The 72089-nt window shown below is 34.9% G+C and overlaps 2 protein-coding genes and 1 pseudogene across 3 annotated transcripts; 2 read left to right on the top strand and 1 right to left on the bottom strand.

Moving 5' to 3' along the window:
• Positions 1-27612: 27612 nt before the first annotated feature.
• On the top strand, positions 27613-28353 carry LOC145066774 (uncharacterized). The gene is made up of 3 exons (XM_079014047.1): positions 27613-27724; positions 27794-28137; positions 28252-28353. The coding sequence occupies exons 1-3, from the start codon at positions 27613-27615 to the stop codon at positions 28351-28353; spliced, it is 558 nt and encodes a 185-aa protein (XP_078870173.1).
• Positions 28354-49372: 21019 nt separating this feature from the next.
• LOC145068877 (uncharacterized) lies at positions 49373-52567 on the bottom strand. 2 transcript variants are annotated; one of them, XM_079015843.1, is made up of 4 exons: positions 51972-52567; positions 50306-50382; positions 50121-50205; positions 49373-50035 (listed from the first exon to the last, which is right to left on the bottom strand). In XM_079015843.1, the coding sequence occupies exons 1-4, from the start codon at positions 52053-52055 to the stop codon at positions 49634-49636; spliced, it is 648 nt and encodes a 215-aa protein (XP_078871969.1). In that variant the 5' UTR covers positions 52056-52567; the 3' UTR covers positions 49373-49633. The 2 variants fall into 2 exon arrangements, with proteins under 2 accessions (XP_078871969.1, XP_078871970.1); XM_079015844.1 differs by lacking the exon at positions 51972-52567 and adding an exon at positions 51327-51492.
• Positions 52568-70176: 17609 nt separating this feature from the next.
• The window catches only part of LOC145066773 (ABSCISIC ACID-INSENSITIVE 5-like protein 2), a 2263-nt pseudogene continuing 350 nt past the window's right edge, over positions 70177-72089 (top strand).

The raw sequence follows: 72089 nt of genomic DNA, 5'->3' as shown, positions 1-72089 counted from the left end.
CGTTGGGGCCGCGTGTCAACACATCATCATGTCGGTTGGGAGAATATGTTGTTGCCTTGCCACGTGGCGCGCTCTCAGGCCGCCACGTCGTTGTATATAGGTAAATTCTCTGATTTTCGAAAAATCTCAATTGTCGCAGACGAGCTCTGTTTTTGGCGTTCTTTATATCCACGCGTTCCTATCAATGTGTACTACAACTTTCATTAGACTTTGTCGGCTAATTCTCATTCAATTTTAAATTTACAGTCTTTGAAGATTACACTATAAAAGACTGTGCAAAATTCATAAATTCTACATACAAACTCTGTTCTATATCGACGGTTTCGTATTTATGAGTACTTTAACTCTCATTTACATTGTTTTGGCTAACAATCAACCGATTTTCATTTCGATTTCTGTGTCACATAATGTTGTACTGTGTCGTATCGAAACTTTGAAAAACCATAACTTCCTTATATGAAGTTAGATTTGAGCGTTCTTTATATCCACATAATTGTCATCACGGCCACTGCAACGTTTATTAAGATAACATATCCTAAATAATCTTTTAATTTTAAAAGTTTATTTAACATAATTTGTTAAATTTATAATAATAATGTGTTATACAAATATTATAAGCCTATAATGTTTGCCATAAAACATGTACACAATATATAAATATCATATATATATGTAACATATATTACGTATGAAGGATTCCTATTTATTTACGATTATCCTATTCGATGATTTAATTATTAGATAAAACGAATATTTATAATCTATAACCCATAAAATTTCTAGCCCGAATTCGCGGGCGTTACAGTTATCATGGAATTATAGACTAAACTTTGGAGAACCCTTTACCTTTGATAAGTTATGAGAAAAGCTAGGACACTTAGAAAAGCTAGGACACTTGAGAAGAGATTGAAGAAAAAAAGACAAGAAAAGCATGTGGGGTAACGTAAAAAATAAAAAATGAAATTGATATGCAAGAGAAAAGAAGCCATGACAAAAAAAGGTGGAAGAGAAAAGAAAGATATGGGACATGCAAAAGCTAGATCAAAAGAAGGCGTTGCTTGTTTCGAATGTGGTAAAAGGTGAAATTCGTCGATGCTTGTACAAGGGGTACAAGAATGTGCTATCATTGCAACGAAGATGGACATATTTCCATAAATTGTCAAATCAAGAAGAAATATGAGAAAATTTGGGGGAACTAAGGAAAATGATCAACTACAAGCAAATATGAACCTTACAGATGATCGTTGTTGAATCCTGTAAGACTGCAAACGTTATCTCTTGTACATTTCTAGTAACTACATAGCTATATCTTTCTTGTTTAATTCGGGTACCACATATTCATATGTCTCTCATGAGTTTGGTAGAAAATCATATCATATCATACTATACTATAAATGAGACATTTTTCATATCACATTATGCATTTTAAACCTTCGTGACATTTCAATTTCCAACTTAATATGATTGATCTATTAATTTAAAATATATAATTAAATACAAAATATTATCTTATTATTAATAGACTTTTAAAATGATTATTATAATACATTTATTTGTTAATTTAAATATTATGTTAAATCCAAAATAAATCAAAATATATATAAAAAAAAACTTAAAAATATATATATTCAAATACTATTTTTCAAAATAATTAAAAGGATTTAAATATTATAAATGTAAACAAGTAAATTTAAATAAAAATATCAAAAACAATTTTTATTATAATTTATTTTTTTCCAAATAAGTTTATTTTTATTAACTATAAAAAAATTAGAGAAAGTTACAAATCTATCCTGATAACTTAATGACTTCCTTAAAAATATTCAAAAAATCTGGTTTATTCGAAAATGCCCATTGAAAATGCAGGTGGCTAGGTTCACCTGCGATTTCATATGTAACATCCCAAATAATATAGAGTGTGTAACGCCCGTAGATTCGGGTTAGTCAATTTAAAGATAATAAACGTTAAAAATGATTTTTGATAGAAGATTATTTAGGATAAATAGCCTTAACCAAAGTTATAGTATATGTTACAAGGATTCCGTACATGTAAAGAACGCTGAAATCTGACTTATAACGAAGATATTATGACCACGTCGAAATTTTGCGACTAAACCGGCACGACGCCGCGTATCGTAAAAAGTGAATTTTTGATAAACTAATTTTTAGCCTTAGCAATCTAAACAAAAATCGTAGTATACGTTAAACCGAGAGTGTGCATATAGAAAACGTCCAAATCTGATTTTGTTTGAAGAAGTTATGATTTTTCTAAGATCTTGCATAACATTATACATCCCGAAAATCGAATTTTAGATCGATCGATTATTAGCTGAAACAACCTAAATGAGAATTGAAAATGGACGTAAGATGACAAAGTTATGATTTTTAACGGATTTTAACTGTCTAAGCCTGTTAAAATATAACTTTAAAAATAAAGTCAAAATTAGCAGATGGATTCTAAACAAAACTTGTAGATCACGTCGTTACATACACGAGGAGATAAAGAACGTCAAAAATGGAGCTCGTATGCGAAAGTTAAGGATTTTAGAAGATAATTAGTTTTCGGAGTAACCATCGAGTGGCATGTGACACGATCTGGGCCGCACCTTCTTCCCCACGGCTTGCCACCAGATGGTGACACATGGCCACGAATGCCCAGCATAATGCTATGGAACACCTAGCATTCGACATCTTCACAGCCTATAAATAAAAGGCGCAAATCACTCCATTCCTCACACCTTTCTAACCCATTCTCTCTCAAACACCCCCAAACCCTCTACGCCTTTCCCTATCACCTCCTAGGTGTTAGTAGCGTGTCCCGGAGCGCTAGAAAGCCCCGAGAAGAAGAGATATCAGCTCAGAATTTTTTCCTGCATAGAGCTTGGTTCCTCGCTAAACCTACTTGTAAGTGAGTTATGCGAAACATACTTTAAGTATAACTTATGTTTAAGTTCATTATCATTATTATGAACCTATAAACAAGATTTATCAGTAATTCCAAGTCGTTATACTGATTGATCTACTTACGGGGATGATGTCTAGGCTGTGATTTAGTGAGGTGTTTAAAGTGGGATTTTTAAACAGTATATTCGTATAGAAAACGGACCTTACCTCCGATATGATCCAACCTGGTTGTTCCTTACTTAATAGATCTTGAAGTAGATTTTGAGTTAATGATGAATCTAGATTAATAATTAGTCGCAATAAATAATAAAGTAAACTTATTAATAATGATACTAGGTTTCGTCAAAAGAAAAGACAATTGTTAGAAGTGAAGCGCTGCCCAAATTTTAAGCCGTAACTATCACGAGTGAGTGCATAATTACTTTCATCTTGCACATAGATATGAAGTATCTGGATAATTACATGCTTATGTGCTTATTATCTATGCCATGAATATTATGTGTCAGATAAGATATTATGTGATGATGTTTAACTGATTTAATCATATAAGTATTATGTACTTACAAATATGTATTGGGCAGCGACGGGTGATGAGAGATATGTGATGATAGAAAGGTGATGATAACTAGGTGATGATAGATATGCGATGATGAATAGGTGATGCAAGATAAGAGATGATTAGGTGATGCCATAGCCTTGACTTGTGATGTTGCGATGTAGTCATCTACCAGAGTATAGATGGTGACTGCTAACTAATCTAAACAAGTCATGTGGAAACACCAGCAATCTCATAACCTATAGGGGATGAATTACGAGTTCAGGTGATGTAGTAACTACGTATTCATGTGATGATACTTTAACCCTTACTGGACACATATTAGGGGAGTAATCCCTGAATCAATACTGTCTATGCGATGTAGGTGATGATCCTTAGGAACAAACATATAAGGAAATGTGATGTAAGGAGATGATAGGTAAATACGATGTAGGAGATGACCCTTAGGATAAATCTTTAGGGAAGAATAAATAAAGATAATGGGGATGGGTAATCGGGTTAATTGTTTGACATGAAATATGTGAAGAAACAAAGTAACTAGATTATTGTGGGTTGAAAACCCTATGTACTCACCAGATTTCCCAACTTGACCCACTTATTTTATTGCATTACAGGTAGTTATATGAAAGATACATTCCGCTAAGAGATTCAGTAAGTATTAGGCCACTAGTTTAATTACTGTAAAGCTTGTAATATTTCGTTATGCTTATGTTTCTGTATTGACGATGATATCCCGATGTTTTAAATAAAAATACATTTCTTCGGAAATGCTTTGATACCATCTTTATCATGTTTTCTGGGAACAAATTCTGCAATACTATTTTTCACAAATAATGCTTTGATTTTTAAATAAGCATAAACAAATCGGTCTTTTCTGATCGTAAAAATGGGGATGTTACAGAGTAAAATTTTCATTTTTAAATATATTAAATCATTCAAATACCATTTCCCAAAAGATAATCAGAGTAATAAGTTATAAGGTTCAAAACATCAGAGTGAAAAACATCAACATATATAATGCGAAAATCTCTAGTGGATGTGATGCAATCAAGCCTCTCTCTTCCCTTTACTACAAGAATTACCTGAAACATTATACTTAAAACTGTAAATACAGAGCTTAGTGGGTTCCCCCAAACACCACGTACCATACAAGTAACGACATGTTTTGGCCAACACGTCCATTTCAACCCAACAATATATAAAAAACCAACGACTTATTTCAGCCAACGTGCCTATTTTAACCCAATAGTCTATTCCAACCAATGACCTATTTTAGCAAACGGGCCTGTTTCAACCCATGTGAATGTTATGGTCTGCCCATAGTCTTACAATCACTTTAGTTGCTACAGTTCACCTGTAGCCTTTCTTGCCATTGTCCACGCATGGTCTTTCATGCAAAAAGTCACAAAGACAATCTAGCATCCTACATAGCATAGTGAGAAGACTCACCTGAACTAAACAGGAGAAGCTCTAGAGTAACCTCAGTAATTGAATAGCTAACCCAAGCTACCTAATGCTAAACTGGGAGTAGACCTTAGTCAAATACTAAATTCTACCAAAGTTCGACCAAAAGTCAAACTATCCATAAAAGACAATGGTCAAAGTTCAACCAACCATTGAACACCATGTTGTGGCCAATCCATTTGGCTGTATTGAGGTCACTATAGGAAAAAACAAATGCGGAGTACATAGACCACTACACTGTGGCGAACACCCAGCCACACCATGGTCCTGCTGATAAACACTTTAATTTCATTAAGTGCTTAATCCGACAAGTCCAAGTCTCATACTTTCCAAAAGGCTTTATGTCACCCTAATGGTCCATAAAAATCCTAACTTTATGGACATGCATGTCATACACCAAATTAGGTCAAAATGGAAAGAAATGGGTTCAGACTTCATGTATGGCATCAAAACAACATGGAAGTCCAGATTTGAGACATATATTACTTTTAGGATCCCAAGTAGCAACAAAGTTGCAAATTTTATCAAGAACAATCACTCAAATCTTCCCAACAAGAAGAAATAGCCTCAAAACCTAGATCTACAAGGAAATAACAATAAAGGTGAAGGCTTGGAGACTTACAGAAGTCTAGGAGATGCGCAAAGAGGTTGTGGTGGTGCTTGCTTGTTGGTCTCTAGCTCCAAAAATCCCTTTTTCCTCCTTCAAAGGTCAAAAACCACCAAATGGAGCTCAAAATGGTGAGAAATGAGTTAGGGTTTTGAATGGAGGCTCTTCTGGGGTTATGGAGGCTAGGGTGGGAGAAACCCTAGCCATCACTTCCTTTAAATATGGCCTAAGGCCCAAGATCTAGGCTTTTTAGTCCCATCCACCACCGCGTCGTGTCAAGGAGCTAACTATGACATGGTCCGGACCCTATTACATCGTGGTGACAGACAAAATACCAAAATGACAACATTACAAAGCACATGACTTACACCCAAAAATTGGATGTTACAACTGTTGGATTAAGGTGTCTAAGCCAGTAACTAAATTGCAATATTCTTGTAATTACAAGCAAAGTCCTTTTTGGGTTTTCCTCATGACCATAACTAGCTTTAAATGATCTTAGGACAGAGAATTATAATTTATTAGATTACTATATGATTAATAAACTAATTGGAAATTATGGTAAAATGATTTTTTAATATATTATGTGATTAATATATTAATTGGAAATAGACAACTGATTTGGTGATTTATTATGTGATTAATAAATTGATATAAGATCAATTGTTAAATAATTGATTTGTTAATTTATATGACTAAAAAATTAATGTGAAATCAATTAGAATTGATTAATTATTACTCAAAATTAATTTGGAACTAATTCGGGATTAATTGTAATTTATTAAAGGTGCAAGGGGTGAATTATAATTGTTCAATAGTTGAAAAAAAGGAAGCAATTCTAGAACCCTCCATGGTATGGATGGTTTTGGAGGGTTTCCTAGGGTTTCTGGAAGCCTCTTGGTCTCATAAAAGGAAATGATTTGAATTAGGATTAAATATATTATTTAATTAATTCAAATATTGTTTTGCCTACAAGTTACCTAAACTATAAATAGGACCCATTGACTTGCAATTTCCGTTCACCACATTACCTAAAGGTATAGGAATGATATTTCCTTAATATCTCCTCTCTCATCCTCATTTTAGGGTTTTTGGTTTTGGGTGTAAGCCGTTAGAGGCATCATCATTTCGGTGATTGCTTTCCAAGGAACTTCAAGAGGATTTGATTTGATTATTTGCTATAATAATCAAAAGGTATGTAACCCTAATATTTAAGTTAATTTTGATTTCCATAGTCTCTCTCTCTAGGGTTTCTTGATGTTCATAGGTTATTGCTATAAATAGAGAAAATATATATCCTTTCTAGGTTGCATGTGAATTTAAGGGTTTAAGTGTTTTTCCGCCCCATGATTTTTTTTATAACCTAGAAAAACCCATCAGTGATATCTGAGCCTTAATTTTCTAATTGATTCTGCATAATAGTGAATTGATCAAAATTATGGTTTGTGCAAATTAAACCCTAATTGCCTTAAATTTTTGCAAAAGGCTAGGGTTCTTGAAACACTAACCTCCACCCCTATTTTCGAAAATGCTAGGGTTTTTAGTTTCCTTAATTATAATTTTAAATGTATTAAAATTTGGGTAACTAAAACCTAGTTACCCTAATCCCTTTGTTTTCGAAAATTAGAAGGGTTATTGGATTAGGAGTTAATTGTTTAATCGAAGATAATTATTTAATCTCTAATGATTTAAATTTGAATTATTATATTAATTGTTTAATTGAAGATCATTATTTAAATCCTTAATGATTTAAATTAATGGATAATTGGAAAATCATTTATTGTTTAAAATTAACTAATTATTAAAAGTTTAATTCGAAACTTAATTTTAAGCCCTAGTATTTTAAAAAGTTTTAAAATACACCTTATACTAGATATGATTAAAAGTTTAATATATTATATGTATAAGACAAGTTAGTAAAATCAATAGTAGGCCTCATTCATGAAGCCATACTCTAAGGGGGGTATAAGGAAACGACCTATAAAATGACCATCATTGGTTGTCCATTCTCACCCACAGCTCCCTTGTATGGTGGAAAGTCGTTGGCCGAACGGATTTGATAGGACATCACATCATTAAAAGTATGATACTGTAAAGTACTAGATCCTACTTTAAAATCCCACTCTAGATACTTTAGGAAAAAATGTGACGTGTATGCTAATACATGAAAACACACATCACTCTTTATATGTTGTTAGTGGAGTGTGTTTGGGTAACCGACACACTAATTTGGGACTCTAAAGTAGAGTGATGGACAAATCAATAAGTATCATTGTTGATGGAGCATGTGTGGTTTACCGACACATCAATTTCAGATGATAAATGACCTCGAGGTTGTCAATCCGGTTTGCATGGTTATTCACATCTCGTTTGTGATACTCGGCATCACAGTCACAAAGGTGAGAGCATAATCCGAGATTAAACATGTCATTGATAAGATTCAATGAGTCTTAAAAGATCTAGGAGTTTCATAAGATTGAAATTGGTAAATTCTTTACATACTTAAAATATATTCGAATTTGATTACGACATCCCTCTTCAAAGTTCGAATCGAAAATATGGATCCTAGCCTTAATTTAAATTTTAGGTTGATAATTAATGATTAAAATCAACTAACTTGAATTTTATCTTCTCCCAATATTAGATGTCAAATCAAGACATTGATGGTCTTCCTCGTTCTTTGGGAAATGTTTTTCCTCATTCATCTATAGATGGTCTTCCATATTCTGATCAAGGTGAAAATGTCTTCCCTTCTTTAAATAATGGTGGAATTGGACATCGTTCTTCTTCAACGCTTCCACCTCCTCCTCTTGTGGATGTCGCAACGTCAGGAGTTGAAAGATATGAAATAACTCAAGTCCTTATGGCATGTAAGCATGAAGATGGAATCTCTGTGTGTGCACATTCTGAAAATGAAGTCGTACATTGACAAGTTGGAAAGGATGTGTGTCGTATTTCCAAAGGACCAAGCCAATGTTTTGGTTCTTCTTTCTCTTTCTAAGTCATATAGTAAGTTCGTTAAGAACTTTCATATGAGGATTCTTAATGTGACCCTAATTGATCTGACCTATATGTTGGTGGTTGCCAAAGAAGAAATGCTTATAGATTTTAATTCCAAGAATTCCATGGACATTGAAAATGGTAACATTAGTGATCTAGAAACATTTTTTCTTCCCAATCGAAAGGGATCGACCATGGTCAAATCATTTGTTCGTATTGTAAATAGAAAGGATCGTTCTAAGATCATTCCACATGTTGATCCCCAATGAGTCTATTTGGTTCTACTGCCAATTGAAGGGACATTGGAAGCGAAGCTATCCGAAATACCTTAAAGATCTTAGAGATAGTAAAGTCAGGTCATGTGACTCTACTTTAGGTAAATCCATTATCTAACTCCATAATACATAATGTGATGATCACATATTGATGTTATTTCATAATCCAAAAGAAAGAATGAAGCTTAATCATAATGAGCTAAATCTGATCATGGAAAATGGACTTTGGTCACATGGTTCGATGGTTCGAATTTGGAGCTACTGCTAGGGAGTTAGGATAATTTATTAGACTCCTATTACTCTTTTCGAAGATGTTTAGAAATATAGTTTTCATTCACGCATTGTAGGACAAGTTCCAAAAAAATCATGTATTTCAATAGAGGCAAAGTTTTGGTTTACTTAGTTGCCTTATCTTATTTCCTTGCGATTGCATTAATGAAGTTGTTGGTTACATTTCTAATAATAGCAATATTAATTATGGATTTGATTCTTATGATATCACTTGTGGTATTTTCATAATTGACTAAGTGAGAAGAAATCCTATCACCAACTAACAGATTTTTGGTGTCGTACAATTCAAATTGTATAATATATGAGAATCTTGTTCATTGGAAAATTATGTCTTTAATCATTGTTCACATGTTTATTTGAGGCTGGTGAAAGACTAATTGATGTAGTACATATTGATATGGACTTTTCAGATCCACCAAAAGGAACGAAAACTCTATTTGTCATGATTTATTGACGTTTCAGTAAATATGATTGTGTTTATAAGATTAAACATAATTTTGATACTTGGAAAAGATTCAACTAGTAGTAGAACACATAGAAGAATCAATTAAACAAAAAGATAAAAGATTCTCCAATCTGAAAAGATAGGAGAGTGCTTTAGTATAATTTTTTACGATCATCTTAGTAATTGTGTGATTGTATCACAATTAATCCTCAAAGACATCTTAGTGCAATTGCATGACTAAGAAGAGGAATTGAACATTGTTCGAAATAGTTTGATCACAGATGAGTCATACTTTGTTCCAATCAAAGTTTTAGAGCCATGTTCTAGTAATTGTAAATAGTATCTTGAAACTCATTTCAAAACTAAGAATGATGATAACACCTCATAATATGTAGAGTGATAATGTTTTCTTACTCTCACATTTGTAATTGGGGTTGTGATGTTTTCGTTGATCGAGAAACAATACATAAACTGACACCTATTCTATGAAGTGTTTTCTTGTCGGAAATCCACACGAACTTTTGAATATTGGTTTTATCTCATCAAGGAATGTTTCTTGAGTGAAAAATTATATGTCAACAAGTCAGTGGGAGTCGTATTGATCTTGAGAGTTTCAAGAGTCAATCGAAAATGATCCTTTTAGTTATCACTAGGACGTGACCTAAGGTTGATAACCTGTTGTGTTTATTGACATGTTCTAATTTTTATGCACTTCCGGTTGAGTTGGAAATTCCTGTGAGTTCTAGGTTCTTCATTTAACTGCAAAAGGCTAAGCATGTTGGTCAGTAAAAGTACACATATCAACATGGGTGAGCTGCTAACAACATGGAAGAATGGGTGGGCCTTTTGAGCAGCCATAAGGAAAGAAATTTTGATTAAGCAAAGTTCAATCCATGAAGGAGAACTAAATGTAATTTTGTTTTGTCCTAAACCTTTTCTTATGACTATAGGTTGGAATTAATTGGAAGATTCACATGGATAGGAACATATGCACCTTGAAAATCTAAATGGCAAAAGGTTTCACTCTAACTCATGAATATGGTTATGAGGAAATAATTTTGCTAATAGATTTTGAAGATCTGATCTATATGGATATTAGTTGTGTAAATTTCATTCTCAAATTCATTATATGATTACGCCATACCTCTTCATATTTCAAACTGTGAGGAATAGCAAGGAATTGTTTAAACTTTCAGGAGATATGTTTATAACGCCTTGAAAGAGTTTGAACACATACACTATCCGGATAAAGTGAATAAGCTTAAGAAGCCTAAGTAGAGGCTTGATGAAGCATCACGAAATAGGAATCTGCACTTCTATGAGAAAGTCAAAAGGTATTCATTTCTAGAAGTCCATTTGATTTTTGAGTACTTGTCAATGCTAGTAGGAGCATAATTGTTATGTTGGTATTGCATGTTGACAATAATATTCACATGGAACAATGTCTCTAGTTAGCAAGTTGCAAAAGTTAGGAACTATTTCACTATAGTGGATTTAAGAGAGAGGGCACTCATACTTCATTATGAATCTAATGGTTAAGATTGTATAGTTTAATAAAACTTAGTCAAAAGCATATATGAATAGCATGTTGAAATGTTTCAACCTTGAATATTCTGTTTATGGAAATATTATAGCAAGGAATTCAACAAATATTGGACCCTTGTAATATTGAGTCGAGTCCCATATGCTTCGGATATAGGATCGATTACATATGCTATAATATTTGATTATTCTATTTTTCAAATTCTTTTAGCATTGTGTGAAAAGGATTAGAATCTCATGTGATTAGAGTTATTAAACATACCGTCAAGAACATTATGAGGTTTACCAAAGATTGATTGCTTGTAGATAGTTGGAAGTATGATATTGTTTGGAAAGGACCATAGTGACACATTTTGGATTGAGATGATTCTTGGTCACAATTGATGGTCTTATGGGAATATAAAAATGTTTCCATAATGGGAGATGTCTACAAAATATATATGTGAGTTGGAAACTTTAATGCAAAAGAAGTGTTCAAGGAGTGTATCTTGAATTTGAGACTTCATAACCATGGAATTGTTTCTAGTAACAAGTTCGAGTGGAACATTCTATAATGTCAAAGGCTCAGTGTCTGTTATTGAAGAACCTTGACATCATAGAAAGACAATGCATGTAAAGATGAAATTCCACTACATAGTGATAAGAATTTGGAATTGTGAAATGAGCATCATTAGAGTAATATTCAATCGATATGTTCACAAAGGAAGGACCATCGAGAGGCATAGTATGCATGCTCATAACATGGCATGACTGATGTTATCTAATTCAAGTGGTTAGTTGATTACTCGAAACAATATACAATGAATAAATTCGTAATTGTTATGGTGATTAAATAATATGGATTTATTTATGATCAATGGGTATTACACCATAGTTAATTAACTTATTATTGTGTTTCACTTTGCATGTTTTACTTCCCTGAGTAATTTTAATATTATTCAAAATTCCACAATTTTTCATACTTTTGGAAATAAGTAGCGAATTAAGAATGTCATGAATTGATTGTAGATTGTCAATTGAGGTTAAGACATTACAACTGGAATTGCTACAATATTCATGAGTACTTTGAAAATAGAGATTTTAAGTATCGGATAATCTCACGCTTAGAGATTACTTCATGGATTCAATCACAAGTAATTCTAAGACGATAATATCTTCTATTCTTAAAGCAGAGAGATATAGTTCATAGTTTACAAATCATTTGTGCATTGGTTTGGTCAAACGCATCTCATAACTGGATGTTATAAAGGGTTATTCCATATGTGATTTAATATGTAAATCATATGACTATATAGCCAATGTACTTCGTTCCTTTTGTCTGAATAAGGAAAAACGACATCTTTGGCCCTTTGGTGATTGATTTGATCTATAAAAACCAGGCGCCTGGTCCGGACTGAACTGATGTGTTCAGTTTTATAGTCTGAAATTTGATCACAAATCGGAATCGGGAAACATAACAAATGAACATGAGGTTGATCATTTAATCCATGACTCAATTCATACGATATCTTGAAGAACGAAGGAATAATTGATCACTTATCTTAGGGTTAATATTTGATTTGACTTGCAATTGTAGTTACAGACTTATTCAAGTGGGAGACTGTTGGATTAATGTGTCTAAGCTAGTAACTAAATTAATATATTATTGTAATTAGAAGCGAAGTCCTTTTTGTGTTGCCCTCATGACCATAAATAGATTGAAATAATATTAGGAGAGAGAACTATAATTTATTAGATTATTATATGATTAATAAACTAATTGAAAATTATGGGAAAATGATTTGTTAATATATTATGTGATCAGTATCTAATTGGAAATATACAAATTGATTTGTTGATTTATTATGTGATTAATAAATTGATATGAGATTAATTGTTATATAATTGATTTTTTAATTTATATGATTAATAAATTAATGTAAAATCAATTAGAATTGATTAATTATTAATCAAATTAATCTAAAATTAATCTAAAATAATTAAGGATTAACTAGATTTAATTACAGGTGCAAGCGATGAATTCTAATTGTTCAACAGTTATTTTTTTTTTCTAGAACCCTCCATGGTATGGCCAGTTTTGGAGGATTTCCTAGGGTTTCTGGAAGCCTCCTGGTTGTGTAAAAGGAAAGGATTTGAATTAGGATTAACTTTATTATTTAATTAATTCAAATATTGCTTTGCCTGCAAGTTATCTAAACTATAAATAGTACCCCTTGGCTTGCAATTTTCGTTCACCTCATTACCTAAAGGTATAGGAACGAAATTCCCTTCATATCTTATCTCCCTTCCTTATTTTAGGGTTTATGGTTTTGGGTGTGAGCCATTAGAGGCATCATCCTTTTGGTGCTTGCTTTCCAAGGAACTTCAAGAGCATTTGATTTGATTATTTTGTCTAATAATCAAAAGGTATGTAACCCTAATCTTTATGTTAATTTCGAATTTTATAGTCTCTCTCTTGTGTTTCTTGATGTTCATAGGTTATTGCTATCAATAGAGAAAACATAAATCCTTTCTAGGTTACATGTGAACGTAAGGGTTTAAGTGTTTTTCTGCAACATGAATTTTTTTATAAACTAGAAAAACCTATCAACAAGTCTCCCCTGCTTGAGTCAAATTTCCTCCTCGAAATCTATCTCGGTCAGAATTTATGGAAACAACATTAACATAATCCATATGTTTCCTTCAACCACTTCATAAAATCAAACTATCCATAAAGAAATTCGAGAGATGCCTTAAAACCTAACCGATGCCAGCAAACAACCCAAACACTTGAAAAATACTCTACTACAACAACTACCTCTCTCCCTTCCAACCGTAAGACCCAACTCCCATCGAAAACTATTTAACTGAAGACTCTCAAAACTAAAACTACCAACCGCTCCATCAATATACTTCACCAAACCAGGAATCCATCAGTATGAAATCCAAAAACAATATCTAAAGACTAATGATCATTCGTTCTTCATACCTACCCATAGTCCCTGACTAGGAGCACCACCATCCATGCAGGAAGAACACTAAAAACATCCTAGTTGTGAATTTCATCCAATCCCACACATGAAAAAATATCCCCAAATGACCTTAAGTACCCACTTGACTTCCTGAGAAGTCATCACTAACTCATTGTTCTCACCGACGTAACAATGGTCAATACAAAAATCTCGTCTGGCATCCAAACTCTCATAACAACTCAGGTGCACAACCTTCTAAAAAATCATCCAAGAGTTCTGTTACAAATCCCATCAATGATAACTTAACTCACATGAAATCATTCTCACAAAATGAATAAGGATCCACTAAGATGAAACCCAACATGGAACTACAAATATACAACCATGACCTTTCCAACAAGTTAACATGCTACAAATACCCGACTAAAACTTGATTGCTACTAAGACACCCGTAACATCTCCATATTGTTCAAACACCTAATTGTGCCAAAATACTAACAAACTAATATGTGAGTCTCACTACACAACTGCCAGGTCCAACTTACACAAGTCATAACCACGATGGCTCATGATATGTCGTGACACCATCCAACTATTGGAATGAGAAGCTCATGGTTCTACATCACTCTTACTATCATCCAATCATTGGCATGAAGACTAATAAATCACACCTTAGTGGGCCTATAGGAACACGACCATCATCCCACCTACCTATAGGGATCGGGTCGACACCCCTTCATCACCTGCCAAACACAATCCAATTCGTATAGTTCCATAACACGTAAACCCTAAAGAGAACACACAACCAACCCATGATATACTACATTCCTTTTTTCATTACATCCTTACGCAAAGGGTGAAGTACCAGTGGATCCAAAGATGTGATGAACCTCAACTTATAACATAAACATTCTCCTAAACAACCAAATCTAGATCCCAAAGCTTAAACAAAACTAAGTAGCCTCCAACGATGCACAACTAACCCGATAAACTTCCCAATTTTGGCGTAAAATCCAGAGTCATCCATAAATGTTGTTAGAACTATGATCGAATTGACCCTAAATACTAAATCTTTAGACATGATATTTCAGTCTGAAATTTGTGTAGACCCAAGGTTACACTTGGAAAATTGAACAAAGTTGTTCCAACATTCAAACTTCCAGTAACCAAGGAAGGCTGCCAAACTCAAGTATGCTAGAATCAAAAATTCCACAATCGAACATCCAAGGTTGCAGTTACCCAAAAACATAGATACACACTTGATAGAAGTTGAAGAAAGGTCGACACACTAACTACTCCTTCAACGGACATATATTGAAACCTTCGAATTACCTCGGTTGTTGACGATGGACGGAATGGCCAATGATAAAAAATGGATCGACATACTAAACCCAAAGATTCCACACACTACTGAACAAGATCCATGCAAAAATGCACATACCAAACTCTAAAGTTGATCGATAGATCAACGACTGCTCACCCTAGCTATAGATAGCGATCAATACTATAGGCTAACCAAATGCTTAATAATCGATACCTAACTTCAGCGGCTCAATCATTTCTTAAACTAATATGCAACATTCTTGAAGGGAACTACTAGCCACAACGAGCTCCATGCATAATAGTTTCCTACTGTAAGGACAACTCATGTATCCATGAACACCTAAATCTGATGGCATCTTAATCTATACCCATGGTTTGACCAATTCTTTAATTCCCTCTAACCATGAAGGACTCTAACGATTCCTTGAGAAACACGACGAGAAAACTTCCTAACCACAAGCACTTCGATGATAACCTACTTTTCTTCTATTATTCAGCAAAAATATATACCAAAAACCTCGCATACCTGAACCACGGATTCCCCTGACCCATTGTATTGAAATCACAAAGATCGAACACACCGATGATCCTCCAAGTGGAAGACCCAGTTCTCCCCTACTTAGAGTTCGAACTGTCACCGACTGACGTCTACAATCAACAATACCTCAAACCGGCTCAACCAAATACATACCAACCTTGACTCTTGGATTTCATAATACAACATAAGATGATCCTTGAGATAATAATAAGCCAATCTTGAGGAAACTCCAAATCTTAGATGGAGACATTGAAAACTTCCTACTATATACTTACACATAACCTTCTCTTCCCTTAAAGTTTCTACGTTATTCTGGTTATCTCCCTAAAATACCTAACATCTCAGCATAACATTAATACGCTATGCTATCAGTAAGCTGTCCAATCATATAACTCTTCTAAGAGTTCATACCAAATATCACCAAGAATATCAGCTTAATCATAAAAGACATCAAATCATATCAGAAACATATCAGTGATAATGATAACTGTTAGATCCAATAACACCCTTCTTTCTCCCCAAATGACATTATATTTTGATGTGTGTAACATATGAATCTTGAAGGTATGAATCTTTAAAATAATCTTTGAGTTTTTGGATGGCCACGACGTGGTAAACATATCACCATGTGGTATGGCCCGCATGAGATGTGCATCTCATTTAGATCTCACGACGTGACACAATATTGGTCATGATGTGGTATCTAGGCATGGGAAACCCTAATTTTCCAGGCTTATGTCCTATATGAAGGAAGTGATGGCTAGGGCTTCGTCCACCCTCAACCTCCATCACCTCCTAAATATACCCTTAAGTCAACCCTAGCGTCCTTGAAGCTTTTGGAGCTCATTTTGCAAGTTTTGGTGTTCTTGAAAGAAGAAGAAAAGAGTTTGGTACATTGATCCAACAAATAATCTGTCTCCATCCTTTTGTGCATCTTCTGAACTCATTGTAAGTCCTCAAGCTTTCACCTTTTAGAGGCCCTCTTCTTAGATCTAGTTTTAGTGTCATTATTTGCCTCATAAATGGAGTTTGAATGGTTAGAAGAGATAAATTTTGTAACTTTATGGCACTCCATATCCCCTTGAACGTTATGTTGTGGATCTAGGATTTTTTGTAGTTTTGGTAATCATGTATGAACTTTAGGTCACATTTCTCATATTTTTACCTAGTTTGGGGAAGGACATGCATGGGGTATGCATGTCCATAAATTTTGGATTTTTATGAGCCCTTAGAAATCTTATGGAAAGTATAGGTTAAGTACTTAAATGATTAAGAGCTTGAGAAAATAAGTTGTTTTTAGCTTATTCCCACGACGTGACAATTTAGGTATCACGACGTGGGATAATTGGAAATCATGACAGTTTTGTCAGGAAGTTCCCATGACGTGACCAAGAGATGGCTACGACATGGAGGACAGCTACCATTGACTTTTGACCAAGGTTGACTTTTAGTAAAATGCTAGTTTTGGAAGGTAGGTTAAAGGTTTACCTTTTGTGTTTCGATAAGTAGTGTGCAGTACCCACTTCTTGGCTATGTGAGTTGATTTTTGTTGACTGCATTGCAAGGTGAGTCTTCTCACTATACTATATAGGATGCTATTTATCTTTGTGAAACTTGCATGAAAGACCATGGGGGTAGCTCATGGAAATTGCATGAAAGACCATGGAGGTAGCCCATGTCAATTGTATGAAAGACCATGGGGTAGCCCATGGAACTTGTAAGTAAGATTGGGATTTGGCCCTTAACATTGCAAGAAAATACCATGGGGGTACCCCATGGAACTTGGATCTAAACCACGGGGGCAGCCCATGGCATTTCAGGGGGAAGACCATGGGGGTATCCCATGTACATGGTATTTGTTGGGTTTTGAGCATTCTAACACTCCTATGGTGTACATGCAACCCTAGAAACCTTGGATCTATGTTTTATCTATGATACATGCAAAATTAATTTTCCAAGGTTCTTAACCTATCTAGCATACATGGGAACTTTTAATCATAAAAGATAGTAAGAAAACATACCTTGTAGTACTTTGGATTCCTTGAGAACCTTGTGAGCCTAGCACCCCAAGTGTGATTCAAATGTCTCACACAACACCAAATACACTTGGAAAAACCTTGAGAGAAATGGAACACTTCAAAAATTGGCTATGCCCTCTTGTTCTCACACTAGTGGCGATTTTGGTTGCTCACATGTTGCTTATATAGTGTGTCATAATTAGGGTTACACCATGTAAACCCTAATTTGACATGGCTCTTAATTTCCATGATCCATGGGTTCAAAGACACCATGGAGCATCCATGGATCATCCTATGGATTTTAGCCCAACTTGATAATCCATGGAGCATTAGTCCACTATACAAGTATGAGTGATTTACACAATCAACCCATATATTTAATTAGTCTTCTTTTGATCACTTAATTAATCTCAAATTAATTCTTGATCAATACTAATTAAATAATATTGTTAATATATTAGAAATTATAATATATTAATAAACTCTAAGTGTTATTTCTATCATTTTGGTCTATCCAAATGCATGATTCCATGCAACCCAAATGGACCATGCTAATCGGGTCGAGTACATTCTAGAAATAGTTATGAACTTAGACACCTAATCAAACAGTCTCCCACTTTGATAAGTCTAATAACTATATCTCCAAGAATAACTTCAGGAACCGATTAACAATCGTAGCTCTTTCAAGGTCTCGCGGAACTGAGATGATGATGATACACCATTTAAGATAAGCGATCATGTAATCCTCTGTTCTAGATAGCAGTCGGAAAAATATATGGAACAATGTCTTACTTATTGTCCAACAGTTTGTTTCTCGATTTCCGATTTGTTTGACATAGAACACATCAACTTAGTTCTGACCGGGCCCGATACATGGGTCAACACAAAATCATTGAAGGGCCCAACTGTCACTTCTAATCCAAGAAGGAACAGATAAACTTCGACTCATATGCTTGTTCTTCTACTAGTTGAATCATACACAAATGCGCGTTTTATAACATCGAGTTACCAATACATTTTCATACGATCAATGTATAATCAAATCATAGGCAACAAGTCATATCTCTAGGTTTGAAGACTTATATGATATTACCGTCTCACGATCACTCGAGATAAATTCCATGAAGTGATACCAATGAGCGTGGGTTGAATCCAATACTCAAAACTTATGAGCACCCATGAGTGTTGTAGCACCACTTTGTCCAACATCTTAGACCTCTAAAAGCCAACGCATGACAGTCTTGATTCATATCGACTTCCAACATATGACCGACTGTGGATGGTTTGAATAACTTAGTCATTCAGGAAGAGCGACTTAGTTATTCTGGAAGTCAAAACATGCAAACTAAAACACAAGAATAATCGAATCCAATATGGTCTCAGAACTTATGAATATAAATAACACATCTTTTATTTATCACCATTTTGATTACCCATCATTCATTGCATACCGTTTCAAATTATCAACTTTATACTTGAATTAAAACAATAGTTGTCCCATGCTCCAAGCATGTACACTATGGTTTTTCCAAACATTAGTTATACCATACACCAAGTATGCACACTAAGTTTGTCTATGATCTTTATTCTACGAAATAGATCGATTGAGCATAATTCCAATGGTACTCATTTCACAATCCCAAATCCTTACCGCAAATTCAAGAATTTCAAATTCCTGCCATTTACCTAAATCTGTTTGATTGTAAACTTATATGCATTGGTCCTCTTGTAATGATCATGCACAAAGTCACAAAGACTTGTCAACAGACATTACAGAGTATTCCAATAGAGACCAACTCCATGGAACCGAAGTCTCATATTCAAAGTTCATTGCCTTTGAACATTCTTCTTGCACTAAGTTTCCTAATCTTACACAAATTTAATGTATAACTTCAACCTATGGGAACATTTCCATATCCCCTTTTGACTTTTACTCCTGAACAAGAGTTGCCTCTTTTCAGAATATGTAAATATGGTCCTTCCAAAATTAGCACTATACTTCCAACTATCCCTAAGCAACTAATCTTTGGTAAACCTTATATTGTCCTCGACAATTACTTAATCAAATTAATCATATCTAGTTATAATACTTTCTCCCTCTTAATACTCTGGGCATTTGAAAAAATTTAGAACAGATGAATATTATAGCACATGCAATCGATCCTCTATCCGAAGCATATGGGACACGATTCATAAAGACATGATATTGGACCAACATTTTGCTATAATATTTCTATTTCTATTCACCAAGTTCTCATAATTCAGATTATGGAAAGGGATGCCGTAATCATAATCAAATTTTAGAACGCAAATAATGGACCCATATATAGAATTTCCTTATGTTGAGCCATTCCGACATAAACTTCATATATATATATATATATATATATATATATATATATATATATATATATATATATATATATATCCTTGACTAAAGATGATTAAAACCTCAATATAAGCTTTTAGAATTGAAATGAAGTATAATTTCCTCTCCCTTAATTATAGCAAAACAACTTTTTTTCCAATTCAAACCTTTTGTTTTCTATAATTAACATTGCTAACTTGCAACACTTATTATAATTACCATGCTCTCACTTGCATGATGATTATTAGCATAACACTTATGCTCCCACTAGCTTTGACATGTACTCAGAAATCAACTGGACTTCTAGAAATCAATACTTTATTGACCTTCTCACCAAAGTTCATATTTCTGATACGAGATGCTTTGATAAAACTTTATCAAAATCACACACCTTTCCTTAGATAACACACATGTGTGTCTAAACAAGTTCAGAACTATGAAAAGGGATGTTGTAATCATAGTCTCAATTGTTTAGACCTTTTCTATTCCTCACAAGTCCATGTTAGTGTGTCGGTTAACCACACATGCTCCACTGACGACTTTGAAAATGCAAATATCACAAATTCTATCTACTTAAAATCTACTTAGTGAAAACCTTTAGATTTTATGGTGTATGTGTTCCTATCCAATAAAATTTGTCAAAACCATAATCATAAGACAAGGATAGTGACAAATCCAAACTCTTATGGATCAAACTCGTGCAGTCTTAACTTCTTGCCACCTGGCAGCACTAGGGTCTGCCATTGCTTCCAAATTGTTATGCAACCAATTGAGAACTCTCATAACTCATATGCAACACCAACTTTAACTGGAATGGGCCCAAAAATAGGAATATGTCAACACGATAGGTTATAAACCTCAAGTCATGTGCTAGTAATAAACTATAGGTTTTTTCTTCTTGATTAGATCTAGAAGCTTTTCCAAGATCTTTAAGACTCCCACTGTCCACATGACATATAAGACTCACTTTGCCAAATATTCAAGAGATAGTGTGGATTCTTTATCAAGACAAACACTTTACACAATTGGCCTTAGTTGGTCTTTGTTTTATCCAAAACATCACAACTTACCAATTTCAAAGGTACAAGAGTAGGACACTTTTACTCTTACATTTGACACGTATTATAAACCTTTCATTAAGATATGTTACTCAACTTAGAGTCTTGGAGTATGACTTTAAGACTTGTTTTTGGAACGAAGTATGACTCATCTTCTTGATTCAACCATTTCAACAATTCATGATTCCTCTTCTTAGCCATAAGAATGCACTAGGATGTCCTTAGAGGACTAATTGTGATATGGTTTCTTAATCATTAAGATGATCCCAAAACATGATACTATTGTACTCTCCCATCTTTTCAGATTTGAGAAACTTTTATCTTTCTGCCTAATTTGATTCTTCTCATTCATCCTACAATACATCGAAACTTTTCCAATGTTTCATAATTATACTTAAACTGGTAAGTATAACCATATTTACTCAGCTTTAGTAAATCATGATGAATAGTCTTATCGATCTTTTGTGGTGGACCTTGACTAGTGCCCAAGACTGTGTACTGTATCCCATAGTCCTTCACTTGACTCACATATACATCTGAACAAGGAATTAGTCTTAATTTTCCAAAGATGAAAATTCTCATTCATCATACTATACAACTTGCATGATTCCAAGTTTCGGTCCAATTGAAACTTGGTTGATGAGAATCTTCTTTATTTTGTAAATTTAGACACTACCATAAATGAAATAATCAAATTCACATTTCCATTATTGCTAGAAACATACAAACATCAATTTTCCATAAGTGCCATTGCAAGGACATATAAAATAAAACAAAATTTTTATTGTTTTATCAGATGCAGAAAAACTTTCCTTACAATGCAACTTTAAATGAAAAATATGCTATTACATATTTTCTAGCAATCTATCATAACTCTCTAAGTAGTAGCACAAGAATCCGATCTTCGATCCATGCGATTGAGATCCATCTTTGCGATCAGATTCAACATACACTTTCTTTAAGTTTCCATCCCTTTGCTTGATCCTGCCAAACACCAAAATGTAATCGAGTCACATTTTGTATTAGAAATCATCAATAAGGAATTTAACAGAGTTAGATAGTGGACTTACCTGAAGCATAGTCAAATCCTTTTGATTTTTCCTTCTCTCTTAGATCTTTCAGGTAGTTAGGGCAGTTTCACAACCAATGCCCCTTCTCTTGACAATGAAAACATATAGACTCTTGGGGAATGGTACACATGACTATCACAGACTTAGCTTTTCCTTTTAGCTTTTGGTCAACCGGGTTGACCAAGGTCGATCCCTTTCCAATGGGAAGAGAAAGCTTTTCTGGACTTCCAATGTTACCTTTGTCAATGTCCATGGAAGTTTGAGAAATAGACCTTCCACCCATATTTGCTTGCCCATTGTGCCACATTTCTGACTTAGCAACAACAAGTAAATAAGATAGATCTATTAGGGTGATGTCATGATCTGTCACATAGTAGTTCTTAGTGAACTCACTATAAGACATAGGAAGTGACTGAAGAACCCAGTCAATAACTAACTTCCTTGGGACAATGACACCCAACATTCTCAACTTGTCAAAGTGTGACTTCATTCCTAAGACATGAGTGCACAAAGGTCTTCCATCTTTATGTTTCATTGCTAGTGCGGCTTGAGTGATCTTGAATTTTTCAAGTTTTCGAGCTTGTGGGTCAGGGAGAATAAATGGAGGGGGTGGAGGTAGAGAAGTATGATTTCCATGAGATTTGGGAAGATCACAGTTGTCTTAGCCAGGCATCTACAATGGGAGATATTCAAGTTAGTTGATTTAAAGTCCTTAATATAACACTCAATATGAAATATTAAGGCTAGGACCCAACACAATATTTTATAACTTGGAAGAGGGATGACATAATCCAAGCTATAGAATATTTGAAGGTAGGTGAATGACGATTCACCAATTTCCACCATGAAAAATGAAATAAATTATTAAGTTTTAATTGGATTTGAAACTCCTAGATCTTTTGAGATTCATTGAATTTTCAATGGCATGTTTCAATCTCGAGTGTGCCCTTCATGTTTTGTGACTCGGATGCCGAGGATCAGAAAACAAGGTGTGAAGTAACCATGCAAGTTACTTGGTACCCTTAATATTTCCCACTCAATAGATGTGCCGGTTGTTACACACGCTCCACCGATACTATGATAAATATTAATTTTCCTACTTTGTTAAGTCCATCTAGTGTGCCGATTAACCACACGTGCTCCACTAACCGACTTAAGCAAAGTGAAAAGTGTAATTTCATAGATTAGCACCTTATTCACATTTTCCTAAAGTAACTAAGATTCGGTATTAATAAGAGTTTAGTTACTTAGTATTTATCATTAATACTTTTAATGAAGGGAGAATTATAGTCCTTGTCCTACCCATTCGGCTAACAACCCTCCACCAGTCAAGGAAGCGGTGGGTGAGAGTGGACACCCATTAAACTGCCATTTTATAGGCAGTAACCTTATACCCCCCCTTATAGACTGGCTTCGTGAATGAGGCCTACTAATGGTAAAACGACTTTACTCTTATACACACACACACACACACACATATATATATATATATATATATATATATATATATATATATATATATATATATATATATATATAAACTTATAATATTATAAAGTATAAGGGTTGAATTTTAACTTTTAAAATTCTAAGGGCTTAACTTGGAATTAAAGTATTCATAAGGGAAAACTTTTCAAATTCCAAAACTCGATGGTAAGTTTTGAAACTATTCAAAACTATTCAATTCCATCACTTATGTGTTTAAAGTAGTTTTAATTCAAAAAAAAAAATCTTCAAGTTCCATAACTTGAGGACAAGTTATGGAAGACTTTAAACTATTAAAAGAATATGACTTTTCTTTATTCATAACCTATGGAAATAATTATGAGTTTTATGAATCTTAAATGTGACTTTTCATATAACTTGAGGACAAGTTACAAAAAAACATTTTAGAACCAACTCTTAGATTAATTTGGATTGAAAACTACAATTTCACATAACTTTTCTATTAATCTAAGCAACTCATAAGAACAAGATAATTCAATCAAACTTTTTCATGTAATTAGCATAATCATTAAACTAATACAAAACATGAATCTATTGACAATTATCTTTGAAATTGAATTAGCATGAACATTACCACATCAAACACGTGTTTATAAGTTGAAAAACAGTTTAGGGTAATGTTTATAGTCCATTTCCTGCCAAAACAGTTGAAGATATGTTGTTTGGGGGTACAACTCGGCGAGTTGGATGAGTTTAGCCTTGGAATCGTCTTGTTCCTTTATGGACTCGTCGAGTCTATTGAGCAGACAACAACAAACTTTGATTTTTCAGCCACTTTTCCAAGTATAACAAGAAAACAAGCCTAGGCTCTGATACCACTATTGGGTTTTGAGCATTCTAACACTCCTATGGTGTACATGCAACCCTAGGAACCTTGGATCTATGTTTTATCTATGATACATGCAAAATTGATTTTCCAAGGTTCTTAACCTATCTAGCATACATGGGAACTTTTAATCATAAAAGATAGTAAGAAAACTTACCTTGTAGTACTTTGGATTCCTTGAGAACCTTGTGAGCCTAGCACCCCAAGTGTGATGCCTCAAATGTCTCACACAACACCAAATACACTTGGAATAACCTTGAGAGATATGGAACACTTCAAAAATCAGCTATGTCCTCTTGTTCTCACACTAGTGTCGATTTTGGTTGCTCACATATTGCTTATATAGTGTGTCATAATTAGGGTTACACCATGTAAACCCTAATTTGACATGGCTCTTCATTTCCATGATCCATGGGTTCAGATACACCATGGAGCATCCTATGGGTTTTAGACCAACTTGATAATCCATGGAGCATTAGCCCACTATACAAATATGAGTGATTTACACAATCAACCCATATATTTAATTAGTCTTCTTTTGATCACTTAATTAATATCAAATTAATTCTTGATCAATACTAATTAAATAATATTGTTAATATATTAGAACTTATAATATATTAATAAAACCTAATTGTTATTTCTCTCATTTTGGTCTATCCAAATGCATGATGCCATGCAACCCAAATGGACCATGCTAATCGAGTCAAGTACATTCTAGAAATAGTTATGAACTTAGACACCTAATCCAACAATATTTTGGGTAACTCACTAAGCTTTGTGCTTAAAATTTATGTTTCAAATGTTTTTAGATACTTCTGGTTCCAAAGGGAAAAACCTGATTTGATCGCACTACATCCCTGAGAGTTATTTCCACATTATCCATTTTGATTTACTCTTATGTTTGAGATATACATTTTACTTTATTTGGGTTTATGAACAATGTTTATGTGATATGGGTGTTTTAAAAACAAAATTTTTACTTAGTATTTTTGGGACCTTACAAGTTGATATCAAAGCCTTGGTTTGAGAGATTCAGGCACATACTCGAGTATGTATTAACTCAAACTGAGGAGTTGATAAATCCTTAAAACAAATTTTCTAAAAAGATTTTTACAAAGAAAGGCGTGCGATGCGTGTAATCAACTAAGATCAAGTAAGTGATTCCTAAAATACTCATACACTAGTATTATGTGTTAATACTTTATTATGTGAGTTGCATGATAGAATGAGGCTAAGGATACCTTCATGAATTACATGATAGAACTACGTCATATGTGTGATGCCTGAAATCCTAGAGGAAGTGAATGTTATGTGATGCTTGGAGTCTAGATTGACAAAGTTAATTTCTAACTGTATGTTTAAAAATTATATACGATTAGGATTATATAGCCTTAGAATGATTTATTTAGCCTTATTTCATGTTCCTTGTGTGGTTGTGGGCTTAGGGTAGAAACATTTATTCAATAATCTATTTGATCCAATATTGTGGATAATTTGCATGCATAAGGCAACCAACGATGTTGGTAGAGGTTCCTAGTAATGAAGAAGAAGGTGAGATGAGGTTTTATTAGAGAGCCTAGGGAGCAACATAGTATGATATGGATGCTATATAGGATAGGGTTCATGAGAGTCTCTATAGTGAAGTGACTCAGAACTTTCGGGACAATTATTGAGGAGAGTACAGATAGGTGTGAAATGCAGTATTGATCCCATACTACTGGAAGCACATGATCCGTACCTGAATCAAGGAGAGTCATGAAAATCCTAAGGAGCTTGTACCATGAGATATCCCTCAGGCATGCTCTGATCATTGGTATGTTTGCCTTTCAGTATGATGGTGAGTATTAGAGGAGGAGGTTCTAGTTCATGGTTTGGTGTTGAGCCAATTGATGAGAGGATGCTTAGAGATCACTCGTGGTATTTTGGATGTGACTCCTTTGATGTTTGGTACCATCAAGAAGGTGATCATGAAGATTTTGGATAAGTGCTTGGGCACTTTCTGTACTGAGATTTTGGCTACTGTGGGAGAATGCACTCTTACTTTTTGAGAGTTTCATGCATGTGGGGCTCTTGAGTGCTTTGGGAAGAAGGGCCCCATAATTAGTATGTGGTGGATTGCGGATATGGCGAATACCTTTCGGAAGAGCTTCTGCCCTAAGTGGTGGAAGGTCAGGTTTGCATCATGTTTACTAAAGGATAAAGCTCGTGATTGGTGGAAGGAGGTAGTCCATTCCCTGGGAGCAGAGGTTGTTAAGGTGAGGATTTGGGATAACTTCATTACCTGATTCAGGCCAGAGTTTGCGTCTACTACTGAGTTGAATCAGCTGGCGAGGGAGTTTCAGGACCTTTGTCAGACGACAGAGACTGTGGCGGATATTACTGCTATCTTTAGAAAGATGGATTTGCTAGTTCCATAGTATATTACAGATGAGTAGATGAAGAAGATGATATATCATGACATGTTGAGGGATGGAATTCGATAGTTTGTGAGCATGTCGTGCTGCAAGACCTTGGAGGACATGATTTCCAGAGCCCGAGAACGGGAGATTGAGTTGGAGCTTCGGATGAAGCGGAAGACAACTAAGATTTAGACAGTAGAGGGATCAAAAAAGAAGCCCACAACTTTTGAATCATGATCTAGAGGCCAGCAGGGTCAAAGCTATTGGTGCAAGTGTGGGAAACCACACAATGGAGTGTACCAAGTGGGTGGTTCGGGCTGTTACAAGTGTGGAAAGACTAGACACTTTAGTAGTGATTGACTGATTGAGTGATCAGGTTTGCTTTTCTTCCATTCCAATCAGACAGGACATAAGAAGGCCGACTGTCCGAGGTTGTCAGGAGAACTGGTGGCAGCACCCACTCTGACTATGGTGAGGATCACTGATGGCCGCCAAGGCAAGGCGGGGGCTCTCGCAGTGAGGAGCCGAGAATTTCAGTTGATGGCTGAGGAGGCTCGGTCAGCACTAGATGTGGTTACTGGTATGTACCTTCTTCATGTTCTTTATTGCTTTTGTTTTTTATGCTTATGTTTTATCTAATCATGTATAGGGATGTTTTTAGTCAATGGTATGACTGCTCATGTTCCTTTCGATTCGGGTGCTACTCGATATTTTGTGCCTCTTGTGCTTAGCAAGAAGTTTAGTGATGCTTTAGTAGCTTTGGATCACTTGATAGAGGTAGAGATTGTGGATGACCATACTATGATGGCTCCGAGTGTTCATCGAAGTTGTGTAATTGAGTTTTTCTATGCGAAGTATCCGATTGATCTACTCTTTATTCCTCTACGAGGGACTAAAATTATTGTGGGAATGGATTGGTTTAGCCAGAATGGGGCTATGATTGATTGTGAGCATCAACTGGTGAGAGTTCGAATCCCAAGTGTGGGAGAATTGGTTATTCATGGGGGTGGCACTCAACGAGTACTGAACTTTTGCTCACCTACGAGGGCTAGGAGATATCTTCAGCATATATGCTTTGGAGTTGTAATGTATGTTGTGGATATATAGGTTGTGCAAAAGAAGATAGTGAGTGATGTACCTATCGTTCGAGATTTCCTAGATGAGTTTCCCGAGGATTTCTCGAGGGTTCCTCTTGAGAGACAGGTTTAAGTTCTAGATTGATTTGGTTCTAGGTGCGGCTCCGATCGCCAAAGTGCCCTATCACCTAGCACCACCCGAGATGCATGAGTTGTCTACACAACTGCAAAAGCTGTTAGACAAGGGATTCATTAGGCCAAGTAGTTCGCCGTGGGGAGCACCGATACTGTTCGTGAAAAAGAAGGATGATTCACACAATATGTGCATTGATTATCGGGAGTTGTACAAGCTGTCGGTGAAGAACCATTATCCACTTTTGATAATAGACGATTTATTCGATTAGCTCCAGGGTGCATCTTGGTTTTCCAAGATTTGTTTGAGATTGGGGTATCATTAGTTGAGGGTCAGGGATGAGGATGTGTAGAAGATAGCCTTCAAGATTCGTTATGGTCATTACGAGTTCATGGTGATGCCATTCGGGCTCACCAACGCACTAACGGTTTTCATGAATCTCATGAACCAGATTTGCAGACTGATGTTGGACTGGTCAGTGATTGTTTTCATTAATGATATCTTGGTCTATTCCAATACCAAGGAACAGAATGAGAAGCACTTGTGATAGGTTTTGGAGACTTTGAGGAGGGAGAGGCTTTATTCCAAGTTCTCCAAATGTAAGTTTTGGTTGCACGAGGTGTAGTTCTCAGGGCATCTTGTCAACCAGAAGGGTATATTAATCGATTTCACCAAGATTGAGGCAGTGATGCAGTGGGAGGTTTCAAGATCACCATTTGAGATTCAAAGTTTCCTTGGGTTGGCAGTTTATTACCGGAGGTTCATCCAAGATTTCTCTAAGATTGTATGAGACCCCGATAATGACCCTTCCCAAGGGTATGTATGATTTTGTGGTTTATTGTGTTGCGTCAATTATAGGATTGGAAGCAGTGCTTATGCAGAGGGGTCACATGATTACTTACGCTTCGAGGCAGTTGAAGCCTCATGAGGTGAATTATCCTACACATGATTTGGAGTTTGGGTATGTGGTTTTTTCCCTTAAGATTTAGCGGCATTACTTGTATGGGGTTTGTTGCACCTTTTTCACAAACCACAAGAGCTTAAAATTTGATGGATCAACCAAACCTAAATATGAGATAGCGCAAATGGTTCAATGTGGTGAAGGATTATGACTACGAGATATTGTATCATCTTGGGAAGGCCAATGTAGTGGCTGATGCTCTGAGTTGCAAGGCGACTAGTATGCCTATTTGGTATGTATGTTTATGGATGAATATCACTTCATCCTTGTTGGATTTTATTAAGGGGCCACAGGTTGAGGCCAATGTAGTTGCTTACCAATTGGATTTACCTATCGAGCTTAGCCAGATTCATAACACCATTCATGTCTCCCGTTTGCGGAAGTGTTTGGCTGATGATTTCATCATGGTTCCCTTTGACAAAATTGAGCTTGATGAGCACCTAAATTATGTAGAGCGACTAGTTTCAATCCTTGTTAGGAAGATAAAGACATTGCACAACAAGGTACTGTGCTTGGTGAAGGTATAATGGCAGCACCGTAAGTGTTTTGAGTGGACTTGGGAACCCGGGGAAGAAATGATGGAGCATTAACCTGAGATATTTGCAGAATAGCACTTCAAGGATGAAGTTTGATTAAAGTTCGGAGAGTTGTAACATCCGGATCTTTGAGGTATGGATTTTTAGAGTAATATTTGAGTTTTTGGATGGCTACAATGTGGTGAAGGTATCACCACGACGTGGCATATGGGCATGGGAAAACCTTAATTTTTTGGGCTTAGGACCTATTTAAAGGAAGTGATGGCTAGGGTTTGCTCCACCCTCAACCTCCATCACCTCCTAAATATAACCTTGAGCAAAACCTATCCTCCTTGAAGCTTTTGGAGTTCATTTTGCAAGTTTTGGTGTTCTTGAAGGAATAAGAAAAGAGTTTGGTGCATTGATCTAGAAAAAAATCCATCTCCATCCTTGTGCATATTCTATACTCATTGTAAATCCTCAAGCTTTCACCTTTTTGAGGTCCTATTCTTAGATCTAGGTTTAGTGTCATGATTTGCCTCAATAATGGAGTTATAATGGTTATAAGAGATAAAATTTGCAACTATATGGATCTCCATAGTCCCTTGGACATTATATCTTTTGGATCTAGGATTTGTTGTAGTTTTGGTAATCATGTATGAACTTCTAGCTCCCATGGAGTTATTTCAATATTATCCATTTTGATTTACTCTGATGTTTGAGAGATACATTTTACTCTATTTGGGTTTGTGAACAATGTTTATATGATTTGGGTGTTTTAAAAAAAAAAATTTTACTTAGTATTTTTGGGATGTTACAATGTGACCCGACCGATTGCAAATGAAGCGTATTTTCTTCTCTTATTGCTTGCAGTCTCGACTGAAATCACCCTCTTACCCACATCTAAAACACAAAGTCAAAACCACTCGACAGGTACCCCCATGACCTCTCCCACACCCAACGCAATGAAGATAGCCCCTTATCATAGAAGATTATGAATCAATAGTCTTGAACCTCTTTGATACTAGTGGAGTCAAAATCTACACCTGCTCCTTCCCACGTCAAGTCGTAGACTCCTCCGCTGACATGGACCCTACCTAGGAGGCGGGAGGACGATACACTACCATATCACAGCAAGTGACGTCTCTAATCCTCAATCGATCAGCGTTCACAATGAATGCTATCATTTTCTCGATCATCTCAATCATCTCCTCCTTGAGTCTTGAAACCATTGGTTGTGCCACCTTGGGCAGGGCCCTAGAAACTTTAGAAGCTACCAAAACATATGGGTCCGCATCACCCAAGCCCGCTCCATTATGGACACTTAGGCCAGATCCGGAACCATAATTCGTTATCGGAGTTATACGGAAAAACAACACGGGATCTCGAATCATACAATTGTTGATGTATGTGTACAATCCCACCTTCGCCTTCCCACGAATTGATAAAGACGAAAACACGTTGCAATGAATCTTGGTTCCAAACCATGATATTTATCCTAATCCAATTCCTAAGTAACCTTTTGAACTCTTTATGGTCCCCGTACAATTCATGTGTTTCTGGTAGTATTAGGCCCATACTACTTCCACACATATTCATACTCGTCCCAATAATTGTCCCAAAGTTCCCAAGTTACTACTCATGACCGCAACCAACATATCTAATCACATATACCCGCGATTGGATGAGTACACACTGCTAATCATCCTAGATTCTCCCACTAGGATTTCTCTCACGCAGGTGCCCAAACTATCACACTCTAACATTCTTCCTAGGGCACTAGGAATTCTCACCCCACCCTGATATCAGATGTGGAAGAAACTTCTACCAATGTCAACTAACTATCTTACGAATACAATTACATGCAACAAAAATTAAACAGTCCTTCGACTGAAAGATTATGCACTACAACGGTTGGACTCAAACAAGAGCAGCATAATAGGGCCAAATCAAGCATTCTAAAACTATTCAATCTTTATGGCATGCAACATAAATTATTTGCTTAATAGTTAATTAATATCAATATATGTTTCACATTACACAAAGAAAGCAAGATTCGAGCAACAAATCCAATAAGCAACAAGACATCATAAAGACCAGGCAATTGTAACATGCGATTCTTGAAGACCCTTAGCCTACACACCATCATGCATCTCAAACATGTAATGTACCAAAAATCACATGATAAAATTTTGATTTTTAATATAATCAAAACAATCATTTATCCTTTAATCAAACACTTAGAAGTATTTCAAATAAAAACAATTATCGGCAAAAAACATGGGTGTATGCGCTGTGATCAAGCCGAACCCTTCCCTTTCGAACCTGATGTACCGGAAACCATAAACCACAAACTGTAAGCACAAAACTTAGTAAGTTCCCTAAATACCACATACCATACATAACATATGAGGCAAACATAACATGCATATCCAACATTCAATAGGAGGTACTATGTGCCAACCACAGTCTTTCCATTATGCCACGAGTCGTATCATGGTCTTTCTTTGCCAAGTCGGCGACCAAAACCTAGGTTCTTGTAGACAAGTGCCATGAGCCACCTCCTGGTCTTCCATGCAAGCATCACAAAGACAAATAACATATAATCTACATCTACTTATCTACTTAACTGCTAGAGTCCAAACTCTGGTCTTGCATACAGATCTGCCAGGAGCCACCTCCGGGTCTTTCATGCAAATGCCAAGGGCCATCCCCTGGTCCTCATATAATACATAAACCAAATGGTCTGGCATTGGTGCCTTCAACCCATAGTACAGTGAGGAGACTCACCTCAACAACTGAACCCACAAATAAATCTCTGACTACTGATCTGCTAAAATCTCCGCACTATCAAAAAAATAATACCCAATTAACAATTGGGTTCCAATCCAAATCCAACGATCCAAACATGGGGTAAAAAGACCATTTTAACCCTCATCACACTCACACACATAAAGGCCTACAAACCAAATAATCATCTAAAGCCCACTTATGGCCCAAATTTTCCAAATTTGGCCCAAATCCTTACACGGGCCTTACCCTAAAGTCCATTAACTTTTCCCTAATCCAAAACACATATTCTCAGATGGCCCAACAAATCCCTAAGCAACCAAGCCCAAACATACAAGGCCCAATCAGAACGAGTACACGGGCGTACAAGCACATATGTGAAACGTACTCACTTGGAGGCTTATATGCTAAGTGTATCTACTTGTACGCACAATGTACTCACCCTATTTATCCCAAACTTGATTTTTCACTTAATCCATTAAGACAAAGCTCCAAAACATAGATCTGACTTCCTTGAGCTAGATTATCATGTAAAGTTGCCAACTTTACGTCCATACATGACTAAATGAAGCTCTTAAGCTTAAAAGGGACTTATTAGATGACTTAAAGCATGCATGACACCAATCTTCACATAAAGCTTGCACCTTTATGCTCAAGGATACCAAAACAAAGACAGATCTGAAAGCACAAGCGCTTAAACAACCCAACTCATCCATAGAACCTAAAAGCAGACGAAAATCACAACAAACTAACCAAGAAGAGATCTATATATATACAAGCCAAGATGAAAACTTGATACCTCAAAAAGCTTCCCCACAAAATGATGATTATAGATCCAAATCCTCTTCACAAAAGCCAAACAACTTCAAGCTTCTCTTATTTCCTTCCCATGGGAAAAATGTGCACCAAAGCCTTCCAAAAGCTCAAGAACACCACCAAGAGGCTACAAGGTCGATTTAAGGTTTTTAGGGTATGGAGGCTGGCTTAGAAATGAACAAAAGAGGCTAACATAAATCTTTTATAGGGTACAATATGAAAATTTGGGGTTTCACACTAACCCTCGTACGCCCATCGTACTCCTCATACACCCCGCATACTCCTCGTACTCGCAGCGTACGAGGTCTCGCACCCCGATCCCAACCTCGCAGTACACTAAGCGTACTCCTCATTATGCATGGCGTAACTCCCTTCGCATAATTACACCCCGAGTACTCCCTTGGTACGCCTCGCGTAATAGGGTTTTCCCTCAATCCATAACTTATTCCGAAAGCCATAACTCCTTTGATACAACTCCGATTCTGACCATCCTTATATCCATGAAAAGGTATCGATAAGCTCTACACCTTTATGAACTCATACTTTCCATAATGTTTCCCGAACAAAAAATCCAATTCCATAAAAGCCCGCTGCCATTTTACCAAAATACCCCTTGGTTCCAAAATCCAAATATGAACGCTCGAAACATCTACATTTCATCACCCACACCCAAATAGGTAACGATTCAGAACATGGCGTTACAACTCTCCCCCACTTAAATTAGATTTTGTCCTCAAAATTGGTCCTTACCTTTCCCAACATGCCAAACAACCTGAGCAACACGACTATAATCCTCAGAATACCACAGCATTCCCAAGGCAACCGAAACCAACCCAAGAAAAACTCACCAAAACTGAAGAAGAACAAACCTTAAATCCTTACAGAAAACCACTTCTACCTTTCCTGAAACCCAAAATCTCAAATTTGTCTGACTACCCGACAGACCGCCCACGCTGAACCACTACCGTGCCAATTCTACATTGAATTCAATACAAAACAAAACACTTCCAACCTTTAAGGATTCCATGGGGAAACCAAAATCACTTACCATATACTAATATAGAACACTTATACTTGACAGAAGGCTCAGATAATCCTTCGAGTAGATGATTTATCCCTGCAACTGTTAGAATCAAACGAGAGCTAGGAAAAAGGGTCAAATCAACCACTTTGAGATTATTTAATCCAACCGCAAGCACTTACCATATGTCTCGAATAATGAGCGACTCCACTCACAAATCCCAAATCATTGAGTCTGCCCCGACTTATCTTGTTGCTCCTCAGCTGCTTTCTAAAAGCATCAAAGACCTCCCTGGTCCCAACTCACCTGCCAACTAAGTGGAACACCAGAATCCTACCCGGTTGTTGAGTCAAAAGACACACACAAAGTCGCCCCACACGACACTCGATAGAAAATCTCATCTGGAGATAATGTCCCATACAATCTCGCCACTAAATCCAATGATTAGATGAATGTTACATGATAAACTGTAGTCTCATATCATACCCGGTCTCCAACGACCTACCATTTCCTAATTCCAAAATGTTGTGTCCCTCCCACAGTCTTACGAGCTGACCCACTCTGGTCCTAACCATCTGAAGAAATCTGTGACCAATCACAGATTTGCCACACCTTCACCGCTGCATAGGGACCAGTGAATGCTACAGGCCACCCCGCAATCTTACAACATTCCCACACTAACTGTTAACTAGTGAATGCTACAGGCCACCCCGCAGTCTGACAACACTTCCACACTAATTGACAACTAGTAAATGTTACGGGCCACCCCGCAGTCTTACAACACTTCCACACTAACTACCATTATCACCAACCATGGCCTTACCGCTCATCTATCAATCCGAACACATCCAAAGTCGAATAGGCACTCAACCGAGCACCCTATCAGAACTCGAGTCATGACTGGAATACCCAACCTGGGTCTACTAAAAGCTTGCTATCCATCACCAAGAAGGAGCTAACCAACTGTTGGGAAATTTCCCGAACTCCCAACTCGTACAATCCTCAATCCAGACGACTACTCGATCCGCCTTCCTCCCTGAAGGGTATATGAAACTCATCCTAGTTTCATGCCTGATTCCGCTCCTGGATATCTGACGGTTCTCCCCCACTTGATTCGACGATGCTCTTCCATCACAGAAGGTTTGAAGGATTCCCAATCCTTCTTACCCCTTATGATTGAACCGTCGAGAACCTGCGCTTACCCATGCTAGTGCTCCACTACTAGCTAAACCCGAAAACTGCACAACCATTGAAGACTAGATGAACACTCTCCAAAATTACAACATATATATACTAATGAAAACACCCAAAACTTTAGCAGTATACCACTTCCCTTGGCACTCCCAGTGGCCAATCAAGCACAAGATCTAATACCACGGAACCCTAACGATACCGGAGAACTAACCCTTTGAACTTAACCATAAAAATTCCAAACAATACACCTGAACCGATCTCGACTAAGAACCAGAATAACAATCGAACATACTGAAACCCGCTAAAAAAGGCAACCCCTTCTAACCCACTAATGATTATTGGCATGCAATTGGCAAATAACAATTTAATTATACACCTCAATCAATAACCGATAATTAAACCACAAATGACACTAACCCAAACCGATACAAATTTTCCAAACATCATAAATATTGATAATAACCGAAAAGAAAGCAAAAGATAACATATCGCAATATCGCCTACTGGAGTCCTGACCTCTGCTGTGTGACACTGCAATGCCCGAATCCTCTCTACTGGGGCTCCAACCCTACACTCACGACCATCAATAATCCTCAAAGTAGCCGGATCAGGTGCACTCACTGATCCTCCCCTCATCATTGGACAATCAGACTTCTTGTGGCCCACCTGGTTGCAGTGAAAACATAACGGGCTTGCCCCCTGAGGGAAATCCATGATGACATGACCAACCCTACCACACTTATAGCGGCCCAAGCCCTTGGAACGACAAACCCCATCGTGTAGTTTCTCGCACGGGCTGCATTGACCTCGTCCCTACTGGCCCCTTAATCGTTGGTCTAAAGTCTTGGGTTTCTTCCTGGGATCCTTCACTACCTACACCTAATATGGCACCCTCTTCCCTAGGTTCTCCAAATCAATCTCCCGCCCTCGGGATCTAGAAATCATATCATTCAGGGTCTTGCACCCTGAAATGCACACAAACTCCCTGATGTCATCCCGCAACATATCATGATACCTCACATTCTTCACTTCCTCATCTGTTGCATGCTGCAGAACCATTAAATCCCTCTCTTGGAACTTGGCAGTGATCTCTGCCATAGTCTCTAAAGTTTGGCGGAGATCCTGAAACTCTTGCTCCAATTACTGCACCTCAATCATCAGTGCAAACTCATATCAAAACCTGGTGTTGGAACATGAAAATGAACCTCTAGCAATCATACTATGAAGATCCAAAGTCAGTCTTAAGTCTGAGATGTGGAAAGGTACGAGATAAGCTTGTGGTTAGAGGTGGAGTTTGTGTCCGATGTGAAGTTGTTCCAAAATGAAGAAATAATCCAAGACTAAATGTCTGATCATGCATTTATTATTCTTATCTGTTCTATGATGTAACTTTACATAAGACTAAGTATTTTTGTCAATTTGGATAATCAAAGTGTCAGAAGTAGTGCGATTATCCATTCCTTTGTATAAATCTCAGTCTGTACGATGTCAATCCTTTTTCTATATAAGGAGTAGTTTAATGACAACAATATAATGGGTTGTTGCTCCAAAGATAGTTAAATTTACATTTACTTCACTTCCACTTTTCTCTCAAATCAAACTCTTTTTAAACATTCTTCTAATCCATTTATTGTCTTTACTTTGATTATATTCTTAGTTCTTCATTTATGACTTGAGTACTTTGGTGAATTCTCACTTCACGTCTCGACTAGTATTTCCAGACTTGACTGGAACATATAATTACAATCAGACATTGATCGTAATCATTAACTCAAGGTTTGAGTTTTCAAACCTTGTCCCTGTGCATCATATCCTTGTTCTCACACCTGGTCGAAAAATCATCCCATGACATAACATCAACTGTTTCATCACCGACCTCACGTCCTACCTCCTCCCACCAATCACATGCCATATCCTTCAAAAGGCAGGAAACATATTTGACCTTCACCTCCTCGGGGCAGAAACTCGTCATGAACGCGTTAGCCATATCTGCTAACCATCTCTTACTGGAAATGGGGTCCTTTTCCCCAAAGAACGTGGGAGATCCACAAGCACGAAACTAACAGAAAGAAAGAGTGAGAGATCCAACAATAGCCATAACCTCAACACGGAACACGCCCAAATGCTCATCCAAAATCTCCAGAATCCCCTCCTTGACTGAACCAAAGATCACAGGAGTCTGCTCCAAATTACCGCGGGTAATTTCCGATGAGATGAACTCCTGCATCTGCTCGCTAATCGGATCAGTACCTACACCTGATTCGGAACTAGAAATAGAACCTCCTTCCTGAGTGATCATCACCAAACTGAAATACAACATGCAAATTATCAGAACATACCCCTAAATCCTCCTCCCACAAGCTTCTTAGATTCTCGAGGACTCTCCCCGATTTCATTATGGATGATGTGCTTTCAGTACAACAGGCCCAATACTACCTTCCACACCTATCCATACTTTCCTCAAGAATCATCCCGAATCCTCTAAGTCACCTTCTCAAACTGATGCACCAAAAACTCACTAAACAACATAACTAAACACACTGAAGCACTTCCTAGGCTCTCCTAGGTTCCTGACTGCACCTAGCCCTCAGCTGCTGAAAGATTCCCACCAATGTCAACTAGCTACCTCGTGAATATAGTCACATGAAATAGAGATAAAATAATCCTTAGAGTAAAAGACTCAACCCTAAAACGGTTGGACTCAAACAAGAGTTGCGCAATAGGGTCAAATCCATCACTCTGAGATTATTTAACATGTGCCACATGTGACTTAACATATTTACTTAGCAGCCAATTCACATCACTAAGAGTCCCATAAAGCACAAAGCAAGCAATATTCAGACAATGGAAAACCTAACCAGCATACACTAATCAAGCCATTATATCCACTTATCTGGAAACCATACTAGCATGCAATTCTAAAAGCTCATACAATCAGACATATAAAGGCATCTCTCGTATCATGAAATCCTGAGCAGATCCTTAGCCCTAATCTAGAATGCAATTCACATTATCATATCATATATCATAATAAACATGTATTAGTATTCTGGGAACCACTTACTTGAGCTCGTCTGATTGCACGCATCACACCCCTTTCTTTGATTAAAAACCCTTTTTAATAAAACATTTATTTTATGAAAATTTTCACCAAACCCTCAGTTTGAGTCCAGCCATACCCAAGAGTATGCCCGAATCCCTCAAACCAAGGCTCTAATAAAAACTTGTAACGTCCCAAAAATCACAGGATAAAAATTTCATTTTTAATATAATCAAAACACTCATTTATCCTTTATTCAAACATTTAGAAGTATTTCAAATAAAAACAATTATCAGAGTACATTCCTAAAATCACGAGTTGCAGAAAACATGGGTGTATGTGCTACGATTAAGCCGGGTCCTTCCATTACGAATCGGAGGTACCTGAAACCATAAACCAAAAACTTTAAGCACAAAGCTTAGCGATTTCCTCAAATACCAAATAACATACAAGTCAAACATAAAATACATATCCAACATTCAATAGGAGGCTCTATATGCCAACCATAGTCTTGCCATTATGATACGAGCCGTATCCTGGTCTTTTATTTCCAAGTCGGGGACCAAAACTGTGGGTCTTACAAACAAGTTCCAGGAGCCACCTCCTAGTCTTCCATGCAAATATGGGTTAAAAAGACCATTTTACCCCTCATCTAGTTTGGTCCAAGACTAAGGCCCAAACTCACAACCATAAAGGCCTACAAACCAAATAATCATCCAAAGCCCACTTATGGCCCAATTTTAAAAACTGGGCCCAAATGCTTACATGGGCCTTACCCTAAAGCTCATTAACTTTTCCCTAATCTAAAACATATATTCTCATATGGCCCAACAAAGCCCCAAGCAACCAAGCCCAAAAGATAGCCCAATCCGAAGCCTAAACATACAAGGCCCAATCAGACCGAGTACGCGGGGCATACAAGCACATACGCGCAACCTACTCGCTTGGAGGATTGTATGCTAAGCGTACCTGCTTGTACGCCCAACGTACTCACCCTATTCATCCCAAAATTGATTTTTCACTTAACCCGTTAAGACAAAGCTCCAAAAAACATATCTGACTTCCTTGAGCTAGATTATCACGTAAAGTTGCCAACTTTACGTCCATACATGACTAAATGAATATCTTAAGCTTAAAAGGGACTTATTAGATGATTTAAAGCATTCATGACACCAATCTTCACATAAAGCATGCACCTTTATGCTCAAGGATACCAAAACAAAGCCAGATCTGAAAGAACAAGCCCTTAAACAACCCAACTCATCCATAGACCCTAAAAGGAGACGAAAATAACAACAAACTAACCAAGAAGAGATCTATATATATATATATATATATATATATATATATATATATATATATATATATATATATACAAGCCAAGATGAAAACTTGATACCTCAAAAAGCTTCCCCACAAGATGATGATTCTGGATCCAAATTCTCTCCACAAAAGCCAAACAGCTTCAAGCTTCTCTTATTTCCTTCCCATGGGAAAAATGTGCACCAAAGCCTTCCAATAGCTCAAGAACACCACCAAGAGGCTATAAGGTCGATTTAGGGTTTTTAGGGTATGGAGGTTGGCTTAGAAATGAACAAAAGAGGCTAACATAAAGCTTTTTATATGGTACAATACGAAAATCTAGGGTTTCTCACTAACCCTCATAGGCCCATCGTACTCCTCGTACGCCCAACGTACGAGGTCTCGCACCCCGATCTCAACCTTGCAGTGCGCTAAGCGTACTCCTTATTACACATGACATAACTACCTTCGCATAAGTATGTTCCGCGTACTCCCTTGGTACGCCCCGTGTACTAGGGTTTTCCCTCAATCCCTAACTTATTCCAAAGGCCATAACTTCTTTGATACAACTTTGATTCTGACCATCCTTATATCCATGAAAAGGTATCGAGAAGTTCTACACCTTTATGAACTCATACTTGCCATAATATTTCCCGAACATAAAATCCAATTCCATAAAAGCCCGCTGCCATTTTACTAAAATACCCATTGGCTCCAAAATCCAAATCTAAACGCCCGAAACATCTACATTTCATCACCCACGCCCAAATGGGTAACGATTTGGAATAGAGTGTTACATAACAATTCACATATCAGGCATAAAAGGCATCTCTCCTAAGAAGACGTTCTAGCGTGCAACCCAAAGCATATCATTATTCTAGCTTCTAACATACATATCATATTGTAACACATATATTATATCAACAAGTATGAGTATTTTGGGAATCACTTACTTGAGCCTTGGTTGATTGCATGCATCACACTATTTTCTTTATAAAACCCTTTTAGAAAATCATTTTATTGTTAAAAGGTTTTATTAATCCTTAGTTTGATTTTAGACGCACCTCGTGTTACTTTGAATCCCCCAAACCAAGGCTCCGATACAAACGTGTAACATCCCAAAAAATATAGAGTAAGTTTTTTATTTTTAAATATATCAAACCATTCAAATACCATTTCCTTAAAGATAATCATAGTAATAAGTTATAGGTTTCAAAACATCAAAGTGAAAAACATCAAAACAGATAGTGCAAAAATCTCTAGTGGATGCGATGCAATTAGGTCTGTCTCTTCCCCTTGCTATAAGAAGTGCATGAAACATTAAAAATTAAAACAGTAAGCACAAAGCTTAGTGAGTTCCCCCAAAACTCCACATACCATACAAGTAAGGACCTATTTCAGCCAAAAAATATGTTTCAACCCAACAATCTATTTTAACCAACGACCTATTTCAGTCGATAGGTATGTTTCAACCCAACAGTCTATTTCAACTAACGACCTATTTTAGCTAATGGGTCTGTTTCTACCCATGTGAATGTAGGGTCGATCCAAACATATATTGGGCCCAGGACGAGAAGTAAAAAGGGCCCCTCAAAATCAAATATAATAAATATTTGAAAAAATACATCAATAACAAAAATAATTAAAAATGTATACTCTATATACCAAACATTCTAGGCTGGATTTAGTGAGGTGTTTAAAGTGAGATTTCCGAGCAGTATACTTTGTATACCAAACAGACCCTACCTCCGAGATGATCCTACATGGTAATTCCTTACTTGATAGATCTTGAGTTAGACCTTAGGATTATTGAGGAATCTAGACTGTCGATGTTATAGTCGTCAGTATTATGGATCTAGACTAAGACTTAGTGTTATGTACATCTAGGTCTTTTGGAAAAGTGTTGAAGCGAAGCGCTCCCAAGATCACCAGTCACCCACTCATATCATGTGAGTTCATAGTCCCTTTCATGAACATTATTTAATACATATATTAATTAAAGTATTAAATATTTGTTGAAAGTCATATGTGAATTATATGCTTATTGCATGGATTATATATATATATATATATATATATATATATATATATATATATATATATATATATATATACACTGTGCTATGTGTGAACCAAATATGGTTTAATTTTTATGTTAGGATGAATAGATAACATTATTTAATAATATTAGAAGTAGCATTGCTAAGAAGATAAATGAATAATAATAACTAACACTTTGTATAGAATATATATATATATATATATATATATATATATATATATATATATATATATATATATAGACACATACACACACACTATAGATAAGTTAGTGTCACCCAAGAATAAAGTTGGTGTTAGAAGATGGTTATAGGCACTGTAATCTAGTGTAGGTATAAACTTAGACTTATGGAAGATACCTAGTTCAATTAAGTTTGATATGATTTGGTAGTCTCATTAGGAGAATGTGCATAAACTAGGAACAAAGAGTAAAGTTCTGTTCCCTGACACTTTTAGATGTCGATGTACAATAGCTTCGTATGAGAGTATATTATAGTATTCGCCATGGATGACCAAAAATGATGGGTCCAGATCAGACAAGCGTAATGTTATGTCTGATCACCTCTCAGAGTAGGTGACATTACTTGACCATTCTAGACAGTCTTGTGAATTACGTTGCTAGTGTGAGATCATTACTCACAAACGTAAATGAAACGGGATACTATATTCATCAAATACTCTGATAGCCTATATACCTTTATGATTACACCGGCCAAGGAATCCCCTAACTGAGTAGTCAAACCTTTTAACGGTTCATCAAGTGAGAAAATTTATCCCTGATAATCATGGGCTAGAATCTATGAGGATCTGTAGGAATGGATATGTAAGAATCTAAGCCTATATGGATATTATATGGTAACAACTGGTTTTGTAGGCATAATAATTAAGGAATATTATCATATCAATATTGTGGGATTAAAATCCATATGCATCTCATCAGGTTTCCCAACCTGACCCACTCAATTTATATGCATCACAAATATCAAGACATAAGCTACTGGAACTAGATTAGGATCCTGAGTGATTAAGAGACAGTATGTAATAGTATTCAAGATCATCAGGTCTTTACGTTGTAACTTATGTATCTGTATTGATTATGACATCCTTCGGGTTTTAACATTTTGGAAACGAACAATTATATTTCAAAATGACTTTTGTACAAGGATTTTACTGCAAACATAAATAAATGATTTTAAAAGCGTAAAGAAAAGTTTTAATTGTTTTATGAAAATTAGAAGATGTCACATACACCATACCGTATAGCTTTGATTTCCTCTTCTTGGACTGTGATTTGGCCCCAATTTCGGCTCATAGCTCGAAAATAAGGTGTAGGTATAACGTATAAATGCCTTTTTTTCAAGTTTTTTTTTCTTGAAATGGCAGATAGCCAAGGGACATCTACGATTTCCCTTTAATCTAACTATGATTTTATGTGATCTAATTATGATTTCCTCACGAAATTTGGTTATTTTTTTAATGTCCTAATGGTAAGAATATGGCAAAAAAAAATTTATGCCCCAGTGATTAAGAGACAACATCTTATAGTATTCAGGACCATCAGGTCTTTATGCTGTAACTTATATATTTGTATTGCTTATGACATCCTTAGGGTTTTAACATTTTCGAAACAAACAATTATATTTCAAAATGACTTTTGTATTGGGATTTACCGCAAATATAAATAAATGATTTTAAAAGCGTAAAGAAAAGTTTTAATTATTTTCTGAAAATTAGAAGATATCCCATACACCATACCGTATAGCTTTGATTTCCTCTTCCTGGGCAGTGATTTGGCCCCAATTTCGGCTCATAGCCCGAAAATAACATGTAGGTATAAATGCATTTTTTAAAGTTTTTTCCCTTGAAATTGCAGATAGCCAAGGGACATCTACGATTTCCCTCTAATCTAACTACAAAAAAAAGATTTTTTATGCCCCGGTAATATTAAAAACAATTCTAGAAGTCACATACCGTAAGAATATGGCAAACATATATTAAAAATGAGAAGATTTTTGGCAAAAAAAAAATTATATGTACAAATACTATGCATCAATGACTTGTATATTTATAGATAAACCATATTATTATACATGTACAAGTTGCAAAATATGCATGTACAAGTTGCTGACGCATAAATTGTGCATCATGTACTTGTAGTTTCACAAATGAACAATACAAGTGAGATTTTTGGTTTTCTACATGAGATTTCTTTTAAACAGAAAACATGAATGCGATTTTCTCTCAGTATAATCTGAAAGTGTGAAAATGAGAGGTATTTCTAAAATTTGAGGATTTTATACTTCCGACCAATGTTTTAAAAACCGGGTTTTTAGTTAAATTGGTATAATAACCGGTTTCTGCGGTTCAACTATTAGTCTACATCTAGTAGTGATATGTCTAGGACTTTGAGTTGTGTACATTCCAGATAACCCGATCACTCGAGTTATTTAATTTTCTTTGGAAATTAATTGTTTTTTAATGAACTAAGTAAAATTCAACCATTTAAGTCTAATAAACGGGTTCAAATGATTTTTTACCGGTTCTATCACACCAGTTCGACTCAGTTTTTGAAAAAACATTTCGGTTCAATCTGGTATAGAACTTAGCATAACACTGGTTGTTGTGGAACCACTCTCGTCACTAGTTCCCGGTCTAGCCGCTTTGAACCGGTTTTTAAAACATGCTTCCGACCCATGAGCCGAAATTGGGGGAAAATCACAGTCCAAAAAGAGGAAATCAAGTTCGAGGGTATGAAATCACAATTGTGGCTAATAATTTGTGATGTCAGTGGTTAGTTTTAGAAAAAAAAACTATTTTTTTTTCATTTTTAAAAAAAATAATTAAGAGATTTTGCTATATTTGTAATTTTCTCAAGAAAATTACAGTGTGTTAATTTATAAACAATGATTCATATATCAATTAATCATCATGATCGAAAAAAATAGATAAATGATTTCAAAATTAATCAATCATAACGTTAAATTAAAAAATATTAAATCAAATCATGTTTAGTTTTATTTAAACGCAAATCGTGGTTAGATGTTATTAAATGATATGATTTTGATAGATGTATATTTCATAATATGGTTCAAAATAATTGCAGATTTATATATTGACTTAGTGTAAGAGTTATTATTTTATAGTTAATGCCCAATTATTTTTAACATATATACACAAAAAATTTAACTATATAGTTTTATTATGTGCAACGCGCAGATATTCACCTAATTAAGTACATATTTAGAAGCCAAGTAGGAATTGTTGTTGAAATTGTTAATACAAGGAAATTAGTTCTGGTAAAGGGTACCATAAGTACATATTTGGAAGCCAAGTAGGAATTGTTGTTGAAATTAGGGATGAGTGCGGTGCGGTTCGGTGCGGTTATTAGTAGGGATGGCAAAAATCCCCATACCCAATGGGGAACCCGAAACCCGCACCCGTTTTGACTGGGGAACCCCCAGGTTGCCCGGGATAGGGACGGGGATGGGGAATACCCGAATAAAAAAAGTGGGGATGGGGATGGGGATGGGGATACCCTTAATCCCCGACCCTGGACCCGTCCCCGACATATATTAATATATAAAAATAATACAGAACATATATTTATAGTATAGTTTATAATACATAAAATTTGAGCTAAGTAACCTAACTCATTAGTAATTACTTGATTGAAATTATACTTTTTTATTTTTTCTTTTATCTAATTTAAACTCGTGTATATATATATTTTTCTCTTTGGTTGTTCTATTTTACCTTAAATATTAATCTGATAATTTTTTTACTTGATTTTTGATGTATGTATTTAAATTTGGTAGAAAATTTATTTATATTTTTTCTATAATTTATGGGTACTTATATATTTTATAAAATCTTTAGACTTATACTGGTAAAATTGAAATATAGAGTTTTTTCTTACGTAAAAGTTTGCATGTTAAAAGAGAAAAAAAAATCCCCATTTCTCCGTTGGGGATCCCCAGTCCTCGTTGGGGGTGGGGATGGGGGTTTATTTATATTCCCCGATGGGGATGGGGATTGGGGTCCCCTGTGTTCCCCGCCCCCGTTGCCATCTCTAGTTATTAGCCAAAACTTCACCACTAACCGCAAATGCGGTTAATCCATTTTCAAAACCGCTTGGTGCGGTTATTTTGCGGTGTGGTTAGACAGTTATTTTTGCGGTGCGGTTTTGTTGCGGTTATTAACCGCATTGATTTGGTGCGGTTATTTGTGTGGTTTTTAACCACAATTTAGAGCTCAAACTGTTTTAAGAGTTCAAACATGTTACTTGTAATAATAAAAAAAACCATAATGTATAAGACAATTAACTTAAATCACAAACAATTAATATATTGAAAAAGTCAAATCAATAGTAATTAAAAATAAATTTCTTAAAATTGTCTAATTTCATCATTTTTCAAAGTTAAACATAAAAACCATACTTTTGTGTTCGAATATTTTATTAAATTTTCATTCATGAAACTTGTCTTATTTCTAATATTTAATATATTAATAATTAATAAAAAAAGTTGTATATAATATATGCGGTGCGGCGCGGGTTTCTTTTTGCGGTTTTTGAAAACTAATAACCGCACCGCACGGTAAATTTGCGGTTTTTGAAAAACAGAAAACCTCACCATCGGTTTTTATTGCGGTTGCGGTTTATTGGTTGCGGTTTATGCGGATTTTGCGGTTAATTTTAGTTGCGGTGCGGTTTTTGCTCACCCCTAATTGAAATTGTTAATACAAGGAAATTAGTTCTAGTAAAGGGTACCATATCACCACAGTCGTGTCTAGTGGAGTAAAGTTTAATGCTAATATAATTTCTATACAACTTGGTGGGTTTGATGTTATTTTGGAAATGGATTGGGTAAGCGCTTATAAATCAAGAGTTATGCTTGAGAAAAAGATGGTTTTAAGTAAATTTCCCAAAGGCGAACTTCTCATCATATACAAGATAAAGGAAGATTTGTGTGATTGTGTCGCGTATTATCAACTAGGTGTGAGACTCATATGTTATACGAGTTTAATAAAACAAAAAATTAAATATGAAAGTTTAAATAAAATTTTATTTAAATTTGAAATTTTAGATTTGAAATTTAAAATTTAAATTTAAAAGGAAACATATTAAATACTATATGAATACTAATATCGTAATTTATTGATTATTTTCAATTAAGACAATTATTAATTAAGGTGCGAATATGATGTGTTAATTAAGAAAATATAAAAAAAATGAGAAAATAAAAAATGGAAAAAACAATTATTCAAAAATACCAAAAAATGACATGTATACAAGTTAATGAGAAAATGACATGTGTCAAAATTATTTTCATTTATTAGGTAGGATGTCCTTAAGGCAAAAAAATGTGTCGTTAAGGTATGTTATACTTATTCAACATGCATAATGGATTCCTCTAAAAATAAAAGTTATCGGTGATATCATTATGGTGATTGAATTTCCCAAAGTTTTCCAGGACAAATCACTAGGCTTTTCTGTAGAACGATAAGTTGAGTTTAGAATTGATTTAATGTCGGGGACAACACCAATTGCAAAAACCATGTTACCCTTTGGCACCAGTCGAAATGAAAGAATTGATGATACAACTACTATAATTGTTGGAGAGGGGATTTGTGTAGTGAATACTTTGTCTTTGGGAGCTCCAATCTTATTTGTAAAAAAAAGGATAATACAATAAGAATGTTTATAGATTACTAGGAACTAAATGAGATGATTGTAATTCATCGAATTGACATTCACTTTAACCAACATCAAAGAGGATATTTCTTCTCAAAGATGGACTTGAGATTCAAGTACCATCAATTGAAGGTGAAAAATGAAGACGTGGAGAAAACGACATTTAGAAGAAGAAATGATTATTTTGAATTTCATGTTATGTCATTCCCAATGGCTAGGAATATACAATGGACTTTTTTTTAAAGCATTTAATAATGTTTGAAATAATCATTTCGAAGTATCTAATATCACAATTTATCCAATCAATTGTTATATTTTAAATCACTACATTTATATTTCTTATTTGCTATGTTTTTTTTAAAGTTATATTAGTAAACACACAACATTTCTATAACATTCCCAAACTTTTGATCATATTTTAGACTTGTTTTTGAAATTCTAAAAGTGTTCTTTTCTCTATCCAAAATCCAATCCGAAATATGATTTTTTGGTCGAAAAAATATTTTTAATGTGGTATAAAATTAGTCCGAAATGTCTTTAGAATGATCTATTCCAAACAAAGAAGTAATTTCCCAAAGCATAAAAAAATTGGTAATCCTTTGCATTATACTACACAGTTATATTAATAGGATAAATTGGTCTTTACTCTTTAACTTGAAAAGGAAAAAAGTAAGAATGAGTCATTTAGCATAAAATGCATCGGTTCAATGAACGTATCAACATCAAATGTCATGCCAAAGTTCTTGCACTGTTTATTCTCACGTAGGCTGCTAATTCCAATAGCAACGTGTTTTACTCGTACAATCATGTTTGGTAGTGTATATTATTATATAGAATAAAACCAAATTTTAAGTTCTTCATTTAGTTATAACTTGATCAACTTATAATATAATACAACAATTAAAATATATAAAATAACATCGAAACATGTTACAATTTTTCAACTTGACTAAATTAATCGTAAAAGCGACTTAGTAATTATATATATATAGTCTACATATAGAAAAAAAGAAATCATTAACAAGTGTTGACATACTAGTATTCTGACATCCTCTATCGAATTATGATTCTCCTGTCATGCTATATATAGTATACACCCAATGATCCATAATCAATATCTATCACCCACACACCCAAAAACAACTATGGAGATGAGTAAAAGCGATTGTGGTGCAAAAAGTTGCGATCAAGGCATGAATATCATCAAGGTGAAGCATATCTCGAGCCCAGTGATGTTGGAAGCAAAAGACGCTTTTCAATTCAAGCAAATTGTTCAACATTTCACTGGTCAAACATCAAACCCAACATCTACAAGGCCCGACACCATGATCACCACCACATCCTCGAACCCACAAAACGATTTATATAATCGCTCTTGGAAAGAGATAGCAGATAGCCATATATAGTTGTGTTACCATATTCTCTTCAATTCTACACATATATAGCTTCTTTTCTCATTATTGTATGCATGAAATTAAAGACATACTTGAATGTTGAATTGAATGTCAGGTCTTTAGTCGTTTGTCTTTTTTTTTTATCTCCAGTAGTTTTATAATATAATAATATGATCACGTTAAGAGTTTTTGAAACATGTAATTGAAGCAGTAGGTGAATCAAGAAACATGAATAACACAACAAGACCTGCAAATTTACAACAAAACACGCAGCTACAATCCATGGTGTCCAGAAACATATATAAAACCACTAAAAGTTTCAAGTTTCAGGGTGTTGTTAATTACCCTACATGACCAAAATCCATTTATAAACGGCTTAACAACTTATTTTTCCAGATTTCTACTCTTCATACCTACTTCTGAAGCTAAAATCTAGTAGAGACTTAATATAATATGCTATAACACAACACGACTAATTAAACAAACAAACATGATCAGTTACCTTCATGATCAGCAGATTTCAAGTAAAGCGACTCACCACCATCTCCACCACCACCACCACCACGTCCTTCAGTGGTGGATCCAGAAAGCCCAATACTATTATGATCTTGCTTACGTGAGAAGTCAGGGAACCCTCCTATACCAAGGTGCGAACCACTGCCACCAGCTGCACTGGTGCTGTCGCTTTGTAACATATGAAGTCCGCCACCGGAGTTCATTCCTAGGTGGCTGTGCATGGCGTCCTGCTGCTGTAGTGAGGAGTACTGCTGTTGGTTGTAGAGCATAGAGGAACGTGCAGCCATTAGTGCTTGTGGTGTCATTTGTTGAGCTGCTTGTTGATGCTGCTGCTGCATGTAATGACCTCCTCCCTGTTGCATCATCCCTCCCAGCTGATACTGCATATATAATTAATAATTGTTAATTTTTTAAAAGTCGCTATTCACGATTATATATATAAGATGAAATTCTTCAAATTTGTACCTGAGAATGAACAGCAGGTGACTGAGGTTGAGAATCGGCAATAGCAGCAAGATACATAAGGTTCCTCTGAAGCTTCGCCTGATTTCTGCCATAATCACAACCATTTCAAACAACTTAATTCAAAGTAAAAGACTTATGAACGTATGTACCATATACATATATATGAAAGAAATGGAAAAACTCACTCGGCACATTCAGTCATTTTCCCTGAGTTTTGGCTCTCGACAATTTTCAGAATCAGTGATTTGTTCTCATCGAGGTACTGCACATATATACATGGAATGAAAATTTAGTACCCAACAAAAAAAAAATTAAGAACATATAGCTTTTACCCAAAGAAAACGTCAAGATCTTGTGGGTATTAATTATATGATCCATTCACATGTTTCCTATTTTTCTATACAGTTACTATTCTTGTAATTGTATGAAGAGAAGTAGATTTTATACATGTTGAAGAATAAAAAATGGCTATATATATAACACACATCCGTATGGGTGATTATTGTTACATCTGTCTTGAAGAAAACAAAAACATTTAGGCCTACGTAAGATGGGGAATGTACCTATTCCAACTGTTGCATTATTTGCTCTCGATCAATAAAAATGAAACCTTTTGGCTTTTGCCCTATCCAAGATGGGGCACACTAGCTAGCCAACTGCCTAATGGGGTCATGGACTCATGGTTAAATTATTTTGCCCAATCTTGAGTAACATTTGGTCTTCCATCCACAATAAAAATGGAACCTTTTTTCCTATCTCTAATAAAAATGGAATCTTTTTCACCACCCAAAGCCTAAACAGTTAGGGGATCGATCGAACTAAATGCATTAGTAACCATTTACATATACTGTTAACAAGACCAAATTCGCTAACATTTAAACACAAAACCCTAAACAATATCGGAGATCTAAAGCCAAAAACCCTTTTCACATGTTCATTCTTTTGCGTCTTTATCCCAAATGGTTAAAAGGTTTGGCATCTGAAGATGAAAGATTGATTTGAACATGACAACTGGATACAACTAGCCCTAGCTAGGTAATTTTCTAAAGTCAAATATTAGGTCTAGGCTCTAGCATCACTGTCAGTCTTGAATCTACTTTATTTTGTCATACGAACATAGACTGGAAATGAAGATAATACATAAAAGTATATATTATATGATCACATTTTTTTCAATGAAATTTATGGAAAAAGCTAGCAACATACCTGGACAGCAAAAGGCCATCATATAAATCAATCGGGTATCGCATCCAATACTATAATCTAGTTACTAGTAGCATGCACAAGCACAGATATTGATGAAAATAAAGAATGTTTAATGCAGAATCTTAACTCACAGATTACCAAGAAGGTAATATAATTTATTCCAAAAGCCAAAGTATTAATTTAAAGAATAAATTCTAAACAAGTTAACAAGAAATAACATGGGATTCGTGTTATTCTTTTCTTTCTTTTTTCAAAGAAATCATGTTCTCTTTTTTTTCATTTCCCTAATTCAATTTTTAATGTGTCTAAGAAAACATGAAGAACAAAATCACCAATCAGAAAGAAAAAAAATAAAAAAGAAGAAAAAAAAAGAGTAAAGAGTAAAGAACACAAATATATATTTAGTCAGACATGTGATATAAGTTATATATATGGAGGGAACCTGTTGCAGATGAAGAAACAAAGAAGAAAAGGCAAGTAAAAGCTAAAAAGAAAAGCGAAGACAAAAAAGATCAGAAAAGGGAAGTTTAAACAGAAAACCCCAACAACAAGACACACAAAGAACTTGGCTCATTCACTGTGTGTTGTGTGTGAGAGAGATAGAAAGTGAGAAAGGGATGAAAACTCATGAAGTTAAAGAAGAACCTGTTGAATATGATCAGTAGTAACGCTGTTAGTGGGATAATAGGCGGCCATCATGGGCTGCATCTGCATCAGGTGCTGCTGCATTATATATATATTTCTATCTTTTTATGCTACTTCTGCTACTACTACTGTATAACACCTCTCTCTCTCTCTCTATATCTATCACTTTCTCTCTCTATATATGATGTGTATGTATGTATGTATATATGTGCGTGTTTCTATCTCACTCTAGAATGGATGGATGGAGAGAAAGAAAGGAACACTGCAAAGTGCAAAGGGGGGAAATGAATAGGGCTCCACAAGAAACCCTTTTCTTTTTTTCTTTTTCTTTCTGTGTGTTGTTGTGGTTAAAATCAGTTTGTTTGACGAGATTAAATGAGCTTCTTTTAAAACCCCAAGACCACAGAGATATTAAAGGCTGATAAATGGAGGGATGGATGGATAGCAGAAGATTGATCAAAGAAAACAAAAAAGCAGCAGGCTTTTCTCAGTGTACTACTCTCTCTTTGGCTATATGGCTGGACTTTGTGCCTTGGTGCTGGTGATGGGATGAGAGAGAGAGTTCACAACTTCACACTAGGGTTTTTTTAGGGGTTTTGGAACTTCAAATTAGAAATATTTTTATTCTCTCTTTCTCTCTCTCTCTCTCGATTTTCAAGTGGGTATTTGTCCAATGTGTTTTTTTGCAATTTATTATCTTGTACTATTATTGAGGAATAAGGTAAATTTACTTTACCTCCTGTTTTAACTTCAATAATTTAGGCCAGTCATATTAACTTTTGTACGTTAGGCTATCTTTGAATTTTTATAAAAATCCGAGAAATTAATGCGGATCTAAAAACCATGTTTTCTGAATACAAATTATTGGATATTGTATATCACATGTACTCAAGAAACCAAAATGGAAAGGAGCGCAACATGAACAAAAAAAGTTTACGGTGTTCATACTTTGAGAAGAAGATAAATGACGTCGGTGTTTTAGTGTCTTCGACTCTTAAAAACAACATAATACAAGTAGGTAGATGTCATGATCGTATCATACTGACCAAAGAAAATAGTAGATGAGGAAGTTGTTAGTTGTGAACTTGTGTATTTACACGAGTACTAAAACAAAGGAGACGAAACAAAAACTGTACAATAAATTTATTGAAATAAATTTACTTAGCATATAAAAAAAGGAAACTAACAGCTAAAAACAAGATTTTGATGAACAAGTAATTAGTTCTACAAAAAAGTTTAACCTAAAATAACATATATATATATATATATATATATATATATATATATATATATATATATATATATATATATATATATATATATATATATATATATATATAACTAGCAAAAATTCTTAAAAGGTTTATGATTAAAATAGAGAAAAATTTGACAAAATTAACAAAATTACCTAATTACTTTTCATTTAATAGCCAAATATTTGCAATTAGCTAAAAGTAGACCATCAAAGACAACTACTGTTTCAGAAAAAATCTATTGTTCGGGTTTCCATATAAAAAATCATTTTTTTTTGACAAAAGTGTAGGTGATTTAGTCACATACGGTGCACTCTCAAAATAAATACGTTTTTGTGTCTGTATGAACATGAAGAACAAAAGCGTAGGTGAGGGCACGAAACCTACAGTTTCCCTCCTTACCTACGGTTTGGGTAAATTTGTTTAAGTGTTCACTACTTTTTAGTTGAAATTGATTACTATTTCATATTGATTTTGACTACTATATCGCACATATTTTTACTAGTATATCTAAAAAGAATGTATTTTTTTGGAGAATAAAAGTAAATGTTTCATTTTTCTCTAAAATATTATAGTATGAGTTCCACTGAATATTTTATCTTTCTTATCACTGACGGGAGATAACAGTTTGTTGGTTCCCAACTATCGTTTGTTGGTTCACTTTCAAACTTAAATCTCACCGAATGTACATAGGGTTTTGTTTTCAGGGTAAAGGGAGGTGGAGGTTGGTCAAAAATGTCCAAGAGGCTGTTAAAGTTCTTTAAATAAGGTGAAAACTCTAAAAATTAGGGTTTGTCCAAACCATGCGTTCGCCCAACGTACTCCCACGTACGCCCAACATACGTGGGTGAAGCCCGCGACCAGCAAAGAGCTAGTACACTAAGCGTACTCATAGAGTACGCCTCGCGTACTAGCCAATGACCAATATGTTAACAATTTTTGCATTAAGGGCTAAAAAGGAAACATAACAAAACTCGAATGTTACACCCGGTGCATGGGCACCACGACGCGATAGCCAAAGTAGGTTGCTAGTAGAGATAGAGTACCACGTCGTGGCAAGCATTTATGCATCCATTGGATGAGGTCAAATGGTCACCATGGTGCAGGGATTAAGTAACCACGATACGGTTAAACATCATAACATAAGGTTGTTAAGCCTTCATTCTCGTTATTTTGCACCCCAACCCATCCATAGCTAAGCTATGACGATTTTGAGGTTGGAAAAGGATCAAGAAGCGATAAATAGTGTACATGGTGTGGATTGGAGAAGAAAAGCTCAAGAGGTAATCATTTTCTCTATTTTAAGATAGTGAGGCTTTAATGGTGTTTTTGATTAAGTAAGCAAGCTATGTTAGATAAGAGTAATAAAGCTTGTTAGTGGTGTTAAAGAATGTATTTAGATGCCTTAAACAAGCTTGTATGTGATTCCCATGAGTGGGATCAATCCAATGAGAGTTAGTGTTTGAAAACCTAACGATTGGGATTATGAATTGATGCATTAGAGTATATTATATTTAATGTAATAGTATGGGATGCTTAATTTCTTATTCGGATGTGATTAAGAGATAAAGAATGAAGAGATATATTAATGATCCATTAAGTACTCATTTTGGCCTTAAGAGGAATTAAGCTCTTAATAGGTTAAGACAAGTATTAAGATGCTTGTGTATGTATATGATTAGGCCTAAGAGAAAAGAATATGGTTTAAGATGCATCAACGACAAAGTAGATGAAGATGAGATAGTTAGTCTTCACTAACTAATAAGGTGAGTTATAGCTCTTACTATCTCTCTTTAAGTTATTTTTATAATTTTTTATATATAGGTATGTATGTTTATGTATGATAGATTCATGTATCTAAGCGCGGCAAAGAGGAAGGAAAGATAGGGTTATATAGATTATAACCTTATGTAAGATTAAGCAAATGTGGTTATACATGTAAGACATGTATAACCAAAATATGTATAAGTGGGTAAAAGATGAACAGGGGTATTATGAGTAATACCCTTAAGAGTAGATAAAGAAAGAATATGATTATATGTGATATGATCCTAAATATGAATATATGATGAGAATGGTGTATGTAGATACCTAAGAGATTGTAGATAGAGACAGAATATGATTATATGTAGTATAATCATAAGAATAAGTATGTATGTCTACACAATAATGGTATTGTAGAATGTCAATATCTTATTAGACATAGACATAGATTAAGTATTTAATGAGTTAAGTACTAGATTAGAAAGATCAGAAGATCTCTTAGTATAGATAAAGAGATAGATTGTCCAAGGGACTAGTATTATGTGATGAGTCACATAACAAAGATAGAGATGTAGAGATAAATGGTTCCTTTAGGAACAAGAGATAGAAGGTTCCTTAGGGGAAAAGTATATTTCCTTCGGGGACAAGAGATAAAAGGTTCCTTCAGGGACAAGAGTATGGTTCCTACTGGGACAAGAGATAAAAGGTTCCTTCGGGGACAAGAGTATGGTTCCTACACAGACAAGAGACAGAAGGTTCCTACATGAACAAGAGTATGATTCCTTCGAGAATAAGAGTATGGTTTCTGTAGGGACAAGAGTATGATTCATGTGGGAATAAGATGATGGTTCCTTAGGGAACATAGATAGAGGATCCCTTTTTGGGGATGTAGATAGATGATTCTTGCAAGAATCTAGATTGTGTATGGTTAGAGAAGATAAAGAAAAGGTTCCATGGATCGAACATGATAAAAGAGTCTTTATAAGAACTTAGTGATAATCCGTAAGGGATTAAGAGTATGGAATCTGTGAGGGATTCAAGAGTAAAAAGAAAGATTAAGGCTCCATGAGGGATAATAAGATAGAGGAATAAATCCAAATGAGTGTGCCCGATAATGAAAGTGGGATGTTGTTCCCTTAGAGTAGAGTATGAGACGTGACCATTGGATTTAGACGAGAACAACGTGCTAAGGCACTAGATATGAGAATACAGAAGAAAAAGAGTAGAGTAGAGAAATAACAATGAAGAGGTAGAGAAAAAAAAGAGATAAAGACAGGGATAAAGTTACAATATGTGTAGAGTATGAGAAGAGTCTGAAAAGAGGCTAAGAGAAAAGTATGAGAAACAGAGTAGATGATAGAGAAAGAGATAGATGGGATGAAAAATAGTAGAAGGAAAAAATTGGAGAAGAAAGATAAAAGAGATAGATGAATGAGAAGAAAATCAGTGCATGTTATTAAGTGGAAGATTTAGATGATAGAGTATGAGAAAGAGAAGAAAGATGAAAGATAAAGAAAAGATAAAAGAATAACTCACTAGAAAAATTGTATATGATGTTACATATGTTTATGTTTTACAGGTTCAGGTAGTAGTAATCATGGTACCAAAAGAGAAGATAGGAGCACACGGAAGACTTAGATAGTAGGATGTTATTTATTGTACTTTCCTTGTTGTTCTAATTTGTATGTAAGACTATATTGTAAACCCGTGACTTTTTATGGGATGCAAATGTTTTAATTTTTTTAGAATTCCGCATTGTAGATAAAACTCTGTTAAATCTTATAGATTATATGTATAGAAATCTAGGTCGTTACATGGCACATATCTTAATGATGTGGGTGTACAAGATTACTTTGAACACAAACCACAAGGCCTAGTTAATTGGGTTAGTAATGAAACTGGAAAACAGAAGTCCGTCTTTTGAATGATGGTGAACTACAAGGATATGGGGAGTTTGTAGATTGTAACAAGTTAGATCATGTTAGGGTTAAGAAAGGTTGTGGTGCAGAATTGGATTGTCGGTGGACTGCGTATGTTCCCTTTCCAAATTGATATTTCTACTCTAAGTATGGGTTACAAGAAATCAAGTCTTGGATAATCCAAAAGGACATTTACGAATATAGGCACATAAATATGATTCAAATTTCCAGATAATTCTGAGATCATTTAGAATATATATATATATATATATATATATATATATATATATATATATAAAGAGAGAGAGAGAGAGAGAGAGAGAACTAGGAAGGGTGTATTATGGCTCAATGGTAGAGTCGTATTTAAACATGACAATTGGGGTTTTTTTATATACCCTTATTTAACTACATATTTTAGGCCATTATATTAATATATTTGATTAAAATGTTATATTTTCATATATACGATACTTCATATGCTTGAAATTGTTCAATTACAGTCAAAATGGGAGCTGAGATGCAAAAGGAGGAGAATGGAGCTGAAAAAGACACAAAAAAGGATGTACGCAGCTTGACCCCCCATTAGTGTTTTTGCCATCTCTCATGACTCTTAACTCCGATTTACGAGATTCAAAATGATCTGAAATCTAGATGAAATCTCAAACGACTTTCGTGTTTTGAGAAAATTCTGATTCCTAACAACCACGGTGCGGTGAATGGAATCTTTGCGATTTTTGATGCTGACTTATAGAATACATGATAAACATGAGGACAACGACGTGGTGGCCAAAATTTGACAAGTATATATATGTCGGAAATTATGTCGATTCCAAAAGGTGGAGACCTTAGGGATGCAATTATTAACGAAGAAAAACCTTTCCAAGAACCCTTTGAGGCCGGATTCGAAGCTAGAGAGTTAATTGGAGCAAGGATTTGAAAATCCAAGTACTATTGTATTGAGATTTCACTTCGGGTTTGCTTGATGACCATGTCTCGCAATTGTTTGGTGGTTTTTTTCTTTTTTAGTTTATTGAATATGGTGTAAAAACCTTTACTTTCACTAGATATTGATGAAACCCTGTTGATATGCTTTGATTTCGCTAGTAGGGTTAATTGAATTTGCTTTTTACTTGTGTTCAATTGATTGCTTTACCTTTCATGTTAAAGTTATGATTTTTATTGTTTATTGTTAAGTATTATTAGGATTAGATGATCATTCTATCTTTATGTACTTGAATCATATGAATCTATGATCATTAGGTTTGTATGACTTGGACTTTGATCATAAGCCTACGGTTAGATAGTATTAATCGATGACTTTTATTGTTTTAGAGAGCATTAGATATCCATGCTATGCTTATATTGATTGCCATGATCATTGACAAGAAGTTACTAGATCATAATATATTTAATTAATAATGTGTTCACTAATTGCATGGTCACTATGTTAATTTTTCATTAATTATTAGTATTAGGAAATCCGATCAAGATAACTAGTCATATTACAGTTTGGTAACCAATTCAGTCCATTGCACTTCTAATAAATCAAAGATAAAAACTTAGGGGATTCACATTCTAGTGGAAGTACTTCTTATCTATTCTTTCCATTTAGTTATATAGTTTAGTTGATTAATTAAGCATTAAAATTAGTTTAATTTAGTTTACACAAAAACTACCCTTTACTTTAGTGCTATTAATTTAATTAACATTTGGATTATTTGATCTAAACTATCACGTTCCCTATGTTCGACACCATTTCTAACCTTAAACTATATTACTTCACGACTAGGTACACTACCTATTTGTGTTCAAGACTAGTTGGGATTAGATAGGAATTTATAAATTTATAACTAGTGTATAAATGAATACATTAAGTTTTTGGCTCCGTTGTCAGGGAATGTGTTAGGCATGTCAAACCCAACAAATAAAGGGTACAAATGACTCCTTAAACACTACTACTATGCACTAATAATGTAGTACAAGGTAAGTAGGGTCGATCCACAGAGACACGGGACAAGTGTTTATACCTTTTTGCGTAAGGTATAAAAATGGTCACAAAATGGGGGGAATTTATAAGCAATGATTTAAACTATAGAATAAAGCAATAACTAAATGATTGATTTAATGAAGTAGATTCAAGATTTGTAAGGACTCCAACTCCATGCAAGACAAATTAGCAATGTGATTCCAAGGATAAAATGATATTTGTTCAATTCTATCTAAATTGGTACATGGAAATGCTAACAAGATCTAGCACCTCCCATTCACCACATTTATTAACCAAAATAAGCTCTTTGATTAATCCTAACCTTACCAATCTAATCTAAACAAGCTCTTAGAATTAGGTTGAAAGATTGCATTAAACTTTATGTGAATGTTCCCAACAACACTCAATACTCCTCATAAGCTCGGGAGCATAAGAATGTGTGAATGAGATTTACACTAAATTCATTCAATAGAAATCAGTTTAGTGCTTGTTAACTAGTCCAATTTACAAAACAATTACGGATTTTGCAATTAGATAACTTGAATGATCTAACCCTAATTCAAATGGCCAATAAGAATCACAATTAGAATCAAACATTCGATTGAAATAAAATCAAATTCACTAGATAGGAATTAGAAGCAAACATCAAATCACATGATTGAAATCACAACTAAGAAGTCAAGACATGAAGTTGGAGAATCTAGGGTTCTAGCCACTCATGGCTAGAACAAGATCACAAATATGGAAAATGAAATTAAAGTTCTTACAAAATGAAATCAAATGTTCCCAAGTGTTAATCAAGTCCAAAATCCTCTAGAAAATCGCCTTATTTGCTCCCAAAATCGACCCCCCTAACTAAAAAGTCGGTTCCCCCCTTTAAGAATGGTGAAAAACTGCTTTAAAACCCACGTTTACGTTTACACGGCCCGCATAAATTAACATTGTCATTTACACGGCCCGCGTAAACGCAAAAATATACTGCGCAAAAATCTACGTTTACACGGCCCGCGTAAACGCAAGGCTTGCAATTACACGGCCGTGTAAATCTTTGTAAAGCCAAAATCTTCATTTCTTTGATATCTTGCTCCTTGGTGCTCCTCAAGTCCCGAAATTTTGTCCGCAACTCTTAATTACCTCCTCCAACAATATCCTACCTTCAAAAGTCCCTAAAATATCACAAAAGTATGTGAATGAAATTGCCTCATGAAAAATCCCGAAAAACATGCAAAATGCATGAGTTTAAGCCTATATACAATGTACTTTTATGAAATAAAGCTACAAAATGGGTACATGAAATGCACCTAACAGAATGATTGCATTTAGTTTGGATTATTTGTTTGTTGATTAACTTTTTTTTTTTTTTTTATAGTTTAGCTTTTAGTTTTTTAGTTTTTTCTTAATGGATACTCTTGATGCTATTCTTGAGCGTGAGTTTCAGGCACTTGATGATCTATTCGATCCAAAAAAATATTTGGATGAGCTAGAGAGGTTGCGAGCTGAAGACTCGGACGAAGAACAAGAGCAAGCTGAAATGCAGGAACCAACGTCGTGGTGTGATCATTACCACGACATGGACCCCTGTTTTTCCGGTTTTTGTTTTGATGCATGGGGTGACGAGTTAAAATTTGGAGAAAGTTCTGATGTGCGATCCATTTCTTATGAGTGTCCAACCAGTTCCAACCATTTTCAAGATTCTTGGATTATATGGAATTAAGCTCATTTGGCCAATTTTCAAAACAAAACGTCAAATATTATGAATCGGTAAAGGAGTATTAAGTGCAACATATGGATTGACATCAATTTTATTAGAAGTTTATTAAGTTGAGAGTCCAGCTCAAGACTCGCACAAAAAGAAGCGGTTATTGGGAGGCGACCCGACTTTTAAATTAGTTTGCATTTTTTTTCGTTTTCGTTTTTAATTTTTAGTTTTAATTTTATTTTTTAAATAAAAGTGATTTTGATGATTCTTATTTTTGTTGCAAGAGAATTTTTAGCTAAGAAATTGATGATGGGAAAAAATGCAAGAGTGGGGTGGAGTATTACGAGAAGAAAAGGAAGAAGCGTGACACACAAACAAGTGTGGGGTATACATTCGACATGGAACTAAAACCGAGGAGTCTTCTGTGCTATCAATTCTATATATGGGAATAATTTGATATGTGGGATTGGTCGAGAAACTAGCTACTTCAAGACTAGTCGATTCATTCAACAATGAAGAAATAAGAGTTTTCACGAAGACGCGATGCGAGCCTAGCTAACTCGAGACGCAACTTTTTATTACATCACAACTACTTTCCTGACATTTGAAGATTGCGATGCGCCAATTCTCACTATGCGTCTTGGAAAATATTTTCTCACGGTTGGCGTGAAGGGTTTTGAGCATTCTAACACTCTTATGGTGTACATACAACCCTAGAAACCTTGGATCTATGTTTTCTCTATTATACATGTAAATTTGATTTTCCAAGGTTCTCAACCTAACTAGCATGTTTATAGGGTACTTGTAACATAAAAACTTAGTATAATAACATACCTTTTCTTGTGGTTGATTTCTTGGAGTCTTGAGAGCCTAGCACCAATAATGTGGATGCCTCAAGTGGAATCAAAAATCACCAAACCAACTTGGAAATCTTGAGAAAATAATATGCACTAGTAGAAATTGGCCCACTATTGTTCACTCACACACTAGTGTCATTTCATGTGCCAAAGACCACTTTATATAGTATGGTGGATTAGGGTAACATCCATGTAAACCCTAATACACATGACCTTTCATTTCCATAGGATCCATGGGTTAAAAACTCTATGGACTATCCATGCAATCTTAGCCCATCCTAAATGAACTTTGGCCCATTCTATATATATAATAGTCCATATTTAATTAGTTCCTTATGATCACTAAATCAATTCCAAATTAATTATTGATCAATACTAATTAAATAATATGATTTCATATTAATATATTATAACTTATAATATATTAATAAATCATAAATATACTATTCTCAAAAGATTATCCATATAAATTATTTCGGTGAAGTGCAACCCAAATGGACCATGCCGAGTCGGGTTAAGTACATACCAAATATAGTTACGGACTGAGACACCTTATCCAACATGACGTTCCAAATTTTTATAAAGTCCACGTCGAGGCCCTTTATTTGCCACGGCATGAAGTTCCAGAGACACGTCGTGGCCAACAACTTGCCACGACGTGGCAACCCCCCAGTCAAATTTCCGAGCCATGAAAGACTAGTTCTCCGCCTACCTTTATGCCAAAAGTCCACCAATTTTAGCAAGGATGTTAAGTTCCTGGAGTGTTCTAGCAGATAAATTCAAGCTAATATCAACAACCAACCCACGATAGTCATCCAAACTCACGACTACATAACCAAGGTGAGTTTGTTCCTTTTCTCCATCTTTAAATTTATGTTCTTTTATTGTTTAAGCATGTAATGGGGACATTGCATTATTTAAGTGTGGGTTAGGGGTTGAATATAGGAATGCAAGCTTACTGATAAAAATTGAAAAAAAATGACTAGGATTTTAAAAAATTATTAGAAAGATTTGAAATAATAATCTAAAAATTGAATCTAATTAAAAAATTGTTAGGTTGAAATATAGGCTGCTATTATTGTGTGGGAGTATCCAATGTGAGTTTCAATGTTTATATGAGACAATAGATGTTATAGTGTATTTGTAGCTTCCCTATCATAGTGAAATCATGGAAAAAAAATACGAACTTGCTTAGTTTGAGGGCCATAATACATTTAGCATCGTGTACCAGAAATGTATCCAGGAGAGCTTATGTAGTCATTATACTTGGACTAATACCTCTAACCAATAAGGGTTGAAGTTAAGTTCCCTTGCTTAAGCATATGTTTTTATAGGATTTTTAGTTTTTAGTGAAAAAAAGTGAGAAAAAGAAAAAAAATAGAAAAAAAAGTAGAAAAAGAAAACAAAAAGTTGCAAAAGGTGAAAGAATAAGAGTACAAAGCTATAAAGATCAAGAAATATGAAGAAAAGTTCGAAAATTGAAGACTCAAGAATAAGACAATTTGTTAAGTTATTATTATTAACTGTAAATTTTCTTTCTAGGTTATTTTTCCATATGTATGCTTGGGGGCTCAACCAAAAAGTAACTTGAGGTCAAGAAAGATTTCTGAGGATATTTTCAGAGGGATGCATAAAATAAATGTTGTTATAAAGAAGTAGGGAAATGTTTGTGAAGATTGTGAGTATTTAGGATTGGGGGAGTTCTTAGGAAAATGTAGACACAAATACATGCATTACGATCTTAATGTAATGGAGATGCTCAAAATGGATTGTCTTGTGCGATGTTGGTAGCTAGGGTTTTGATGCGATAATAATAAAACCAGTTTTGCTTGAAGACAAGCAAAAGAAAAGTGTGGGGTATTTTGATATGACCTTATTTAACTATATATTTTAGGCCATTATCTTAATGTATTTAATTAAAATGTTATATTTTTAGATATATGATATTTAATATGCTTGAAAATATTCATCTATAGTTAAAATGGGATCTGGGATGCAGAAGGAGGAGAACGGAGCTGAAAAAGACACAAAAAGGATGTTGCTGGAAGCTTGACCCCCCATCAGTGTTTTCGCCATCTCTTATGAATTGTAACTCCGATTGACGAGATTCAAAATGATATGAAAACTAGACAAAATTTCGGACGGCTTTCGTGTTTTGAGAAAATGTTGATTCCCAACGACCACGACGTGGTGAATGGAATCTTCGCGATTTTTTATGCTGACATGGAGACTACATGATAAACATGAGGACCACGATGTGGAGGCTAGAATTTGGCAAGTATATATATTCCGGAAATTAGGTCGATTCCAAAACCTATAAGCCTTACATATACAATTATTGACGAAGAAAAACCCTTCCAAGAACGCTTTGGGGTCGGATTCGAAGCTATAGAGCTAATTGGAGCAAGGATTTGAAGACTCAAGCACTATTGTATTGAGATTTCATTTCGGGTTTGCTTGATGACCGTGTATTACAATTGTTTGGTGATATTTTTTCTTTTTTAGTTATCTAAATATGGTGTAAAAAACCTTTACTTTCACCAGATATTGATGAACCCTTGTTCATGTGCTTTAATTTCGCTATTAGGATTAATTGAATTTGGTTTTTACTTGTATTCAATTGATTGCTTTACCTTTCATGTTAAAGTTATGATTTTTATTGTTTTTTGTTAAGTATTATTAAGATTAGATGATCATTCTATATTGATGTACTTGAATCATATGAATCCATGATCATTTGGTTTATATGGCTTGGACTTTGATCAGAAGCCTAGGGTTAGATAGTACTAATCGGTGACTTTGATTGTGTTAGAGAGCATTAGATATCAATTCTATGCTTAGATTGATTGCCATGATCATTGACAAGAAGTTACTAGATCATATCGTTCATAGTTCGAATATATTTAATTAATTATGTGTTCACTAATTGCATGGTCATTGTGTTAATTGTTCATTAATTATTAGTATTAGGAAATCCGATCAAGATAACTAGTCATATTACAATTTGGTAATCAATTCATTAGTCCATTGCACTTCTAATAAATCAAACATAAAAACTTGGGGGATTCGTATTATAGTGGAAGTACTTCTTATCTATTGTTTCCATTTAGTTATTTAGTTCGTTGACTAATTGAGCATTACAATTAGTTTAACTTAGTTTACAAAAAAAACCACCATTTACTTTAGTGTTATTAATTTAATTAACCTATGAATTGTTTGATCTAAACCATCATGTTTCCTATGTTCGACACCATTTCTTACCTTAAACTATATTACTTCACGACTAGGTACATTGCCTATTTGTGTTCAATACTAGTTGAGATTAGATAGGAATTTATAAATTTAAAACTAGTGTATAAATAAACACTCCAGTTTCTTTCTTCTAAACAAGTTAACTAAATCAAGGAATTAATGGCATAACCAGTGGTTTCCAAATCTAACGAGATTAGTGAATTTTACTATAATCACCCACTAGAATTTGGATTTTCCACTATGATACTATTACAATTTTCTGAATAGCTTTTGGGACGCTGCCCTAAAACACGTGGGGGCTCTGCTGCTCGACCCTGAATGCTGACCACCACCAAGGGGTTTGCCCCTTGGCATTTTTCGGGGCACTGCCCCTAGGGCCTTGTAAGGGGGCGTCCCCCTTTGAATACCACCATTTGTCGTATCGGATTATCATTTGATCTTATATATATATATATGTGTGCGCTCCGCACTCACTAAACATATAATATAGAGAACAATTTATATGCCCCTTAGCTCACATATTATTTCCAATTACACAAAATACATGGTGATGGTAAAATGACCAACAATGCTCCCCCTCCCCCCCCATTTTAATGTAACGCTGAACTAACATAAAATTAATCTAAGCAAACCAAACTAGTACATAAATAAAAATGTCAAAATGATTGAATTCTCATCTTAGTATCTCACAATTCAAATACTTGAGCACATGGGTGTTCTAATAATTGAACCCTTTAACCCAACGGAATACATGAAAATAAAATACATACTAGTTTATTGAACTTTCTAGCATAATACAATTTGACACTATTATAAAGTCTTGTGTCCTAATATTATCATGATGGTATCAAGGACAATTCCCCGACCTCTTGAGATGAGGACACTTCACAATCACATAGGTAATTTGATAACGTCTATTTTATACATATATTTATGGCACTTTCCTATTATTTTATATTATGTTTTTATGCTATTTAGAGCTAAAAGATACGTATACGAATTTTATGCATCCTTGGTCAACAAGAAAAACTTTTTTCTGTCGTTTTGAGGGTCTAGAAGGTGGTTGGAAGGTCGTTAAACTGATAGGAGTGAAGTTTCGAATGATTGGAGAGCAGATTCATAATGGAAATCATTTGGTTCATTGTTCCGATCACGATTAGCATTCAAATGTGATTCTTTTTGCATTTACTTTCTGATTTAAGGATGTAAAAACCCTTTTGCTTTGCGTTTATTATTAGATGAATTCTTGAATCTGTGGATTAATTGCTTTGAGGTTTATTAGTATTCAATTTATTTTGAATGCTTGGTAAAGATCCGTATGTATTAAAGTTACATTCTTATTTGTTTATTGATGAGCATTGTTAGGTTACATGATCAATCTAGTTTGATGTGCTTGAATCATATGAGTTTATGAGTTATAAATTTGTATGGCTAGTGTTGATCAAAACCTAGGGTTAAACAGTAAGTTTGTGATTAAAATGTGTAAGACTATATGTGATGACCATTCATATGTAATTAGCTTCATGATCTTGATGCTAGTAGTTTAACTCTCTCATAATACGAACTGAATACTGATTTTTAGGATAATTAGTGCACTTGATCACTATTACTAAAAGTCTTGAAAGTCAAAGGATTAGTTGTCTATACCTAGAAACTAGTCAAATTAGAAATCGACGAACAAAGAACAAATAACTTCTATGTGAGCAATTATCTATGATTTTAAGATTTAATTTTGTCTAAACCAAAGTACCTAAAGAGATTTGTCTTTAGTCAGCCCATCGAGATTTGATGTTTAGCTAAAACACGTCTTTACTGTTTTTGTGAGTTTAGTGTAACGTATAATCAAAAACTCCAAATTAATTCACCACCGTTCCCCTTGTGTTCGACACCTGGTCTTACCACAACTATACTATTGCACGATTAGGTACACGACTTAGTGTGTTTATTAATTCGGTTGCGATAAAATCAGTTTCATAAAGTTAAAACTTGAGCAATTAAAATATATACATAAAAACACACATCATAATTCCTTTACTTCATGTATCTGCACATACATTTTATCAAATGAATTATTAAGAAGTTAAACTTCAGCATGGTCAACTATAGAACCAAACATATACCTTGGATAAATACTTTATGTGTGCCAATCTATAAATGTGTTTTTTCCATATTTATTTCAACTCCTAATGTCATATTATAAGGGCATTGAGTGTCTCACCATTACAAAATTAGATGGATTTTAATCTCATCCCTGTAATAGACTTGTGCACTAAGTCTCTTGTCAGACCTGAGTCAATTGACCAACAATTTTTTTTTTTTTTTGCAATTTCACAAACTCAATCGAAATCACACAACTCATGATTAGTTCTCTAATCATACTATGTCTAACACCTAAATGTATATAATTTCCATTATAAACCTTTCTATATGCCTTAGCCAAGGCAACAACATTTTCATAAAGGATAGAAATAGGGTTTATCAACTTTGACCACAAAGGAATCTCATAGACTAAATTCCTTAGCCACTCTGATTCTTTACCACCAGCAAGTAACGCAACAAACTCAGATTCCATTGTCAATTTTGTAATATAACATTGCTTCTTGGAAGCCGAGGAAAGGGCACTTCCCCAAAGTAAGAATACCCAACCAGTAGTTGAGGAATGGTCCTCCATCTTGTTTATCCAACTTGCATCACAATGACCTTCTAAAACCAAAGGGCATCCTAAGTAAATCAAACCATAATCCATGGCTCCTTTGAAATTCTTAAAAACTCTATTAATTGCTTGCCAATGTTGAGCACTAGGGTTACTAGTGTGCTCACTCAACTTTCCCACAACAAAAGCAATGTTAGGCATGGTACTTGTCATGGATTACATCAAGCTACCAACAGCCTTGGAATAATCTAATTAAGAAATATGAAAGCCAATGTTTGCATCAATTTCACACTCGAATCTATACGAGTGTTCACGGAAGAATAATTAGTCAAATTGAATCGTTTGAGAATTTTCTCAACATAATAATGGCAGGGTCACTACTATGCCTTTGTTTAATCACTCAATCCTTATTCCAAGAATTACATCAACCCCAACTCTTTCATGGAAAATTTAGATGAACACAATTGTTTTGTTTTATCTATTTGATCTTAGTCAGTACCAAAAATCATGATGTAATCTACATACAAGCACATGATCACTTCTGCATCAGTAGCATCATTAAATCTACTATAAACACATTTATCACATTAGTTTAACTTAAAACCAAAGGACAAAATAACCTCATCAAACTCTTGATGCCGTTGTTTGGGTGCTTGTTTTAACACATACAAATATTTTTACACTTTACATACCATATGCTCCTTACTTGGCATAACGAAACCTTCTGGTTGTTTCATGTAAACTTCTTCATCAAGTTATCCATTTAAAAGGCTGTTTTAACATCCATTTGATGTAGAATCAAGTTATGAATACTTCCTAAGGCAATTAACAATTTAATAGTATAAATGTGCGCAACCGGAGCATACGTATCAAAATAGTCAACACCGGGTTTTTGTCTAAAACCTTGAATGAACAATTGGGGTTTGTACTTATCAATAGTCCCACTAACATTCATTTTACTTTTGAAAATACATTTGCAACTAAGTGATTTAGAACCTCGAGGAAAACCAGACAACACCCAAGTGTTGTTTTCAAGAATTGATGATGTTTCATCTTCAATTTCCAGGGGTGCTGTCCTTAGGACCCCGTTAGGAGTTCTACTGCTTGACCCTCACCATTTTTCGTACCACCTCATCATTAGATCTTATATATACATGCACTATGCACTCATCAAAAATTTAATATAAAGTACATATTATTAGCCCCTTATCTCACATATTAGTTCAAATTACACAAAATCCTTGTTTACAATAAAATCACCAACATATACGACCTAGAGAGTAATTCTGATGGAGAAGAATAAGCCGATGAACCTAAACTTATATATTCAGATAACATGTTTCATGGTATGCCCCTTTGCCTTCGTGTCTTGTTAATGATAATGTCAACATTACCTCATAGAGGGTAGACACAAGTCAAAAGATCAAACTTCTACACTTTTTCGATAGTAAAGAGAAGCTTAAGCTCGTTATCGTAAAAAATGCATGGCCGAAGGTTTGTCGTACAGGTCTAGCTGATCGACTAAAGAAAGGTTTGAGGTGGATTGTTTTGTTAAAAATTGTTATTGGTTGTTTAGGGTAAAGGATATCAAATCTTTTAGTTTTTTCTAAGTCACAAAAGTTGTTGACAAATACACATGTTTTGCTATAGAGTTGCAACCTCAACATCGAAACGAAACAAAAAAGTAAGCGACCAATTTATTGTTGAGGTTATGGTTGTAGATTATAAAAGAGCTTACTTAGGGGATGTGATTGTTAGGGATATGAATTGCAAATTTCCAATTAATATCTCATACCAACAGGCTTGGTGGGGAAAAAATCTAAGCTCGTATTGTTAAGATGTACCATGGAATATTCATTTACCAAACTCTCAACGTATGTGCACAACTTGGTCAAACATAATCGCGAAACAACTACTCATATTAAAACAAATTAAGATGATCGGTTTGAGTTTGTGTATATCACACTTGGGTGCTCTGTAAGTAGTAATACTTTTTATAAGTATATTAAGTACAATTCATAATGAGTAATTTTTAATGCCTTTTATATGTTTTGTAGGTACGGCCTTTCCTCAATTGTTGTAGGTCGACACTTATAATAGATGTTGACGGCCTGAAGGGTGAATGCAATGGTACGATGTTTCTTGCAGTGATGATATACAGACATAACCAGATAATCACTACTAGAAAACAGCCCTTTAATGATGCGCAAACAATGACACTCGCTGATAGAGGACGCGCATTTGTGTGTGCCCTAAAAAATGATGTCGGTTTTGCAAAATTTGAAGGATAGAGGATATGCATTTTGTGTGTGCCCTAAAAATAGTGTCCAACAAATAAAATTAAAAACACGGAGGGCACCTATCATAAAAAAGCGTATCGTCTAAAACTGTCGCTTTATATTTTTCTTTATGAACGCGCGTTCTCCAATTTTTTAATTGCTAAGGGGGGAATGAAATCCAAAAAAATAAAAAACCCCGCCTTGATACTCTCGTCCTTCTTCTTCTTCTTCAAAATCCTCTTCAACAAATAAACTTCATATTTGAAGTTCCTAAAATCTTCATCGATCAAAAGAAACTCTAAAACCCCGCCTTGATACTCTCGTCCTTCTTCTTCTTCTATAATGTTGTTTCAAAATAACGCCGATTTTCTCATTGTCCCCTATTTTTGTTAATCTAAAGTTTGGTACTCGACATGGTGCAACTCTGATTAGTATTCCGTTTCCGATTCATCTGAATTGAGGGTTTTTTTTCCGTAACATTTCAGATTAGGAGTTCATATAGGTTTTTTTTGATTAATTAAAAAAAGGCATTGACTAATTGCTACTTTGATTATTGGTATTTGGAGTTTGATTTGTGAGATTAGTAAGATAGTCAGGCGATCCGTGTATGGGGACTCAAACAATGGGATCGAACGGTGGAACACAAAAACCTGTGTTCGATGGATTGTCAAGGCAAGGATCTCTGCATAACCTAACTTTAGATGAGGTTCAACAACAATTAGGTGATTTAGGGAAACCTTTCAGTACTATGAACCTTGATGAGTTTCTGAAGAATGTTTGGAGTGCCGAAGCTAATCAACGAATCAACAATTGCTCCTCCCCTGATTACTCCGAACTCACCCAACTTGCTTCTGCTTCATCTTTGCCTAGACAATTGAGCCTTACATTCACCAAGGATTTAACCAAGAAGACATTCGATGAGGTCTGGCAAGATATCCAACAAGATCAGAAGAAAAAGAAGACAAATGGTAGTGAGAGTAACATTAATAATATTAGTAGTTGTAAGAGACAAGCTACTCTTGGTGAGATGACACTGGAGGACTTTTTAGTCAAGGCAGGGATAGTGTCTGAATCATCTTCTCCTGGAAAGAAAAACCATGAGAAAAATCTTGATCCACCAGAAGCACAGTGGATGAACTACCAAATCCCACAGATTCCACAGCAACAAGTGGTTATGTCAGGCCATTATCAAGTACCACAACCCCTCCTCTGAATGTAATAGACATTGGTTATCTGGAGACACGTATGACATTGTATCCTACCCCTTAGATGGGGAGTGTATCTGAGTTTGGAAGGAAACGAGTTACTTCTGGAGATGTGATAGAGAAGATTGTGGAAAGGAGGAAAAAGAGAATGATTAAGAATATCTGTTGCACGCTCTCAAGCAAGAAAACAGGTATGATACTAAACTCCTGTCTTCTTTCTCATTTTACATTTTATAAATATGTGATGAGAAAATGTTATATTGTTTAACAGACTTAGACACATGAGCTGGAGAACAAAATCTCACGTTTGGAAGAGGAAAATGAAAGACTCAGGAGGCAGAAGGTATGTATATTTGTTTCTCATAGTCCTTTCTCTCTTTTTCATGTCATCCAGTCTCTTCCTTACGGGAAATGTCTTAATGGGAATGTTACTTGTATGTAGTGTTACTATGATAAGATTTGGAAATTTATTTGTGTATTTCTTAGTTAATGACCTCAACAACACTTAGTGGGACAGGTATTGACCAAATGGTATTTGCACAAGCAAATATCACAAGGGACAACACCAAGTTTGTAAATAGAGCAATTGTTGGGGGGAGGAATGTATTTCAGGTCAGTGAATCTAGGTTTGTTTTTTCTTTAATATTTATTATTTTTTCTTTTCATAAAAAAGTGTTTTTTATTGTTTCCCATGTCCATTATCCATATCCTGTCTATATAAGATCATTCAACTGCTGTTTATTTTCGACTCAATAGACTTAAAGACTTAATTTGGATAAATCTATAGTGGTGACTTATTTTTATTCAGATGTTACTTGTTTTTTTAATAAATATTAGTGTTTTTGATAAATCAGGGCTACTCTGAGGAAAATCTTGATGGAGGAAACAAGAGTTCAGAGTATATTCATGACATTGTCATCAAACATGCTGATCACCATAACCTTTTGCGCCCTGAAACCGTTAAATCATTGTTTGTTCTGTATCGTGTCACAGAAGATTCAAAGTATGTTCTATGATTATTATTACTTTTTTTAATCTTGATTATATATATTATTTTTTATGATATATATATATATATATATATATATATATATATATATATATATATATATATTTTTTAATGTTATTATTAGATATCGTGAATGGGGTTGGTCAATTTTTGAGGGGTTTGAGAAGTACACAAAGGTTGTATCTGGTGGCTATACCTCTCTTGATGATTTCACCATGCTTCCTCCTAGAAGAAGAGATAA

Source organism: Lactuca serriola, chromosome 8, assembly GCF_051521515.1.
Source record: "Lactuca serriola cultivar US96UC23 chromosome 8, Lser_US96UC23_V15, whole genome shotgun sequence".
In the NCBI taxonomy this organism is placed as follows: domain Eukaryota; kingdom Viridiplantae; phylum Streptophyta; class Magnoliopsida; order Asterales; family Asteraceae; genus Lactuca; species Lactuca serriola.
Note: the sequence above shows the minus strand (reverse complement) of the source record. Positions and strands in the feature narration are given on the sequence as shown.

What these genes read in the sequence shown, in the direction of transcription:
- LOC145066774 (XM_079014047.1), top strand. Translation starts at nt 27,613, where the DNA reads ATGGTGAGGATCACTGATGGCCGCCAAGGCAAGGCGGGGGCTCTCGCA. An exon ending in AGCACTAGATGTGGTTACTG is followed by an intron (nt 27,725 to 27,793) that starts GTATGTACCTTC and finishes AATCATGTATAG; the next exon opens with GGATGTTTTTAGTCAATGGT. An exon ending in TCCCAAGTGTGGGAGAATTG is followed by an intron (nt 28,138 to 28,251) that starts GTTATTCATGGG and finishes GTGGATATATAG; the next exon opens with GTTGTGCAAAAGAAGATAGT.
- LOC145068877 (XM_079015843.1), bottom strand. Translation starts at nt 52,055, where the DNA reads ATGCAGCAGCACCTGATGCAGATGCAGCCCATGATGGCCGCCTATTAT. An exon ending in CTACTGATCATATTCAACAG is followed by an intron (nt 50,383 to 51,971) that starts GTTCTTCTTTAA and finishes ATATATGTGCAG; the next exon opens with TACCTCGATGAGAACAAATC. An exon ending in CACCTGCTGTTCATTCTCAG is followed by an intron (nt 50,036 to 50,120) that starts GTACAAATTTGA and finishes TTATATATGCAG; the next exon opens with TATCAGCTGGGAGGGATGAT.